Raw genomic sequence first — 72,089 nt, 5'->3', positions numbered from 1 at the left:
ATAGAGGGAGAAGTATTTCATAATGAGAAGAACTTGTTCAGCCTTTGCTCGATTCACTGCATTTCGAATCAACAATGCCTCACTTGAGGGACTAACATTTCAAATGGATAGTTCATAATGAGAGAACTTATCCCAAAGGGGGAGAATAAGTTCATAATGTTCAACCTTTACTCAATTCAACGTATTTCGAATCAGTGATGCCTCACTTGAGGGATTAACATTCCAATGGAGAGTTTGTAATGAGAATAACTCATCCGATAGAAGGAGAAGAAGTTTATAATGAGAACAAATTGTTCAACCTTTGCTCAATTCACCGCATTTTGAATCATCAATGCATCATTTGAGGGATTAACATTTCCAATGGGTTCATAATGAGAAGAACTCATCTGATAGAGAGAGAAGAAGTTCATAATGAGATGAACTTGCTCAACATTTGCTCGATTAATCGTATTTTGAATCAGTGATGCCTCACTCGAAGGATTAATTTTCCAAGGGAGATTTCATAATGAGAAGAACTCATCCGATATAGGGAGAATAAGTTCATAATGAGAAAAACTTGTTTGACCTTTGCTCGATTCATCGCATATGGAGTTGAATCAGTGACGCCTCACTTGAAGGATTAACATTTCAAATGGAGAGTTCATAATGAGAAGAACTCATCCGATAGAGGGAGAAAAGTTCATAATGAGAAGAACTTGTTCAACCTTTTCTCGATTCAATGCATTTGGAGTTGAATTAGCGACGCCTCACTAGAGAAACCAACATTTCCAGTAGAGAGCTCGTAATGAGAAGAACATGTAGCTTAAAGAACAAAGATTGAGACAAAAATGGCGCTTTATATATTTGCTTTATTCCGTTCCACAATAATAAAAAAAGAAGGGCAGCTGTAATTGCCATTTTTTTATCATATATACCCCATTTACAACATCAAATGGGCCTCAAACCTAACCAACCGCAAACAAATCCTAAATTTAAACCCAAAACAAAACCCATACCCTGAGCCCAAACCAGAACCTGACCCAAAACCCAAACCAAACCTGACCCGGACATAACCTTAACCCTAGTGTACTCATCCGATAGAGGGAGAAAAGTTCATAATGAGAAGAACTTGTTCAACCTTTTCTCGATTCAATGCATTTGGAGTTGAATTAGCGACGCCTCACTAGAGGAACCAACATTTCCAGTAGAGAGCTCGTAATGAGAAGAACATGTAGCTTAAAGAACAAAGATTGAGACAAAAATGGCGCTTTATATATTTGCTTTATTCCGTTCCACAACAATAAAAAAAGAATGGCAGCTGTAATCGCCATTTTTTTATCATACATACCCCATTTACAATATCAAATGGGCCTCAAACCTAACCAACCGCAAACAAATCCTAAATTTAAACCCAAAACAAAACCCATACCCTGAGCCCAAACCAGAACCTGACCCGAAACCCAAACCAAACCTGACCCGGACATAACCTTAACCCTAGTGTAACCACCCCAGTGACCACCTAGTTGCTGTCGTGTTCTGCCCCAATGTAAGAAGCTTGCTACTCCAGCACGCTACCACCTGTTGCTCTAACATGCCTCTACTAACCCCAACGTTCCACTCATCATCAGCAGCTATACCAAATCAACAAGGGGTTTTTGATGTCATGCATGTAAAATGGGTTATAAAGACCCCCACAAAGATGTGTAAAAAAAGGACTCGAGATTAAAAACAAAAATCGAAGATATTCGAGGGTCCCCGTTTTCAATTAAAAAAAAGCAATACAAAAAAATATGTTTATGGAGCAATTTTTTTCGAAATATAAGACTTTTTTAGCAATATGGATTTTTTCCTTTTTATCAACTTCCTATCCATTCAAACAAAGAGGGTAGGAAGGGTTTTGAGTTGCTTACCGAGAGTGACTCACGGTGAGGTCTCCTTGGTCTTAGTCTATGGCTATTTGAGGTCTCATTGGAGAAGAGGGAGAAAACCAAAAACGAGGAGCTGTCGGGGTCTGAAGATGGTAGGGACTCGGGTTTTGTTGAGGGAAGATTTTTCATTTCCCTTTTAGGCTTCGATCTAGGTGCTGGAGGGTAGATCGAAGAGTGGTAGATTAGTAGGAGTCTAGCATCGCCGAAGTTCGAGGGAGTCAAGGAGTTTCGTGGAGCTAGGCACTGAATCGCGTAAAGTCGAGCCCGATCTATAATCAAAACATCAACATGAGTCAGACGGTATATTTTGAACTTTGATAGCTACCGGTGACCGTGACGGTACGACGGTTATCGACGATTGAGTTCTGAGCGGTGGCAGATTTGGTGAGTCTCGGTTGGGGAAGGGTTGAGAGAAAGAGAAGGGTTTTTTGGAGTCTAGGTTTACAAAATGAATCCAAAACAAAAAAGGAGTTTATATAGCATAGGTTTAAGGGTAAATTATCCTGAGGTCCCTTTACTCTTTCCGCGTATTTGCATTCTAGTCACACGCTATGACGTTTTTGTTGTTATTTTAATATTTATGGCCTAATTTTGTGATTTTACCTATTATAATTGTTAGTATATTTTAGGTTGATAAAAATGGAAAATTAGATATATGTCATCAATAATTTAATGCTTTTTAGGAATTAGTCCCTGCTTGCCTTTATTTTGTTGTTAAATTCGAATGTATGAGTAGTGTTTGCATGATTTTCCATCTGTTTGTTAGCCTATAACAAATAGGAAAAATATGTCTTAGATCCCCGTAGTTCTAGCGTGTTTTTGCATGTTAGTCATCTCTAATGTTCTTTTTTATCTTTATTTAATTTTGATGACCTGGTTGTGCAATTTAACAGATTTCATTTGTTAGTATGTTTTAGGCTGGTAAAAATGAAAAATTAGGTTTTGGTCCCTTTACTTAAGGCGCCTTTTTACACTTTAGTCACTGTTTATTTCTCAAATTGCATGCTTAATTTTAGTTACCTTTTAATTTAGTCGTAAATCAGTTTTCTTTCTTATTTATTTTAGAATATGATGTTATAATTTCAATTTATGCATTTTGGTCACTATTTCAATAATGTTATTTATTTTGAATTAACTACTAACTTTTATTTTATTGCATATTAACCGCTGACTCTTTATTTTATTGTATTTTAACCACTGTTTAATTAATTTATTTGATGTTTGATTCGATCTTGCAGTGACCTGATCTGAGGTATGACTTGCATTATTACGATCCGGACTTTACTAATTTCTAACTCTAACCATTGTTTATTTATTTATTTATTGCACCAAATATTCGATACGACCTTACGGTGACCCGATTCGGGGTACGACTAACCTTATTACGGTATGGACTCTATTAACAACTAACTTTTCTAACTACTAACCACTAACTTTTTATTTACTTATTTATTTATTTTATGTTCGAAATATTGTACGACCTTGTGACGACCCACCCCGAGGTACGAATCACATTATTTACAGTTCGGGTTAAATATTAAAAATTAATGCTAACAGTTTATTTTATTGCTCTTTCATTTTTGTTATTTAATTTTATGCACATTGAAATTTCTACTCTTTGTTTTTTTATTTAATTTCAATCCTTAGTTTCATTACTTTAATTTACTATTTTATTTATTTATTATTAGTTTTTATCCTTCATTTTTTAGTGCTTTAATTTTAGTCCTTTTATACATTTTAATTGTCTTTTATATTTTTATCCTTTTATTTTAGTAATTGATGGATCATTCTTTTTAAATTTAACCCATAATATTTAAATTATTTGATTCATATTTAGTCATTAAATTAAGAGAATTCTTAATTTGGTCCTCACTTTTTCTCAGAGTTCCAATTTAATTATTCGAATCGTAAAATTAATTTAAATTAATATTAGAACCTCCATTTTAGATTAAATTTCAAACTAGTCTTTTAATTTAGGGAATAATTCGAGTCGTCCCGTGCCTAAATGCTCAAGGGACCATCTCAATTATTTGATACAATAATTGATTAAAAATCAAATAGGATTAATATTAGAACCTACATTTTAGGCTTGAGCCTCTAGGTTCCTTAATTTTCATAATCTGACGCTTTAAACTAGAAAAAGCCTTAATTTACCCTTAGCTTAATTGGGATGAATAAAATTTTGTTTGATTGCATTTTATTTTTAAACCTAAGGCAATGTTCATTTATTAAGGAATTAATAGTATATCTTCCGCAAGTATGCTCAGGGGGTGACTATTGGTGATTCCCGAAGTAAGTCGACACCGTTTTCAAAATCGCATCATGATTTCTAAAATATTGAGGCAATATTCGTTATTAGACACAATAGCTTATCTCCCACATTCATGCTATGGGTAAAAAGCTATCGACCTTAATAACGAATATCCTTTTCAACTTCGCATTCGTGATGATTTTTAAATTAAATAAAGTTCAAACACAAAATTTACGATTCTAAATATTGGGCAATAAACTAGGTAACAATTTTTGGGTGCTTGTGCGGGTGCTAATCCTTCCCCACGCATAAGCGACTCCCAAACCTAATTTCAGGATTTTTGCAAACCTTAAAACTCGGTATTTTGATAAAAATAAAATGTGTTATTAAAATCACCCATTTTTTATGGTTTCCCAACCGCACCTTAAATGATTGGTATCGACTCCTCACATTTCAAAATCTTTTCAAAGAAAATACCCTAAGTCGGTACAGGTTTTTCCCTGCCCGGGCGAAAAACGGTGTTGACACAATCATGTAAATCACTGACCATAATGAACATTTTATAAACCTAGAAGCTCCTAAAAAATATATTACATTTCTTAAAGAATGGCAAACTAAGGACTGAAACGTATTTAACCTAAATTTAAGGGTCAAATCAAATATTCAGCTAAAACATAATAAAACAAACATAACGACTAGAAAATAAATGGAATAAATTTAGTGCCTGAAATAAAATGATTAAAGTATAGCATTTGGTGATAAAAATGTAAAATTCAAAGCTTGAGTGACCGTGCACTAGATTTACCCATGCATGAAGACGCACATCCCCACCCCTAAAACGACATCATTTTGGGTAGGTATATATACCCAAAACCAAAGCCAGAATTTGCACAACCCTTTCATTTGTTTCATTTTTAGCTACTCGCCAAAAGGGGAAAAAATATTTTCTCTCAACCCCTTCCTCTCACATCTCACCAAGAGAGGTGTGAAGCCTCCGATCGTCGCTCACCGGTGCCGTACATGGTGGTAAGAACCCAATAAGTAAACCCTAAAATAACCACATCCTTTCTCTAAACCCAAAACAACCCACCATTCTTCCTATAACTAACCTTAACGCCCTATATCTAAATAAATCGAAGGAGTTACCTTCGGTGTCGTATTTACTTTGGTGATGAGGCTGAACCCTTCTTAAAGCCACAAGGTAATGTTTCTCTCACATTCTTCCTATTTTTTTGTTTGAAATTCTCTTCGGTACCTCTCTTCTCTTTTTTGTTTTTGGATACCTCATATATATATGATTTTTCTATATTTCTTTTTATTTTCGATGTTGCATGTAATGGGAAAGCATTTTGACTTGTTTCAGTTTTTTTTGTTTTTTTTTTTTGCTTTTTAGGCTCTAGTGCACTGACTAAGGAGAGGACTGGTAGAGAACATGCAAAAAACACAACGGTGATGTGAGTAATAGGAAAAGGGTAAAAAAACCTCAAGGTTTTCCCTATCATTTTTTGTATGCAGTGACCGACGTAAATCACGATGATAACATCATCATCGAATTTGTATGGGGAACTATCGAGGAGCATCGGGGGTTGTTGGATCAAATTAGATCCAACGATTGTGGCATGAGCGGTATTGGTGGTAGATGATAGGGTTTGGAAAACCCTATATTCTATTAGATCTGGACCATTTGATCAAATCATAATCCAACGATAGAGATGATGTGGGGACTGAAGGCTTCAAGGGTTTAGGATAAAAACCTAACTTCACGTATGTGCTGCTGTTTGGGCCTTCACTTCATTTGGGTTGTAATTTAATTTTTGGCCTTGTACAAATGGATTTGTAAAAAAATTATTTAACTTATGGGCCTTTTTTAAATAATAATAATAGATAAAATGAAAAAAATGGTGATTACAGCTGCATTTTTTGCTCATTGTGATGTAAATGGAATATAATAAAGACATAAATCATTATTTTTCGGAGTTATTGATGAATTCTTCTCATTATGAATTTCTTCTCTTAGAAATGTTTATTCAACTCCTTATATGATGGAATTGAGAAAATATTGAAAAAGTTCTTCTCATTATGAACTTCTTCTTTGGAAATATTGATCCAACTTCTTCTGTCATGGAATCAAGCAAAGGTATGGATTTGAACTCGAGCGTAATCCAAATCCTTATGTGATGAAATCGAGCGAAGTGATGCTGATCCAACTCCTTATATGATAGAATCGAGTGAAGTGGTAATGCTAATCCAACTCCTTATGTGATGGAATCGAGCAAATGTTGAACAAGTTCTTCTCATTGTTAACTTCTTCTCTTGGAAATACTGGCCCAACTACTTCTATGATGGATTTAAACTCGAGAAAGATAATGTTGGTCCAACTCCTTATATCATGGAATCAAGCAAAGTGATATTGTTCCAACTCCTTATGTGATGGAATCGAGTGAAGTGGTGTTGCTTAACCATCTCCTTATGTGATGGAATTGAGCAAAGTGATGATGTTGATCCAACTCCTTATGTGATGGAATCGAGCAAAGGTCGAACAAATTCTTCTTATTAGGAACTTATTCTCCCTTATCGAACGAGTTCTTCTCACATTATGAACACTTCCATTGGAAATATTGATCCACCTCCTTCTGTGATGAATGAACCAAGGTTGAACAAGTTCTTATCATCAGGAACTTATTATCCCTCATCGAATGAGTTAACTCTTAAATTGGAAATGTTTGGTCTATCTCATGTGTCATTGATATGTATTTAAAGTACCCGAAGGTCTTTAATTCTTTGTTGAGATCCAGTTTTATGGACTGAATCTTTGCTGAAGTCATTTCCTCATTTGTAAGAAATCCTAAAATGAAATCTTTGTTGACTCTTTGAATTCCTGTCAGATATTCAAAACTTGATGAAAAATGAATGTTTATGCTCCTATTTTTGACAATGCCTAAATATGCATGCATGATGTCATTTTAGTGTTGCAAATTCTACTATCTCGTGAATCTTTGCTTATTTATCTTTGTTGAGTCTTCATCTTTTCTGAATCTTCATCTTGTCAAATTGTTCTTCTTGTCCTTGTCTTATGTCTTAAAACTTCAGAAGAAGCATTTTCTCTCTTGAATTCTTGTTGTAGTCAGGTATATGGTCTTGATGTCTTTCTTTAAATTGCTCTATCAAAGTTGTATCTTTAAGAACCTTCTAATAACTGAAGCATGGATGATTTTACTTTTTTGAAGTGAGCTATTCCTGCCTCCATATTACACCCATGACATATCAAATGGAAAAACTCATCTTTAATGTTTTCTTTTACTTGAATCTTGTTATCAACATGCTTTGTGCTTTTAGAAATGCCCCAAACAATGTTTCTCGGATCATCCTTGCTTGAATGACAAGAAATTAAACTTAGTCGACCCTATCCTCATACCATTTAATGATAATTGATACCTTCAACTTAGATCAATAGAAGTATCATCTTAACAGTTCGAGAACTTCCCTTATTATAGTCTTATAACCATATGAACACTCAAGAAGTGATAAATATAAAATCATCTTGAATCTTTCAACTGAGATATCAAAAAATCTCAAAATAAGTCATTTTCCTTCTTATTAATTTAATTGTCTACTTCTTGATGTTGACAACATCACAAAGGAGTGTAAAAAGTTTTATCTTTGAATCTTTTGATCGTTCAAATTTTATTGCTCGAACCTCAGAAAATATTATTTATCTTACATTGCTCATTATCTTTCTTTGACTCTTAGTTTTTGTTCACTTCTTTATTTGAGAAAAAGTAAACATCATCAACTGAAGGACCTTATGCATTCTCGAGAGATTATCATGTTTGAAAACATTTTTCTCTTTTCTTCTGATTTAAAAGAATTTTATAAAACAAAATGGTGTCCTTTAATTCAAGCTCACGATTGAAGCAAATCACAAAACATGAGTTTACTAAGTATCAAAAGAATCAACTGCTCTTTAAATTTTCAAAGTTATATCCTTTGATAAGTGTCAAGATTTATGGGTTGGTTTGGTTGGCTTTCTATTTTTCTAAGGCATTAGTCATCGAGTTCTTCTTATTTTATCTTTCATTGGGAAAGTTTTACATGTCCCATATTTCTATCTTGGCATTTAATCGGATATGGAAAAAATGTTACAACTAGCATATTCAATTGCTAGACCTTTTGGAACACTTCTATTTCATTTCTCTGAAATCTTCAATTTGTTTAAGCTTCATGGACTCCTTCAGCAAAGGTAGTGCAAAAATATTGGTCTAGAAATAAAATTCTCAAGTGTTTGTGAAATTGATTATAACAAATGTTTCTCAACTCCCTTAGTCCATCTTTTATTGAAACACTTCTCAATTTACATTTATTTTAGTCCTTAATGTCTTTCTTTAAATTATACTTCGTTATGTTCGGTGTTCTTGTATCCATTTTGATTTGTTGGGAGATTCGTCTCGACACATAGAGACTAGTGTCATGATCTAAATGTAATCCTATTCATAAAGTTAGGGATCTTTACCTAGCCTATTACTTTAACATAATACCCCTAATTAGAGGATTCAAGTGTCAAAAAGTCTTCGACTTGACAAATCGAATAGTTTTTCTTGATCCCTACGGATTATTTAACCAATAATATTAATAGATAAAACAATCCTTTGTCTTTCACATAAACAACGGCAATAAGGATTGGTTCCGAGAAGAAATTGTATTGAACTTTCTTAAAAAACATTTGAATCTTACCTTATCAACGTTATTACATTCTATATATAAAGTAGTAAGCCTATCTTCTTTTTTATCATTTTTTATTCTTACATTCACAAAAGTATTTGAGTATACATTGTACATCGTGCACAACTACATACCACTAAAATGATATACTGAAACCATGGGCGAAAGTGATGTAAGGCAAATCTACACCCTTTAAAGGAAGTGAATAGATAACCTTATTGTTGTCTCGATCTAGGAATGAAAAAAGCGATGCCCATAGATTGTAAGTATGGTTGCAAAAAACAAAGATAAGTAAAATGATTAGTAAGGGTATAAATAAATGGATAAGTAATTATACTGATAAATAAAATTAAATAAGGGAGTGATGTAGGCAAATCTACACCCTTTAAGGAAGTGAATAGATAACCTTATTGTGTCTCGATCTAGGAATGAAAAAGCGATGCCCATAGATTGTAAGTATGGTTGCAAAAAACAAAGATAAGTAAAATGATTAGTAAGGGTATAAATAAATGGATAAGTAATTATACTGATAATTAAAATTAAATAAGGGAAGAAAGAGTTGGCTATGGAAGTATATTGAAGATGATGTTGTTGGTGGCCTTCAATAGAAGATGGATGATGGTGTTGAAGTTAAATGAATGATAATGGAAGATGGTGATGAAGTTTGTATCTCAAACACGCCAAAGAATAAGCTATGCTAAGGAGCACAACCCTGGTCTTCACAAACTTGCTTGACGGATGGTAATGGTGTCTCAAACCCACTAGATATGAAATCTAGGAATTAAAAGAATCAATATGGAAAAAATGACGCCACAAGTATAGAAATATACTTGCTTAATCGATAAAGTTCTTAAAGAACTTGCAAGAGAGAATTCTCATAAAATGAGTTTTATATAATTAAAAGGTGTGCTTACAAATGATGGTAGCCTCTCAATTTATAGGTAATGAGAGGGATGGCTGAATATTTAATGTCCATTTGGCTAAGTACATGATTTAAATGAAAGTGCATGATGCTTTGGATGAATGGGGACGTCTCTTGGCCTTGTGTTGGTTCGGCTACTCCTTCATGAATGTGCATGACTATTTGCCTGAAATGAAGGTGCATCTCCCTTGGTCGAATAGTTATGTGTTTCTTCACTTTGGAACCAAGTCTTGTACATGTGGGGGCTGGCCGAATGGTCATATTGCTTGCCTCATACCTCTTTCTGATTTAGGCCTCCATTTGATGAGATCTCTTCACCAACGTGCACCTTGATAAAATGGTATCTTCTTGGACAACATCATTCACGAAAGGTTACAATTATTGGAAGGCAACCTTTCATGTTTGAGCTAGTTCTAAGGTGAATGAGCTGGAGGTGAGCTGGTCATAGGTGAGTTGTAACATGGTGAGTGTTATGGTACCTCCCTGTGAAAAGGTACCTCTTTGCAAAAAGGTACAATTTTTGAAAATTTGGCTTGACCCATATTTGAATTATTCTGAGTGGTGATGTTGATGGTGCAGCTCCCCAGCTGAATTAAAGTCATCTTCTAACTCGAATATTCAGCTCAACCTAGCTATGAGCTCACTTGTCTCCGGACAACTTTTCACCAATTGTGCCTTATGCTCTCCTGAGTGTTCCCATATGAGTCTCCTAGCTTTAGCCTTTATTATTTAGCTCAAATCAACTCCCTTAGCTGTGGCTGAATGTACCTTCAAAACAAAACACAATATAAGCTAAGTATTTAAAGTAATAATTATTAAATATAAAGATGTGGGCTAAGGCTATTTAATAATACCATCATGCATCACATAATAATGAATGAAATTTTATCATCAGATCTATAGAGTACTATATAAAATATATCATCAATCATAGTGTAAAAAAATAATAAGTTAGAGAAAGCCCCCCTTTGAATCTTATGAAAGGTTGGAGATGCAAGGATGAATATGATGTTGAATCAGTTCACATCATTCCCCTCTTCTTTTAAGTGATTTGTCCTCAAATCGAATGGTGGCTTCTCCCTAGTGTAATTTCATCCAATAGATGTTGTTTTTCTTCCAAGATTTATCTTCCCAATAGTAACTTATTCAAGATATTTCCTTTTGAAAATATATCTCTTTAAAGGCCATTCTTTGGATAATAATATACCAACATGTGCCTTTATGAAAAGATTTTTTTCATAAGACATGTCTTTTGAATAAGTGCTTTGAACGTCCATGGCCTGAAAAGAAAATAAAACTCACATAAGTAAAAACATGGTTAAATATAAATAAATGAAAAATATACTTCATGTTTGTGTTTAATGGATGGTCAAAAATCATGTATGTTGAAGACATATTGCTTTGAATGATTATGTTCCTTGGTATCCCAAAAGTCATGTCCCGTGGTTTTCCAAAAGTCATGTCCATTGAATTATGAAAAGTCACAACTTTAGGTTTTTGAAGAGCCACGTCCGTTAAGCCTTTATGAATCACGCCTCTTGGCTCTTTACCTTGAAAAGTTGTGTTCTTTGAATCGTCCTACAAATAAAAGAAAAATTCTACATTTTCAAGGTTAGAATAATCGTCCTCAATCTTGCGTCTTGACAATAAACATTCATGTATCAAGAACTTAGATGAATAAGCATTTTTTTTCAGAAATAGTTTCTTCCATGCTTGATGACGCTTTCCCTTTCCTCATGGCCTTAATGCTTTGTTTCATTTTGAGTTGATCACTCTGAACTTGTCTCGACATTAAAGGAGTAAGGATAATTTTCTTTCCTTCATTGTTGAACGAGTATTGGTTGGTGAAACAATCATGGATAGTTATTTTGTCATATTACCATGGCCTCCCAAGAAGTAGATGGCTACCATGCATAGAAACCACATCACACATAACCTCATCCTTGTACTTGCCAATTGAAAAAGAAACTATCACCTGTTCGTTAACGTTGAGTTCTCCTCGTTCGTTGAGCCATTGTAGCTTATATGGACTCAAATGCTTCATGGTTTTTAATCCAAACTTTTACACTATGATTGTTCTTTCTACGTTGGTACAACTTCCACCATCTATTATCATAAAACAAACCTTTTCGTTCACATGGCATTGGGTGTATAAGATATTTTCTCTTTGTTATTGTCCTCCGTCACTTGTGTGCTCAAACTTCTCTTAATCACCAGGATTTCTCCTTCAACGGGAGCCTCAATTTTTTCTTCTTCATTGGAGTCTTCTTGGGTCTCTTCTTATTCTTCAGGTTTGGAATCAATGTGGCCATTTCCAAGTAGAAGCATTGTATTCCGGTTGGGACATTGTGTAGAGACATGTCCCCTCCCAAGACATTTAAAGTATCGAATGTCCCTTGACCGTTCAATTGTTTGTTTTCCTCGGTTGTTGCCTTTGTTCACTTGCTGAGCCTTGGAAGATTCGACCTGCTCTTTGCTAGGAGTAGGAGTAGATTTCTTCAAGTTGTTTGGACTCCAATTTGAAGGTGTAGACATAACATTGTGAAATGTATATCTTCTCCATAGTTGTTTTTCTATCTTTATCACCATTTGCACCATTTCATCTATTTTAATGTAATTGTATAACTCCAAAGTGTTGAGAATTTTTGGATTAAGTCTGGCAAGAAATCTAGCCATGGTTTCTTCACGATCCTCCTCAATCTTGACTCGGATTATTGGCACTTCTATTTCCTTATAGTAATCCTTCACACTCTATTGGCTTTGTTTGAGATTATGCAATTTCTGAAACAAATCTTGGTGATAATGAACAGGAATGAAATGTTTTCGCATTATACCTTTCATTTCATGCCAAGTTGAGATTGGTTTTTCTCAATTCCTCCTCATGCTTATGGTAATTTGATTCCAACATATCAAAGCATAATCTATGAATTCAATGGTCACCAATCTTACTTTCTTTAGTTCTGAATAGTTGTGGCAACTAAACACATGTTCCACCTTGCTTTCCCATTCAAGATAGGCTTCAGGATTAGTTTTCCCTTGAAATTGAGGAATTTTAATCATGATGTTACTCATGTTGTCATCAACATTAGCACGCCTGGGTATTTGTAACATTGCTTGTTCTACTCTATCATAATTATCTAGAATGTCATCTTCTTGGAGAGGTTGTTCTCTCCTAGGGTCACCATTGTTTTGAGCTTGTGGTAGATCTTGGCGTTGATCCATCTTTTCATGAAGTGCATCAAACTCTTTATGAAACATTTGCATCATTTCTCCAAATAATGCTTGCATTTGCAAGTTTGGTTGACCTGCATTTTCTCTGGATGGACTTTGAGACATTGTTAGTAATAAAAAAATACCCTTGCCAGCACACTCACAAAGCCTAACTTGATCACTCCAAAGAAAAGTTTAGATTTCACTCTAGTCACACTCGTGTTTGTACTCGGGAATATATCTTGGCTTTTAACGATTCCCTTCTGATCTCACTCACTCAATATGCCTTTTCTACTCTATCTCTCTTGTTAGGTCCTTTTAAAGAACTAACTCAATATTAGAACAAGTTATTTCTCTCTTGTGTGTGTCAGCTGCAATATTGGTTAGTATGGACAAAAATAGAAAAAAATTGAAAGGATAAAAGAAATGGTTTAAGGAAAGGAAATTAAAAGAATGAAATGGTTTAGGAAAAGGAATGAAAGCAAAGAAAGAATGGGTGACTTACAACCAAGAACAACACTTATTGTACCCTTTCACGAGACACAATAAAGTTATCTTCCTTGGTGTAGATATGCCTCCCTAGTTGTCTTGAAATGGTAATGCACCTTCCTTGGCTTTGACTTTCTTTTTGCTAGAATTTTCTTTTCTTCCGTTTGAACTTTCTTTTTGTTTTTGCACTCCTTTGTTTGATGTAGGATCTTTTATTTCTTTTTAAACTTCTTTTTCTTTTGTTTTTGTTTGTTTCACACCAATGGCACTTTTTTTTGTCAATCCAACTATGCTCTGAATATCGTTTGATGCAAGGCGAAACTACACCCTTCAAAGGAAGTGAATAGGTAGTCTTATTGTTGTCCCGATCTAGGAATGAAAAAAGTGATGCCCTTAGATTGTAAGTATGGCTACAACAAAGAAAGATAAGTAAAATGATTAGTAAGGATATAAAGAAATGGATAAGTAATTAAAATGATAAATAAAATTGAATAAGGGAAGAAAGAGTAGGTTGCGGAAGTATACTGAAGATGATGTTGTTGGTGGCCTTCAATGGAAGATAGATGATGGTGTTGAAGTTGAATGAATTATAATGGAAGATGGTGATAAAGTTTGTATCTCAAACACACCAAAGAAGAATCTATGTTAAAAAGCATAACCCCGGTCTTCACAAACTTGCTTAACGGATGGTAATGGTGTCTCAAACCCACTAGATATAAAATCTAGGAATTAAAAGAATCAATATGGAAAGAATGATGTCATAAGTATAGAAATATATTTGCTTAATCGATAAAGTTCTTAAAGAACATGCAAAAGAGAATTCTCACCAAAATGAGTTTTATATAATCAAAAGGTGTCTTTACAAATGATGGTAGCCTCTCAATTTATAGGAAATGAGAGCGCTAGCCGAATAATTAAATGTTCATTCGGCTAAGTACATGATTTAAATGAAGGTGCATGATGCTTTGGATGAATAGGGATGTCTCTTGGCCTTGTGTTGGTTTGGCTACTCCTTCATGAATGTACATGACTATTTGCCTGAAATGAAGGTGCATCTCCCTTGCCCGAATGGTTATGTGCTGCTTTACTTTGGCGCCAAGTCTTGTGCATGTGCATGGAATATGGGGCTGGCCTAATGGTCATGTTGCTTGCCTCATACCTGTTCGTGATTTAGGTCTTCATTTGATGAGATCTCTTCACCAACGTGCACCTTGATGAAATGGCATCTTCATGGACAACATCATTCACGAAAGGTCACAATTGTTGGAAGGTAACCTTTCATGTTTGAGCTAGTTCTAAGGTGAATGAGCTGGAGGTAAGCTGGCCATAGGTGAGTTGTAACATGGTGAGTGTTATGGTAGCTCCTTGTGAAAAGTCACATCCTGGAAAGGCACCTCTTCGTAAAAAAGTACGATTTCTGAAATTTTGGTTTGACCCATATTTGAAGTATTCTGAGTGGTGATGTTGATGGTACAGCTCCCCAGCTGAATTGAAGTCATCTTCTAGCTTGAATTTTCAGGTCAACCCAGCTATGAACTCACTTGTCTCCAGACAACTTTTAATCAATTATTCCTTATGCTCTCCTGAGTGTTCCTATATAAGTCTCCTAGCTTTAGCATTCATTATTTAGCTCAAATAAGCTCCCTTAGCTGTGGTCGAATGTACCTTCAAAAGAAAACACAATATAACTACGTAATTAAAGTAATAAATATTAAATATAAATATTTGTTCTAAGGCTATATAATAATAGCTTAATGCATCACATAATAATTAATGAAATGTTATCATCATAGTTATAGATGTAATATATGTATATATAAATATATCTATGTCATAAATGAGATATGAGTCATGTATTATGAATATAATCATCATAATCATAGTGTAGAAAAATAATAAGTTAGAAAAAGTTCCCCTTTGAATCTTATGAAAGGTTGGAGATGCAAGGATGAATATGTTGCTGAATCGGTTCACATCAGAAACCAAGGGGATGACAAGGGATCTCTGGCCCCATCCAATTATATTTTTAATTATTAATTAATATAAAAATATATATTTTTTAAAAATAAATTAAAAAAATTTATCAAGCCCCCTCAATTAAAAAATTGTATTTATAGAAAATAAAAAAATTATTTTAGCTCTTTCTATAATAAATTCCTAGTTCCGCCCCTGATTGGAACGTACTTAAATTTCTCTTTTTAAGTAAATATGAATAGGATAAATTATATGTTTAGTAATTACACTATCATTTTTATTTTGTTTTAGTATCTAAACTTTATTTTTTTCAAAGTCATTAACGATAATATGATGTGGTAAGACATGTCAATATTTTTCATTTTTTAACTTTCACCAATTATGAGGATAAAATAAAAGAAATTATTTTTACACTTAACATAATTTGAACCTAGGCCTCTTAAAAAAATGCAAGGCAATCGACCATTCAATTAAGCTAGTAATTTATATTAATTTTATCATATTTTGTATTTAACTTATATAATAATATCATTACAAAATCAATATTTTTTATAACTATAAAATCTGAATATGTGAAACTTTAAATTAATGGTCGAAAGTTTAGTCATTTAACTATAATACGAATCTATTTTTATTATATCAAACATAATATTTACTTGTATAATTATTAAATTAAAGAATTTTTTTACTTTATTTAAAAATAAAAAATAATTAAATAATCATTTTTTCTTTTTATAAGATTTATATTAAATTATTCTAAAAAATTTATTTATAATATTATGAAGATATTTTTTAAAATTATTTTAAAAATCATATTATTTATTTATTTGAAATAATATTACTTTTAAATTATCTATTTAAATTTAAATAATAGTGTATGGAACAAAAATAATAGTTTGATAGTAAACATATAGTTTACCCTAAATATAAATTATTTAAAATTAAATAGATAATTTAAAAAATAATATTATTTTAAATAATTAATTAATTGAACTTTTAAAAAATAAATAATATTTGTATACTATTAAAATATATCTTTTTATAATTATTTCATATAAATTTTATGAAAAATATGAATTGTTTTTTTATTTCTAAATAAAGTGAAAAGGTAACTTTTAATTTAATAATGATATAAGTATTAAGTTTTATCACAACCCGAAAATATGACCTAAAATTCTCTTAAAATTTTCTCGAGAACTAAATTGAATTTTGATTAAATTCGAGAACCAAAGTGAAATTTTGATTAAATTTTGGATCCAATTTCAGAAAGAAACTAAATATGGAGGACCTATGGCATGATTTTGTCATTTTTTTTGGTTTATATAACCCAAAATCAGGAAAAATTAATTTATTTTATTTTCTCTCTCTTTAATATTTTCCTCTTTTAGAAACAAATCTTTGATCGTCGATCGTTGCTTCGTTTTCGACACCTCCCACACCATCGTGTTCCTTGCGTCATCCCGAGTCCACCGGTGTCCTTCTTATCTCTGTTATCGCCGGCGTGTGAGGTGGTAAGGAATATCAAGTTTCTAACGTTTCGAAATCGAGCTCTCTGTCGTTCACCATTATGAACCGAGTTTGTTAAGTGTCTCAAAACACCTTAAAACATTTGTATGAATTTTTACGAAATTTTTCCGACCCTCTAGGATGCCCCACGTCGCCCTTCGCGTGGGGGAAGTCCACCGCTTGGTGAACTGCTTGGAAATGGGTCGATCCGACCCGACCCACTAATCCGACCCGCCTGCCAGACCCAATCTGACATGGTCCAACGTTGACCGTTGACCGACCGTTGACTTTGACCAAAAAGTCAAAAAAACTTAAAAAGTCATATTTTTTTATTTTTCGACGTCCTGGGTCCGATTCTGAAGTCTCTTTTGCCAAATTCTTATCTTTCAACTACTTCCACTTCCATTTAATCTAACTCAAACTATATCACAAGTTTTAAAAGTGAAGTGAATTTTTTATGAGAAAAATAAGGTGAAGTGAATTTAGCATTTTATTTAAAACTTAAGAAACGAATATGAGCAAAGTTATTCCACTAATGTATTGAGAAACAAAGTTGATCGTATATTAACCTAAAAATGCTTAGTATTTTTAGCATTTTTTCTTATTTATTTGAGATTTGGTTATGGAATTGATCCAAGAAGATATTTTTATGAAGGTACTTGTGTTTCACCTGACCGATGGTCAGTTAGGTCTGGTGTTTCCCATCTGTTAGACCCGCTCGATCCACGTTCTACGAAGTTACTCGTAGGTTTTCATAAATTATTTAAATAAAGGTTAATATTATTAGGATTCCAATATGGATTTTCCAATTCGTAGGATCTAGCACTGCCGCAGATCGTGATCGATAGAATCAGTAGTATGCTTCCCTATCAGACTACTAAGACCGATACTTACATTACTATTTCAACTATCTGTTTGAACTGTTGGAGATTTATGATAATATTGAATATTTTTACGACACAATACCTGATTTTCTGAACAAGGTTTATCTGATATATGATTTACTATATATTTCTGATATGATCTCTAGATTACCATATTTTCGTATCTGATTTCTAAAAATGGAATATTTTCATGTTTTAATGGATTAAACTACCATTTTCATTTGACTACATACAATGTTATTTCTGTCATTAGGGGTTTTATTGTAGGAACTATCTCAGGCCTAGTCTATGACTTGTAAGACCTTACTGCTTTCCACAAGCTCCTCGGCTTTGTGCTCAGGGTAAGTCCTTACTGCAGGCTCCTCGGCTTTATGCTCAGGGTAATTCCTTACTGCAGGCTCCTCTACTTTATGCATTGGATAAGACCTTACTGCAGGCTCCTCTGCTTTATGCACAGGGTAAGACCTTTCTGGGTGTACAGGTGGGTGTATGGTTATGGGAACCTACATACTCTGGTAATCGGACGGGGGGTAGTGTTCATATTTTTAAAACATGTTTGATAAACCGATTTTACTAAAATACTTTATATGTATGTTTTTATACATAATAAGGAGCACACTGAGCTTTTTAGCTCATTCCGTAAATTTTAACATTTTCAGATAATAGCAGACTTGGCATTAGAACGACCAACTTCTCCTAATTTTGTACCACTGTATATTTCTATATACCTTTCTGCTATATATGGTTACATGTGTTTTGCTACCATCTTGATATATTTGTATTATCGGTATTTTGTTCCGTAAATGTTTTATACGATTTTTTGCGGTATCAAAAATTTTCTGACATATGTATACATATATGTTTATCTTATGAATCTTTCTTATGGATTTTAACGTTGTTTTCAATATGAAAAATTTTCTAAATGTGATATGTGATCGCCTAGATTTGGGCCTAACGTCTAAGTCGGGTCTAGGGGGTTACAAGTTCAGTATAATAAAAAAACTTCACACTATAGTTGAATGAGTAAGCTTTCCGTGATTAATTTAAAGTGTCTCAAATTTGAATCATATAATCATAAAAAAATATTGATTTTGTGGTGATATTGTTATATAAGTTAAATTTAAAATGTGGTGAATTTTACACAAATGGTTGAGTGATTTGTTTCTCATTTAAGATGCTCAAGAAATACTGACAAATAAAAAAGGTGTTGTTGTAATTAAAAAAAATTAAAAAATCGATATGTCATGCCACATAAGCTTTACCGTCAATAATTTTAAAAACTTAAAATTTAAATACTAAAATTAAATAAAAAATGATAATTTTGGTAAAAACAAATATAATTTATACGTTTTAATATTTACATAGTAAGGATAATTTAGCTAGTGGTATGTTTCGGTACATCGCTTTAGTGGCATGTTGCAGTATGCAGGTTCCATAGAATTTTCCATGATGTTACATAGTTATAGAAACGAACGGATTCACAATTTATCTTACGAATGTGAACTTAAAAACTAGTATCTTAAAAATTTAAGAATACAAAATAAAATTATAAATAAAAATTATAAAAATAATTACTTAAATTATAATAGTAAAAAGAAACAAACTTAGAAAGGTCAGAAATCTTAAACAATGGAAACCGCACATTACTACAACTAATAATAGTAAAAAGATGTATGGCATGATGTGATGCAAACAAAATATACGGATCGAAGTTTAAATATCATTTAAATTTACCATTTTCAACCACAAAGATGACATATAATCGATTATGGCCTGACCCTCTAATGTCCCTAGTAGAGTCGCCAAGCTGTCGGAATGATCCTCGAGCTTTTTATGGGGCTATAGAGGGAGCGGTCCAACCTAATTATAGGAAATATTGGGTTTTTAAAATAAAGAACAAATAAATAGATTCGTAGTCACCATCGACATTTGGGTTAGATAGGTCGAATACCTAAAAAATATCTTCTATAATAATTTTAAGAAAAATAATTTTAAAAGATAAAAGGTGATTTGCGTTTAACCAGAAACTAGTTTTGAAAAGGGATCAAGAGTCAATTACGCGTGGGGAAGGATTGGCACCCCCACAACGCCCAAAATCATTACCTAAGCGATTATACGTCATCTGAATATTGAAATTGAAAATTTTGAATATAAGTTTAAATTAAGATCATTTTTTCATATAAATTAAAAGGGGTATTATTTTGTACGAATAATTCTCGAAAAATACATTCCTTGTCAATTAAGGGGCATTTCCATGGATTTTCCCTACAAGATAATATTGCCCTAATTTTAATGAATTATATACATTAAATAAATATAAAAAGAAAAATCATTGAGATGTAAAAAAATATATATTTTCTTGTGCGAACAATTCTCATAAACAAACTCCTTGTTAGTTATGGTATGCTTCCATAAATTCCTCGTACAACATGTTATCCCAATACAATATGTATTTACAGTAAAGAGAAACCAACGAGGACTTAAACAAAATACAATAAATACAAGAAACTTAAATGTAAGTAATAGGACATTAATCGAATATGTGAAAAGATAGTAACTTCAGGGATTAAACTGTAAAACCAAAAAAATATGACTATAAACAAAAATATCACACAAACTAGGCACTAGAATCATAATAAAACCATCATCAACATTAAGGACTAAAATGGAAATTATTAAAATAGGGACTAAAACTTAAAGTTCAAACTAAAACAAATAAAAATTCATTTCAGTGACCAAATCGAAACTTTAGAGAGTTAGAAAGACCCGAGGAGGGGTTTAACCACGCGCTAAAACATGCATTGTCTCTCCCTAAAACGGCACCATTCGAGTTCGGGTACATAAACCCTAGTCATGGCCGAAAATGGCCTATATCTCCATTTGACCTCATTTCATTTTTTCTCCTAAAAGAAAAAACCTTTTTTCTCTGTCCTCTCTCTTCTCTACCCCTCGCTGGGGGAGGCCGAGAGCCTCCGGCCACCGTTCATCAGAGCATTCCACAGTCGTATTCGTCAGTCGGGGCCTACATAAGCCTCCCTAAAATCATCATGTCCCTCACCTAAAACTATATCCGAACACCCCTAAGCCTAAAAATGAGTGGATCGTTCTAGAAATAAGGATGTACCTTCAACAAACTCGGTCTTCCGTCGATATTTGACCCTCCAACGGATAACGAAGGAAGGTAAGCTTCTCCCCGTTTCTTCTTCGTGTTTCTCTCTTTGAAAATATGGCTCTTTCCTCTTCTCTTTTTTTTCTAAAATCGAAAGACTTTTTCTATTTCGAAAAAAGTCTCTTGTTTTTTTCCTTTTTCTCTTTTTCGATTTCCTTTTATTCTCGTTTGATGTCTTCATTTTCTCTTTTGGTTGCATGTAGAAAGTTTTAATCTTTTTGTTTGTTTCCCTTTTTTTTTACTCTCGATGCTCTGGTCGAGGAGTGAAATACGGCCTTTTGTCTCCTTTCGGTGACCAGCGTAAAATTTGATGGCGATGACAGACCTCAGGAACCGGTGAGTCACGAGCGACTGGATCAGACCCACGGGCACGTGGGGTAGCTGGAAAGGCGCGCATGTGATGCACACGCAAGTCCGAATGGTCTAATCTCCTTGGGTAAAGCTGGATCGTTGGATCGCTGATCGAATCCAATGGCTCTGATGCATTGGTGGCGACGGCTAATGTAACATTAGGGTAAAAACCCTAGTTGATCGAGATATGGACCGTTGGATGGGTCTAGATCATACGGTCCAGACCGAGTGGCAGTTGGGCAGAGGGGAAAACTAGGTTTCCTCTAAACCTTAGTAGCTTGGGTTGCATCCAGATTTGGGTCATTGCTACTGGGTTTAGGCCTCCTGTTTTGGGATGATTGTAAAATTTTTGTTTTTGGACCTGTAATAGCTAAATTAAATTTTAATGCATTATATATATATATAATAATAATAATCATCATAATAATAATAAATAATTAACCTAATATTCAAACTAATTAATAATATATAATTATATTAAAACACAATCAAATCTCAAAAGGAATCCCCGACAAAAATGGTCATCAACACTTTCAACCTCTGTCTTAGAAACAATATTTCATTCACTTAAATTTCAAAAAAAGAAAACAAATAAACAAATTTATACTCAATGAAGGTTCAATTTGTTTTATACTCAAAAATAAATAATAATAGAATAAAGAAAAGAAAATTAAACAAATGAATCCATAAATTAAATTTTAAATTATCTATTTAAATTTAAATAATATTATATGGAACAAAAATAATAGTAGGATAGTAAACATATAATTTACCTAAATATAAATTATTTAAAATTAAATAGATAATTTAAAAATAATATTATTTCAAATAAATAAATAATTTAAATAATATTTTTATCTTTTTATAATTATTTCATATAATTTTTATAAAAATATATGAATTATTTTTTTTATTTCTAAATAAAGTTAAAAATTAACTTTTAATTTAATAATGATATAAGTATTAAGTTTTGTATAATAAAAAAAATTCACACTGTAGTTGAGTGAGTAAAGTTTTTTTTGATTAATTTAAAGTGTCCCAAATTTGAATCTTATAATCAAAAAATATTGATTTTGTGGTGATATTGTTATATAAGTTAAATTCAAAATGTGGTGAAATTTACACAAATGGTTGGTTTAGCTCAATGATTGAGTGATTTGTTTCTCATATAAGATACTTAAGAAATACTGACAAAAAAAAAGGTGATGTTGTAATTAAAAAAAATAAAAAATTGATATGTCATTCCAAATAAGCGTTAACGTCAATAATTTTAAAAAATTAAAGTTTAAATACTAAAATTAAATAAAAATGATAATTTAGGTACAAAACTATAAATTATCCGTTTTAATATTTACCTAATAAGGATAATTTAACTAGTGTTATGTTTCGGTGCATCGCTTTATTGGCATGTTGCAGTATGTGATGTGTTCCATAGAATTTTCCATGATGTTACATAGTTATATACACGAACAGATTCACAATTTATCTTACGAATGTGAACTTAAAAACTAGTATCTTAAAATTTTAAGAATACAAAATTAAATTATAAATAAAAATTATAAATAAAAATTATAAAAGTAATTACTTAAACTATATTAAAATTTGAAATTTTTAAGAATACGAGTCATCCCTAATTATCACATCTAATAGACTTTGAGCTTAAATTTCTGTTCTAATATTTTGTTATATTAAATATATTTTTTAGATGAAATAGTATATAATGTGATCAGTTTTATCAAATAATCCTGTTCTTCTTCCACCTTAGTCTTCTGATCTTGGCATTTGATGTACCTTAGGCAAAACATACCCAGCACGGGCATACATTTCAACTATAAGATCATCCTGAAAAGGCATAATTTTGAATGAAGTTTCTGCAAAACTACAAAGGAAAGCAAAATGTGGGTAAAGTACTTGTTTAGTCGCCTAGCTTTGAACGAGTTTCCATTCTCATCACCCGTATATTTTCAATTTGATCAAAAAAGTTTCAGGTGGGAAAAAAGTTAAGTCGCTCGACTTGACTTTAAATTCTTAAATGCGATTTTAAATCTACAAAAAAAACACATGAATTTTTTCTTCTTCAAAATCTCAAACCCAGATTTTTGAACTTCAAAATATATTTCTTGCATGATTTAGATGCTGCTGCAGGGGGTTCCTAAGAGGCGAGCAAGGTAGATGGTTATTTGGATTTGCAAAGAGTATTGGTAATTTTTCGGTGTTTTCAACAAAGCTTTGGGCGGTACATAAGGTACGTGGTAAAGCATGCTTAGAGATTGAGCTTCTAAAAGGTGATTATAGAAACCGGTAATGCCGATGTATTCATCCTCTTATTTTCATCAACTATAGCTACACAAGGAATTGTCCTTGCCCAGCAAATTAGAAGCGAAATTGGGAGCTTTTTTTTTTCTCTCTTATAACGACAGATGAGAATTCGATGGCTTACATGCATGTAGGTATGGCTCGAGGCCGCCTGATTGGTGAAGAATTATTCGATGATCCCTTAGCCGAGTTAATATCCCAATAGACTAATGCTTTCAACCTCTGTCTTAGCAAAAATTATTTCATTCGCTTAAATTTCAGAAAAAGAAAACAAATAAACAAATTTGTACTCAAGGAAGGTTTAATTTGTTTTATTAATTAATAAACAAAAACGGGAGCATAACAAAAAGGGAGAGAAGTATGGGTTTGAAAATTCAATTTCTTAATGAAAAAGGGGGAGCTGAACATTTTTACATATTTTCCAACAATTGTTATCTTTTTCATTAAATATTTAATTAAGGGGGAGTTTTACCAAAAATAAATTTTCAAATGTTTTGTTATATCAAAAATGGAGAGACTGTTGAACTATATTTTGATATAACAATTTAAGGAAAAATGTTTTTGGACTTGAATTGAATTTATTCAAAGTTTTCAAAAATGATGAAGATGAAGTAGCCAACCTATGCCTCATGGCCTTCGAAGAAGATTCAATGGTAACTTTTAACTCAAATGAATTTGATTCTTTTTTTTTATGAGTTACAAGTTGCTTAAAATGAGTTGTATTTGGAATTTGAGACCATGAATTCCAAATATAAGAAATTAATTTCAAAATTTAAAGTTGAAAATGATTTGATTTTGAAAGCCAAAGTTGATTTTGAAAATCAAAATGAAATTTTGAAAAATGATTTAAAATTTTCAAAAATTAAAATCAATGATTTAGAAAAAAGAAAATTTTGATTTGAAAGTTAAGCTTGAGAGCCTAACAAAAGAAAAAGAATTAATTTATAAAAACAACTCATTATGTCTAAAAATGGCAAAATGCTCACATTGTCATTTTTATGGTCATTTGGAACATACTTGTCCCATAAAGAAAATAAAATCTTTTAAAATTAGACAAGTATGGGTTCCTAAGGGAACAAAGGGCATTGAAACTAACGTTCAAGGATCCAAAGCAATTTGGATACCAAAATCTACTTAAATGTCTCTTGTAGGTGTGTGGGAACAATGTTGATGAAAATGAAGAAATCAATATGCTCTAGTCAAACTCAAAAAGGAATTGGTAACCTCTAAGCTTAATGCTTATATTTTGGTTATTTGGTTGCTCATTTAGTTTATGCATGCTTGAGTTTTGATTTTAAATGATTATGAATTGTTTTAATCTCATGTATGTTGAAAAATGCTTTATGATAACATTTTAAAGTTTTAATGATTTTTCATAATTTTTAGTTCATCATAGTTAATTGTGGTCAAAATTGGTTTTAAATGCAAATTATATCTCTCTAACAATTGTTATCAACTTTTCAAATGCTTTGACTTTACAAATTTTAAAATTTTTGACCTTAATCTTTAAATGGTTATGCAAGTGATTTATTGTAAATGATATCTCTCTAACAATTGATATCTATTTTTCGAAAGCATAACGTTTTTGGAAAGCTTTATGTTCATGTACATAATTTCAATAATTGGCATTGCATAAAGTATTTTAGACTTGAATGTATTGGATTTCATGTGCTACTAACATGTTTGTTATTCTTTCTTGAAATTCAATTTTGTTTAAGTGTCAAACTTTTAAAGTTAATTTTTTGTTTGGAATGCACTTTTTGAGAGGGAGCTTTGATTTTTCAAATGGTTTTTAATGTAAAAATTATCACTTACTCTCCAAAGTTATTTTAGAACTTTAAAGTTGAATTATTTTTTATATAACAAAAAGGGGAGAAGTATGAGCTTGAAAATTCAATTTCTTAATGAAAAAGGGGGAGCGAACATTTTCAAATATTTTCCAACAATTGGTATCGTTTTCATTAAATATTTAATTAAGGGGGAGTTTTACCAAAAACAATTTTTCAAATGTTTTGTTATATCAAAAGGGGGAGATTGTTGAACTATACTCTGATATAACAATTTAAGGCAAAATATTTTTGGACTTGAATTGAATTTATTAAAAATTTTCAAAAATAATTCAAAGTCCTTAAAAGTGGAATTGAGCACAAAAGGTTTTTCTGGACAAGAAGTACTGATAATGTTCTTATAGTATCGATACCTCATGAACAATACCGATATTGTTCATATGGTATCGATAACAAAGGTAAGGGAAGTATCGATACTCACTAGGTAGTATCATTACTACCAGCATTGCTCAAATTTCATAATGATACTCACTAGGTAGTATCGATACTATCAGCATTGCTCCAATTTCATAATGCAAAAATGGTACCGATACCCAAAGGGGTACCGATACTACTTTGTATAGTAGTATCGATACCATAGGCATAGTATCGATACCATAGGCATAGTATCGATACCATAAGGCCCCAACGAATAGTTGATTTAAAAATAACAAAGGTAGTACCGATACTCTCTTTAGGAGAAATGATACCCTCTGTATTGAGCAGTTTTATTTTGCACGAAAATTGATCCCCAACGGCTCCAAAATGCTTCTAACAGCTAAAAACGGCCACAACAACATTCCAACATATAAATACAAGTTCAAGACACTTGAAGAAGGGTAAGAACACCTATTAAAGCAATCAAACACAAGAGAAGAGTTTTTCAATCTTATTTTATCTCTCTTGTAAATATTTGTGTTTTAGTGAGCTTAAATTTGTAAACACCCTACCTTAGAGAGGTTTTATTGTTTACTTCTTTTTACCTTTTGTAAAAGGGGATTGGTTCTATCTTAGCCAATTGAAAAGATAGGGAGTTGTACATGTTACTCTTGATCATTGAAAAAGAAATAACAAATTAGTGAATTTGTTAGAAAATCCTTAGTGAGGAGCTAATGTAGTGGAGGTATACTTAATAGAGAAGTCAAACCACTATAAATCCTTGTGTTCATTGTCTTATCTTTTATTCTTCTTACTCCTTAAACAAATTATTGCCATGTCACTCCTTGCAACTCTTTCGGTTGTCAATTCGAGCTTCCTTCGATCCTAACAATATTGAAATTGGCAAATTTGAATATACATTTAAATTAAGATCCTTTTTATATAAATTAAAAGGGCTATTATTTTGTACGAATAATTTTGGAAAATACCTTCCTTGTTAGTTAAGGGGAATTTCCATGGATTCTCCATACAAGATAATATTGCCCTAATTTTTAATGAATTACATACATTAAATAAATATAAAAAGAAAAATCATTGAGATGGAAAATATATATATTGTCTTGTACAAACAATTCTCACAAACGAATTCCTTGTTAGTTATGGTACGCTTCCATAAATTACTCGTACAACATGTTATCCCAATACAATATGCATTTAGAGTAAAGAGAAACCAACGAGGACTTAAACAAAATACAATAAGTACATAAATATGGCCATAAACAAAAATATGGCCATAAACAAAAATATCACACAAACTAGGCACTGGAATCATACTAAAACCATCATCAACATTTAGGACTAAAATGGAAATTATTAAAATAGGGCACTCTAATTAAAACAATCCTAAAAATAAAATCTATAGCAGAAATGGACTAAAATAAAATACGGGTAAAACTTAAAGCGCAAATTAAAACAAATAAAAATTTATTTTAGTGACCAATTGAAACTTTACAAGGTTAGAAGGACCCGGGGAGAGGTTTACGCACGCGCTAAAATACGCACTCTCCTTCCCTAAAACGACGTCATTCGAGTTCGGGTATATAAACCCAAGTCATTGCCGAAAATGGCCTAGATCTCCATTTGGCCTCATTTCATTTTTTTCTCCTAAAAGGGAAAACCCTTTTTCTCTACCCTCTCTCTTCTACCCCTCATTGGGGGAGACCGAGAGCCTCCGACCATTGTTCATTAGAGCGTTCCGCTGTCGCATACTGAGGTCGAGGCCTATAGAAACCTCCCTGAAACCATCATCTTCCTCGCCTAAACCTATATCATAACACTCCTAAGCCTAAAAACGAGTGAATTATTCTAGATCTAAGGATGTACCTTCGACGAACTCGGACTTTCGGCGACGTTTGACCCTGTAACGGATGACGACGGACGGTAAGCTTCTCCCCATTTCTTCTTCGTGTTTCTCTTTTCAAAATATGGCTCTTTCCTCTTCTCTTTTTCTATAAAATCGAAAGCCTCTTTTTTTATTTCGAAAAAGTCTCTTGCTTTCTTCGATTTTTTTGTTTCCTTTTCCTCTTTTTCGATTTCCTTTTATTCTTGTTCGATTTCTTCATTTTCTCTTTTGGTTGCATGTTGAAAGTTTTAACCTTTTTGTTTTTTCCCTTTTCTTTGTTTCTTTTTCTCTAAAATCCGACGATGACGGAAACAACAAAGAGGGTAAAATTTTTAACCCAGAGGCCTTTTTTCTCCTTTCGGTGACCAGCGTAAAATTCGGTGGCAGTGGTAGACCTCGGGAACCGGTGAGTCACGGGCCAGTGGATTAGAGCCACCAGTGCGTGGGGTAGCTGGAGAGGCGCGTATATTATGCACGCGCGAATCCAAACGGTCTGATGTCCTTGAGTAAAGCTAGGTCGTTGGATCGCTGATCAGACCGAATGGCTTTGATGCATTGGTGGTGGCGATTGATTTAACATTAAGGTAAAAACCCTAGTTGATCCAGATATGGACCGTTGGATGGGTCCAAATCTGACAGTCCAGATCGAGCGACGATTGGGTATAGGGGTAAACTAGGTTTCCTCTAAACCCTAGCAGCTTGGGCTGCATCCGAGCTTGGGTCATGGCTACTGGGTTTGGGCCTCATGTTTTGGACTGCTTGTAAAATTTTTGTTTTGGGCATGTAATAGTTAAATTATATTTTAGAGCATTATATATATATTTGTATAATAATAATAATATGCATATTAAATAATTAATATAATATTCAAACTAATTAATAATATATAATTATATATAAACCCAATCAAAGCTCGAAAGAAATCCCCGGACAAAATGAGCATCTACACTTTCAACCTCTGTCTTAACAAAAATTATTTCATTAACTTAAGTTTCATAAAAAGAAAACTAATAAACAAATTTGTACTCAATGAAGGTTCAATTTGTTTTATACTAAAAAATAAATAATAATATAATAAAGAAAGGAAAATTAAACAAATGAATCCATATATTAAATTTTAAATTATCTATTTAAATTTAAATAATATTATATGGAACTAAAATAATAGTTGGATAATATTACTTTTAAATTATCTATTTAAATTTAAATAATATTATACGGAACTAGAATAATAGTAGGATAGTAAAATAATTTTACCCTAAATATAAATTATTTAAAATTAAATATATAATTTAAAAATAATATTATTTCAAATAAATAATTAATTTAATTTTAAAAAATAAATAATATTTTTATAATATTAAAAATATATCTTTTTATAATTATTTCATATATTTTTTTATAAAAACATATGAATTATTTTTTTATTTCTAAATAAAGTGAAAAAGTAACTTTTAATTTAATAATGATATAAGTATTAAGTTCAGTATAATAAAAAGTTCACACTGTAGTTGAGTGAGTAAGCTTTCCATGATTAATTTAAAGTGTCTCAAATTTGAATCATAAAAAATATTGATTTTGTGGTGATATTGTTATATAAGTTAAATTCAAAATGTGGTGAAATTTACACAAATGGTTGGTTTAACTCAATGGTTGAGTGATTTGTTTCTCATGTAAGATACTCAGAAAAATACTGACAAATGCAAAAAAGGTGATGTTGTAATTAAAAACTTAACAAATTGATATGTCATGCCACATAAACGTTAACGTCAATAATTTAAAAAAATAAAGTCTAAATACTAAAATTAAATAATAATGATAATTTAGGTACAAAATTATAATTTATCCTTTTTAATATTTACCTAATAAGGATAATTTAGCTAGTGGTATGTTTCGGTACATCGCTTTAGTGGCATGTTGTGGTATGCAACGTGTTTCATAGAATTTTACATGATGTTACATAGTTATAGACACGAACATATGCACAATTTATCTTAAGAATGTGAACTTAAAAACTAGTATCTTAAAATTTTAAGAATACAAAATTAAATTATAAATAAAAATTATAAAAAATTACTTAAACTATATTAAAATTTGTAATTTTTAAGAATATGAGTGATCCCTAATTATCACATCTAATAGACTTTGAGCTTAAATTTATGTTCTAATATTTTTTATATTAAATATATTATTAGATGAAATAGTATATAATGTGATCAGTTTTATCAAATAATCCTATTCTTCTTCCACCTTAGTTTTATGATCTTGGCATTTGAAGTACATTAGGCAAAACATACCTAGCACGGGCATACATTTCAACTATAAGATCATCCTGTAAAGGCATAATTTTGAATGAAGTTTATGCAAAACTACAAAGGAATGCAAAATGTGGGTAAACTAATTGTTTAGTCGCCTAACTTTGAACGAGTTTCCATTCTGATCACCCGTATATTTTCAATTTGATCAATAAAGTTTCAGGAAAAAAATTAAGTCACTCGACTCGACTTTAAATTCTTTAATGCGATTTAAAATCTATACAAAAACACATGAATTTTTTCTTCTTCAAAATCATATATGGTTATTTTTAAATTAAAAATTGACATAATGTTTTTTAATATATTTTTACGGATCAAAATTAATCAATAAAACTTCAATTATCAACTCTAAGTGGAGAAGACACTATAGGAAAAGAGTTGATTTTACAGAATGAGCTCTTATCCCTAGAAGAAGCAGAGAGAATGTTCTTAAAACAAAATGCCAAAGTTCAATGGTTAAAGGAGGGTGACAAATGCACAAAATTCTTCCATTCAATTATCTCAGGTAAACACAAAAGAGACACCATCCAAATTCTGGTTGATGACCAAGGTAGAAGGCTTGAATCCTTCGAATGAAATTGCTTCCGCGGTTATTGATTTTTACAAGGGTCTTTTAGGAACTGCAGATTTCGGGGTAAAAAAATATGACCCTAATATTCTGAAAGATCTAATGCAATTTAATTTTCCATTAGATTATTCTTCTAATCTTGTAAAGGAAGTCACTGGTGAAGAGATCAAATAAGCAATTTTCAACCAGGGAAATGGCAAAGCTCCAGTTCCTGATGGATTCACTCCTTACTTTTTCAAAAAATCCTAGTCGGTGGTCGGAGAAGACGTTGTAAAAGTTGTTAAATACTTCTTTCAAGAGACATTCATCCTTATGGCGTTCAATGCTACTGCCATTGCATTAGTTGCAAAAGTTCCAAATCCCAACAAGGTTAGAGATTTTCGGCCTATTTGTTGTTGCTCTGTAATTTACAAGACATTCACAAATATCTTAGTTAAAAGGTTGCCTACACTACTACCATGAATAATATCTCTAAACCAATCAGCTTTCGTCAAAGGAAGAAATATTACTGACAACACCCTCCTTGCTCAAGAACTAGGGAGAGGCTACGGAAGGAAATTTATCTCTCCTAGACGCGTCTTGAAAATTGATCTACTAAAAGCTTTTGACTCTCTTCACTGGGGTTTCATTTCTTCCATCCTTAAGGCACCACAGCTTCCTAATTCTTTCATTGGTTGGATTGAAACCTTCTTTACTGAGGAAAGATACTCCATCTCTTTCAATGGAAGTTTGATTGGCTTCTTTAAAGGTGCAAGGGGAATAAGACAAGGTGACCCTCTTTCTATGATCTTATTTCTTCTTGCAATGAATGTGCTCTCTAGAATCCTCAACATGGTTGCTGCTAAAGGTTTGTTGAGTATCATCCTAAATGTAAGAAGATCGACCTCACTCATCTTTCTTTTGCTGATGACCTACTTATCTTCTGTAAAGGAAACATCGAATCTGTTGCTGGAGTCATCAGCGTCCTGGACAAATTCTACAAAATGTTTGGTCTAAAACTTAATGCTGCCAAATGTGAACTTTATACTTCTGGGGTCTCAATCAGAAATCTAAAAAATATTCTACAATCAACAGGATTCAAACATGGTTGCTTGCCAGTGAGATACCTAGGGGTTCCTTTAGTCACAAGGAAACTCACTGAAAAAGACTGCGTAGTTCTTATTAAAAAGATCAAATTAAAGTTTCATCACTGGTCTAGAAAACACCTGAGTTATGCATGCATATTAGAACTCCTCAGAGTTGTCCTATTCAGTATTGCCAATTACTGGTGCAGACAATTAATTTTTCCTCAGATTATTATTTACAGGATTGAACAACTTTGCTCAAGATTTTTCTGGAAAGCAACTGATAAGGCCGCCAATGGGGCAAGAGTCAGCTGGCAAAATATATGCCAGGCCAAATCTGAAGGAGGACTCGGATTAAAGGATATCAAAACATTGAACAAAGTATGCATGATACACCTTATCATGAACATCCTTGCTGGAAAGGGATCATTATGGGTAGCTTGGATTAAAAGCCACGTTATCAATGATAAATACTTTATGTTCATGGAAGATATGGAAAATTGTAGCTGGTGTATCAGGTGCTTATTTAAACTCAGTGCAGTTGTCATCCCTATTTTATTTACAAGAGCTACAAAAACAAATGATTTTTGGAAAGAACTTCGGGTAAAAGGAGATAAAGTCTCATGGCACAAATTGATATGGTTTCCTCTACATATTCCAAAACATAGCACGATTACATGGATAGAGCTTCCTGACAGACTCCCAACTAAAGAGAGGCTTCTTAGAATGGAAATCACTAATGACAACACATGTATACTATGCAATGAGGCTACAAAGACTAGGGACCACCTGTTCAGTGAATGCCCTCATGTAGTTTCCTTATGGAATGATATTATGAATCTCTCTGGCTTATGCACTCCTCCTTTACGATGGGTGAGCATGTTAGACTGGGCTTGTAGTGCTTGGAAAGGAAAGTCTCTCCTCACTACTATCTTGAAACTTGCTTGGTGCGCTTTCATCTACTCACTATGGGAGGAAAGAAATAGAAGACTGTACCAAGGAACCACAAGAAGTTTGAAAGAAATGCTAAACTCTATTAAAGAGATTGTACATATTCAATTAAGAGGACGAAACATAAATAGATTAGATAATATTAATATTTACCTTTGTAATCGTTGGGGTGTTGACCATCCAATTATTTTATAAGTAGGCAGTCCTTTATCCCATTGTTGGGATAATCTTGTATCCTTTATCCCATTGTTGGGAATTTTTTCTACAAAAGAACTTTGCATCTTAGGTAATAAAATTTAAAATTATCCAAAAAAATTAATCAATGCTATTAATAGATAAAAATAATTAACAATCATTCACACACAATGCATTCTCATTTATAACTTATAAGAAAGGATTTATTAATAATAACATAAGATTTAGTCATAAAATAGAGATGAATGATTTATAAAATACATTTTCAATTATTTGAATAAAAACTAAAAATTAAATATAAATCTTTTTCAGTAGAAATCTACCTTGGATATTCATTAGTCCAAGTAGCATTATTATTGTTGAAATAAATGTCGTTCCTTCAGACTAAATGCAAGAATTATGATACTCTTCGATTCAGCCTTCATCTCTTGTGATGTAAGGCTATTCAAACTTCTGCAATAATGGAGAAGTTGGTAGCCTTATTGTTTCCTGATCTAGGAGAGACACCAAATGCTACACTTTGAATTGAAAGTAATCTGTACAATTGAAAAGAAGAAATGATTAAATGAAAATGAGGATTGAAAGAAATGGAAATTGATAAGGAATGAAAATGGAAAGAATTGATATCAAAGTAGGTTGCAGAAGTGTTGAATAAATATCATTCAAGTGTTGATGAGTTCGGCCTCCAATTGTGAAATGGACGTATGCCTTGTTGATGAATGAAGGATGATTTAATGGTGAATAGATGGTAAGGGAATGGTGATGATATAGGCGTGAAATGGAGATAAAAGATGGTGAAGATATAGGCATGCAATGGTGATGGAAGATGGTGATGATATAGGAGTGAAAATGGTGATGGAAGATGGTGATGAACAGATAGTATCTTATAAAACTAATAAGGAACCAATGCTATAAAGGAGCAAAGACTCGTTTCTTATAAGTTCTATAAGGGATGGTAGTAAGGACTTTGACATGCTAGTTATAAGAACTAGGAACCATAAGTATCAAGGGGAAGGAATGACGCCACAAACTTAAGAATTAAGCTTGCTTAATCGATATAGTTCTAAAAAGAACTTGAAGAGAGAATAATCTCATAAGAGTTTTAATTTATCAAAGGGTTGAGTTACAAATAAAATGAAATAGCCTATTTATAGTTTTCAAAGGGTTTAGGCCGAATAGATACTTGATGGTTCGGCCAAGGTTGAAACCCTTTTGAAAATATATGATTTTTGATGAAACTACATGATTTAAATGAAGATACATGCCCTTGGCTGAATGGTTAGGTATTGGTTCGGCCCTAAGGATGATTTGAATGCATTTGGAAGTTATTTGGGCGCCAAAATGAAGAGAAAAGAGTCTTTGGCCGAATAGAAAGTATCCCTTGGTGTTTTGGTGCCAATTTGATGTCACATGGAGTGCACATGCTTGAATGATGCACATGGCAGCCTACTTGAATGCACATGGGTCTTCTAGCAATGGTTTAGTGAGGTTGTAACCATAGGATGATGTCTTGAAGTCCATGAAATGAAGATACGTAGTAACTAGGCGTGACTTAGCTTCCAACGTGCATCTAGGTGTCATAGTCTTCAATGGGCAGTAACTTTTCATGAAAGGTCACATGAGTGTAAGGTAACCTTTCATCATTTGAGTTACTTCCCATGTGTTTGAGCTGAAGATGAGCTGGCCATAGATGAAGGACGTGAATGTGAGTCTTAGGATAACTTCTTGTGAAAAGACACTTCTCGCAATAACAACTCTTCTCGAAAAGGTATGAATCCACAAAAGTTGACCTAGACCATATTTGTAGTGTTCTGTGTGGTGATGATGATGGTGTAACTCTCCAGCTGAAATGAGGTCTCTAGCTAGCTCAAAAGTCCAGCTCAAGTGAGATATGAGCTCAGGGGTCAGCTGGGAACTTTGTCCCAAAATGTTCTTGAGCTATCCCGGAGTTGTCCTAGTCAAGTTTCCATAGCTCTTGGACTCCAATGCTAGCTCTAAGTCAGCTCCCATCATGTGGATGAATATGCACCTACAAAAGAAAGCATAATATAAGCTAAGTATTTAAAGTAAATAACTTATAATAGAAAGATGTGGACTATAGGTTATAATAATAACTCATGCATCATATGATAATGAATGAATATTATTATTATAACTATAAATTATATGCTTGAATATCAATCAATGATGCAAACCATATAATGAATGAATGCACTTGTTATGATAATTCAGGTATAATCTAATCTGTAAATGTATGCTTATAATAATATATAGTGCATAAATAAGTAAATATAAGATAAATAAGGAAGAACTCCCTTAGAACCAGATTTGAATAACCTCCATGGTGTGATCAAATCATGGAGAAATTTGGAGCTAGACAAGATCACATCATCATCCCCTTCTTTTGGGCGATTTGTCCTCAAATCGAAAGGTGACTTCTCCTTAGTGTTCTCCCATCCGATAGATGCAACAAGGATCTTTATGAAAAGATTCTTTTCATAAGTCATGTCCTTTGAATAAGTTCTTTGAATGTACATGACCTTAAAAGAAATATAACTCTCATAAGTAAAAACACGATTGAATACAAATAAAGGAAAATTGTACTTCCTGTTGATGTTTGATGGTTGGTTAAAAATCATGTCTGTTGAAGACATGTTGCTTTAAATGATCATGTCCCTTGGCATCCCAAAAGTCATGTCCATTGGATCATGAAAATTCATAACTTTATGCTCTTGAAGGGTCACATCCATTAAGCCTTTATGATTCACATCTCTTGGCTCTTTCCCTTGACAGATTGTGTCTTTTGAATCATCCTTGTCATCACAAATTGATAATATAATGCTATAGACATGAATTGAATTGCTGTAAAATGAATCAAAATAAGTAAATGAAAAACTATTGACAAGATGAATGGACATATCAAACCAGGGTGGATGTTTAATGGGAGTTGGTTGCTAAATTCTTTTCATAATTGGTAATGTACTTGGAATGTGAACGAACACAACTATTGGCACTTCAAGTGACGTTTCTCTTGGAACTTCAAATGACATTATCTTTGAAACATTAAGAGATATGTTTCGTTGATCACCAAAAGTAACAACTATTTGTTCTTCAAAAGTCACATCTTTTTGTCCTCCAAAAGCCATGAATCTTGAATCATCACCTTGAAAAGATACATCTCTGAAATTTCCCTGCAAAACATAAGGAAGGATAGGAGAAGAAAGGTTAGATAAAATTTGTTCTTCACTCTCTTCTTTTTCTCCAAATTCATCTTTCTCATTTTCAACTCCAACGTTTTCTTCATCTACTCTTTGATTCTCATTATTTTCAACGTTTTTGAATGATTCCATTCTTTTCTTCAAATGGTGCTGGTCTTCATTCACTTGACTAGGAGAAAGTGGCATCAAAGTGAATTTTTTGCCATTATGGGTTATAGAAAATATGTTTGTAAACCCATCATGGATTGCTCGTCTGTCGAATTGCCACGGTCTTCCCAAAAGTATATGTCCAACATCCATTGGTACAACATCACAAAGAACTTCATCTTGATATTTGCCAATTGAAAACGGGATTACAACTTGTTTTGTGACTTCTAACTCTTCATCTTCATTTAATGCTTGCAAAACATATGGGTTGGGATGTTTGAATGTTGTAAGTCCCAACTTCTTGACCATGTATGTGCTTCCAAGATTTGCACAACTTCCTCTGTCAATACCTACAAGACACACTTTACCATCTATATGGCAACGAGTGTGAAATGCATTCATTCTTCGTTGTTCATACTCCATTGAAAAGATGAAAAATTGTCACTGAAATAAAGAATAGAAATGTGTAAAAGGACCTTACCAAGAACACTCTCACAAAACCTCACAGTAACACTCTAAAGAAATTAAAATGTCACTCCACTCACACTCGTTTTTGCACTCGGGGATATATTCTTGGCTTTTTTAATCCCCCTTCTTATCTCACCCTCTCGTTTACCTTTTACCGCTCAATTCTCTCTTGTGGTTCCTTTTAAAGAACTAACTCAAGATTGAGCAAGTTTCTTAGTTTGTGTGTCGGCTTTAAAAAGAAAATGGTTAGGATATAGGAATGGTTATAGTAAAAGGTAGGATAGAATCGTTAAGAAAAGATAAGGTAATGAAATAAGAAATGATGAAAGAAAAGAAAATGAAATAGAGAGAAAAATGAAGATAACTTACAACCCAAGTTGCAACACTTACTATCTTCCTTCATAAGAAACAACAAGGATACCTCCTTCTAGTTTGTTGTTGGGCAGATTGTTTTATGCTTCTCTTTGACTGTACTTTGCAACTTTCTTCACTTCTTTTTCTTTGAATTTTTTTCCCTTCTTTTTCTTTTCTTTCTTTTGCACTCCAAATTTGTTGTAGGAGTCTTTTCTTTTGCTTTTTCTTTTTCTTCTTTCTTTTGCTTTTTATTGCAGCACTTGATTGTCAATCCAACAAAGCTCTAATTACCGCTTGATGTAAGGCTATTCAGACTTCTTCAATAATGGAGAAGTTGGTAGCCTTGTTGTTTCCCGATCTAGGAAAGACACCAAATGCTACACTTTGATTTAAAAGTAATCTGCACAATTGAAAAGAATAAATGATTAAATGAAAATAAGGATTGAAAGAAATGGAAATTGATAAGGAATGAAAATGGAAAGAATTGATATCAAAGTAGGTTGCGAAAGTGTTGAATAAATATCCTTCAATTGTTGATGAGTTCGGCCTCCAATGGTGAAATGGATGTATGCCTTATTGATGAATGAAGGATGATTTAATGGTGAATAGATGGTAAGGGAATGGTGATGATATAGGCATGAAATGGTGATATAAGATAGTGATGATATAGGCATGCAATGGTGATGGAAGATGGTGATGATATAGGCGTGAAAATGGTGATGGAAGATGGTGATGAACAGATAGTATCTTATAAAACTATGAAGGAACCAATGCTATAAAGGAGAAAAGACTCATTTCTTACAAGTTTTATAAGGGATGGTAGTAAGGAATTTGACACACTAGTTATAAGAACTAGGAACCAAAAGTATCAAGGAGAAGGAATGACGCCACAAACTTAAGAATTAAACTTGCTTAATCGATATAGTTCTAAAAAGAACTTGAAAAGAGAATAATCTCACAAGAGATTTAATTTATAAAAGGAATGAGTTACAAATGAAATGAAATAGCCTATTTATAGTTTTCAAAGGGTTTAGGTCGAATAGATACTTGATGGTTCGGCCAAGGTTGAAACCCCTTTGAAAATATAAGATTTTTTATGAAACTACATTATTTAAATGAAGATACATGCCCTTGGCTGAATGGTTAGGTGTTGATTCGGCCCTAAGGATGATTTGAATGCATTTGGAAGTTATTTGGGTGCCAAAATGAAGAGGAAAGAGTCTTTGGCCGAATAGGAAGCATCCCTTGGTGTTTTGGCGCCAATTTGATGTCACATGGAGTGCACATGCTTGAATGATGCACATGACAGCCTACTTGAATGCACATGGGTCTTCTTGCAATGGTTTGGTGAGGTTGTAACCATAGGATGATGTCTTGAAGTCCATGGAATGAAGATAGGCAGCAACTAGGCGTGACTTAGCTTCCAACGTGCATCTAGGTGTCATGGTCTTCAATGGGCAGTAACTTGTCCTGAAAGGTCACATGTGTGTAAGGTAACCTTTCATCATTTGAGCTACTTCCCATGTGTTTGAGCTGAAGATGAGTTGGCCATAGATGAAGGACATGTATGTGAGTCTTAGGACAGCTTCTTGTGAAAAGACACTTCTCGCAATGACAACACTTCGCTAAAAGATAGGAATCCACAAAAGTTGACCTAGACCATATTTATAGTGTTCTGTGTGGTGATGATGATGGTGTAACTCTCCAACTAAAATGAGGTCTCTAGCTAGCTCAAAAGTCCAGCTTAAGTGAGCTATGAGCTAGGGGTCAACTGGCAACTTTGTTCCAAAATGTTCTTGAGCTATCCCGGAGTTGTCCTAGTCAAGTTTCCATAGCTCTTGGAGTCCAATTCTAGCTTTAAGTCAGCTCCCATCATGTGGCCGAATATGCACCTACAAAAGGAAGCATAATATAAGCTAAGTATTTAAAGTAAATAACTTATAATAGAAAGATGTGGACTATAGGTTATAATAATAACTCATGCATCATATGATAATGAATGAATATTATTATTATAACTATAGATTATATGCTTGAACATCAATCAATGATGCAATCCATATAAAGAATGAATGCACTTGTTATGATAATTCAGGTATAGTCTAATATGCAAATGTATGCTTATAATAATAAATAGTGCATAAATAAGTAAATATAAGATAAAGTAAAGAAGAACTCCCTTAGAACCAAATTTGAATAACCTCCATGGTGTGATCAAATCATGGAGAAAGTTGGACCTAGATAGGATCACATCATCATGAGGCCTTGATAGCATCGAAAGTTATTCTCTTATATTTCATCCACCGAGCATTACAGAAGAAAAGAGTTGTTCAGAAAAGATTTACTTTCGTATCTGCCGCAACCGTCTTTCTGGTGGTCTCGGAATCTGACTTCGACTTGAATAAAAATGTTAGAGCCGCCACCGATCATTTAAAAACATTTAGGTTGATCAGATACCATCTTACCTGATCTGCGTTTTACTAGAAATATGTCGAATTCGGGAGTCGGTTACAGTCAAGGAAGGATTAGCACCCTTGAACTGCCCTTTTAGTACCATTTAATTTGTCGGCTATCTTAATTGCGAAACTTAAAATTTAAATTTAAATTTAAAGACTTGATTCAAATTACTTACCTTTGATCGATTAAAAATTTCCCTAAAAAGTCAAAAATGTTAGATGAGAAACAATAAATGAATATTAAACAAATCAAAGGGGAAAATAAAATAAAATAATAAAATTTTAAATTTTAAAAGTAATAAAATAAAAATAATAATAAGAACTAAAAAAATATAAAACAAGTAATAATTTAAAAAAATAAAAAATGCTAAAATTAAAAGGGGAAAATGAATAACTAAAATATTCAAATGATCAAATTGAAACAAATTGAAATTGATGGATCAAATTGGTAATAAAAAAGAGTTACAAGAGAAAAATAAAAGGTTAGCGGACTAAATCGTGAAATATAATAAATATAATTAAAGATTAAATTGAATTAATTGAACATTCAAAGGCAAAATTGAAATAGGTGACCAAAATGAATTACACATCAAAACTTGAGGGACGACGGAAAGGATTTAACAATCTGCTAAATACATTGTGGTCCTTGATATATAAATGTGCCAAACCCCCACATCTCCCCTCATTTTCTTATTTCCCTGAAACCAGCTGACCCTCTTTCTCTAAAAACCCTCTCAAACCACCAGACCGTCCCATGGTCGACCACCCTCCGACGAACCTCCTCCGCCACCAGCTGCAGCTCCAACGGCTGGAAAAATTTCAAACCACACCAAAAATGTTCCCCCCAACCTCGTGAATATGAAACCAAAGTCCGATTACCATAAAAAAGCCCCAATCGGCATAGATCTAAAAGGGAAACTCTTGGGTTTTACCTTTTCCAACGAACTTTTCAACTTTCGGTGGCTCCTTCTTTTCTAAGCCTGGAATGCTGCTTCTTTTGTTTGTTTCTTTCGGTATTTTCGTATGTGGCTGGGTTGTTTTTGTGTTTCTTTGTGGTTATATATTTGTGGTTTTTTTTGTGGTTCGATCTTCGGTTGCTCGTATTTATGCTCGGCTTTCTCCGTGTATTTTCCTTGTTGATCGATTTGTGTTGGTTGCTCTCTGTGGTTCCGTTGGTTTTTCTTTGTTGCTATCGGGTGAGGTTTTTATAACCCCATGGCCGACGGTTGTGATCCCGAAAATGACAGGATTTGTTACCATGGTTGCGTGATGTTCGTGGTTGTTTGTAGGTTGACCGAAAAACCCAGGATAGTGCAGCCTCAGGTTCTTCGGTTGGATGTTTCGGTCGATTTGTATTGTGGTCGGCGGTGGTTCTCTTGATGATGAAACCCTAACATACCTCGAATCTCTTGTTTGCCCGGTTTAATTACTTGTTGGGTATTCGGGCTTTACCCGATCTTGGCCTTTACTTGGACCCTTACCTTCGCTGGACTCATTTTGGACTTTGGACTTATTAAACCTGAAAAACAAAAATCGAGAAAGATATTAATTAATAAAATAATAAATTAATATAATATATAATAATAATAAATTAATAAATTAATAAATCTTTTTAAAACTATATATGATATATGCTTTCAAAAATTATTTTCCAAAAACTATATATATATATTTCCAAAATGTATTCAAAACTATATAATATATATCGTTTTCAAAACTATGTAATATATTTTTTTCAAAAACCATTTTCAAAACTATATAATATGTATATTTTCAAAAACTGATTTTTTTTAAAACCATATATTATATGTTTTCTATAACCGTTTTCTAAAAATTATATGTTATATGTTTTTCAAAAATGTTTTCAAAAATTATACTATATTATTATATATTAAAAAAAACTCTGGACGAAAATGAGTGTTTGTTGTATCCCATGTGTAATCCTCACCCTTTAACATGGCTTTTGTCGAGACGTTTCTCTGCCCGACGACGAAGAGTGCAAATAGTACACCCCAAAGGTGTAACTAGTCTCAAAAAAAGTGAGTGTTTATCTTCCTTGAATCAGATGAAACACTATATTATAGAGTCGCCACCAATCTTTTAATTTGGTGAGATTGGTCACCAAAATGTTATATTATGATAATAAAATTCCTAAGAATAATATTAAAATAATACAACTCGGGTCTGCTTACCAGAAAAATGAGTTCGGGAGTCGGTTACGTATGGGGAAGGATTAACACCCCATAACGGCCAAAATTGGTACCGATGCTTATTAATTAGTGTCTTTGCAATAAATGATAGTTTTTTAAAATTTAAATTTACAAATAACTTAACATAAATAATTATTAAATAATATCTAATATAAATATTATTAATCCTATTATAATATTTAATATTAAAACTATATTAAATTATAAAATTATCCTAATATATAAAGTATATTAATATTATAATTAATCATCTAATAATGAAAAATGATTAGAATATAAAATAGTAAAATTAATTAACCTAATTCGAAATAATACTAGAATTTTATGATAATTATATAATTTACCCTAAATTACTAATACGGTATTAAAATAGAATTTTTTTTAATATTTAACGGCTAAATAGATATTTAACCTAAATATACATATAAATATAATTAATGACTAAAATAAAAATTAATAAAACTTGAAAAATAAATCAGAATATACAAAAACATGATTTCAGTGACTAAATTGAATGTTTACAAAATTACAGGGACCCTAGACACTATTTACCCATAACATATATTACAAGCAGGCCCCTTCCCAAAACGACGTCATTCGAGGAAGGGTATAAATAGGCCTTAATTAGGCCTAAAGAGGCTAAAAGCCTCATTTCCCTTCTCTGATTCTCTCTCTTAGAGAGAGAATTTCTCACATCTCTCTAGAATTCCCTCACCGGAGGGAATTCGTCCTCAGCCGGCAGCCAATCGCTGTCGTCAACCTTCACCGTCGGCCACCACCCATGGTGACCGGATTTCAACAGAATACACCAAATCGACCCCCTTTTTTTCCTAAAGTCGAGTCTATCAATCTTTTCCCCTAAAAATCCCTAAATCGCAGTAGATCTAAGAAAATATACCTTCGAAGTTCAACTTCTCCGACGACGCTTGGGCTCTCCAATGATGGTACATTTCTTTCACTCTCTTCTCTCAATATTTTGATATCTTGGTTGCTGTGTATTGGGTGGTTGCTTCGTTCTTGCTCTTTGTTCATGTTGTTTATAGATTCACCCTATTTATAAGGTTCTTCAAGTCCCTTTTCAGACTGGTTAATGGAGTGTACCCTGGTGAGTGACCGGAGCTACGGTAGTGACTCGCCCTAGGGGTGGTGAGTTGTGCGGTGGAGAGACTGGGTGCATTAAATGCACCTAGATCTTGCGAATCCGATGAGGACGTGGCAGAACCGTGGCTACTGTTGGTTGGAGCATTTGGTGGTGGAGGTATCATACCACTATGGCGGCGACCGGAATAGCCATAGGGTTACAATGAGTACCCTAGGGTTTTGCTGGTGTCTTGTGGATCATTGGATCTCCCTCTAATCAAGCGGCTATGGAGGAGCGACGGCTACTGCTAGGGTAAAAACCCTAACTTATTGAAGATCTGGGCCTTCCATCTCCATCTTGATCGAACGACTAGGGAGACTGGCAGCGCTGGAGATGAGATAAAACCCTAAACTAAACTTGGGTCTACTCCTTGGCCTGTTTGGTTGTTTGGGTTAAGTTTGGGCCTGAACCGGGTCTTGATCTACTGGGATTAGGCATTTGGGTTTGTTGTAATCAGGTCTTGGTTGTAATTGGACCTTCAGGTTTAATGTGTATTTGGGCTTGTAAAATTGTAATAATTAATTATAATATAATTATAATATTATTATTATAATATTTATAACGAATCGGGACTTGGAAAAAACGATTGTGGATAGATGTCCCTCTTTGCATATTTTTGTGTTAACAAGAATAAAGCAAAGATAAAAAAGACAAGAAGTTTTCGTCGAATGGTTTTAAAAATTCGTTCCACTACTCTTCCATGGAGATCGAACTTTTGATCTAATCTTGCTTCACTACTCTTTTTGTGAAGGCTTGACTTTTGCTTTACTACTCTTTTATGAAAGCTTGATTGCATTGCTTCACTACTCTTTTGTGAAGGCTTGATTGCATTGCTTCACTACTCTTTTGCGAAGGCTAGATTTGCATGGAAAGAATCTGTTTCACTACTCTTCCGTGAAGATCATATTCAAGGTTGATTTACTTCCACTACTCTTCCGTGGAGATCAAATCTGCAACATTGGAAATAAATTGTTCCACTACTCTTCCGTGGATATTGGGCTTATGAAATCTTTGGATATCCCTCTTTTTAGGGATTTGAGTGGATTACCCCAATCTCATATTTAAACTTTTGATTTCCTTTTCGAAAAACCTGTTGATGTTATATTGTTTGCTATCATGCATTTATGAATGTCATGATCATATTTATGCCTAAAATGTATGCAATGACAAAGTTTCAGGGTATTTTCTTTTTCTTCGAACGAGGACCCCTTTTAATTGTCCATTCTTGATTTAGTCTCATCATTGGTGCATAATCAATTCATCTCAACCGATCATCTTGATCCTTTTTGGTCAAACTTGAACCCTTTTTATTATTCTTGACTTCCATTAGTAGAAATTATTCAATTAATGATAAATATTTCAGATCATCTTCAAGTATCTGAAATCTCTTTATGTTCCAATAATTCATGTATCATGTCATCGTATGTTAAAATTATTGCTAGCCTCAGAATATCAGTATTTTTCAAAAACTTTTTTGTACAATAATACATCATGATTTTATGTACTTCAAATTAAACTACATGTTTTAAATTTTCAAATCAAGATGCTCATAATAAAAAATTAACAATACAATGTCTCTTTTTATTCATGCAAAGAATTTACATAGCAAACTTTTATTTTTAAAAGACAAAGTAGGCATTCTCAAACACCAATAGAACAAATGCTTTTGAACAGTCAGGACGTAAAGTGATTCGAGCATAGCTTCTATCAAAAGGATCTCGACATTATGATGAAGGTGTGGAGGTTCTTCAAATATCCACAAGATCTTAAATCCTTCTTTCCTTTCATGTAAAATACCTTTTAACTGCATCAGAATTTACTAGGTAAGGTAATTCAGGTCCATCCATTTCAGCAAGGACTAAAGCTCCTCCAGAAAAAAAACTTTTTTTACAACATAAGGTCCTTCCCAATTTGGCATCTACTTTCCTCGGTAATACTTTTGAAAAGGTAAATTCCTTCTAAGTAAGAGATCTCCTTCATAGAATTCCCGAAGGTGAACTTTCTTGTCATGTGCTCGTATCATCCTCTTTTAGCATCTGACCATGACAAATAGCTTTCATTCTCTTTTCTTCAATCAAATTCAATTGGTCATATTTTGTTTGTACCCAATCTACCTCATCTAGCTTTACTTTTGATAAAACTCATAGTGAAGGAATTTCTACCTCAATATGTAAGACTGTTTTCATACCATAGGTTAATGAAAACGAAGTTGCCCCGGTCGATGTTCTTATTGAAGTTCGATAAGCCAATAGAGCAAATGGCAGTTTCTCATGCCAATCTTTATAAGTTTCATTCATCTTCTCTATAAGCTTCTTTATATTCTTATTAGCTGCCTCAATCGCTCCATTCATCTTTGGGCGATGAGTGGTGGAATTATAATACTTTATATGGAATTATTCGCAGACTTATATCATTATCTTGTTGTTCATAATCAAAGCATTGTCAGTAATAATTCTCCCTGGAAGATCATATCGACAAATGATCACTTTTTCAAGAATTTACAGACTGTGTACTGAGTAATATTCGCATAAGAAGTTGCTTCTGCCCATTTGGTAAAATAGTTTATTTCTACCAAAATCAAGCGATGACCATTTGAAGCTTTAAGGAAATTTTGTCGAATAACATCTATGCCCCACATAGAGAATGGCCAAGGAGTTTTCATTAAATGCAACGGATGAGGAGGAGTATGCTTCCTATCTCTATAAATTTTACACTTATGACACTTTCAGATATAATTAACACAGTCAGTTTCCATAGTTTACCAATAGTATCCAAATCTCATAATTTGTCTAACCATTGTATGCCCATTAGTATGAGTACCACATACTGAATCATGTACTTCTTCAAGAACTGACTTAGCTTCTTTAGTGTCCACACATCTCAATAGGACTTGCTCCAGGCTCTTTTTATACAAAATTTCACCATATAGTGCATATCCTGATGTCATTCTTCGGATAGTTCTCTTATCATTCTCGGTTGCTTATTCAGGATAAATTTGATATCTTATACATTTCAAGATATCATAGTACCAAGGTTTCTCTTCTTCTTCCTCTTCAATGTTAAAACAATGAGCTAGATACTCATAAGCCTGCATTTCAATAGGCATCATGCTTGAATGCTAATTTACATTAAATGTTGCTGCCAAAGTTGCCAAGGCATCAGCCATTTGGTTTTCTTCTCTGGGGACGTAATTGAAAGTCACTTCTTCAAATTCTTTGATGAGTTCCAGAACCAATTTCTGGTATTTTACAAGCTTGGAATCTTTTGTCCCTCATTCTCCTCTGATTTAGTAAATTACTAGAGCTGAATCCTCATAAACCTTGAGCATTTTTACTTTACGTTCAATGGAAGCTCTAAGACCCAAAATACATGCCTCATACTCAGTCGTATTGTTTGTACAATCAAAATTAAGTCGGCTGATAAACGGATAATGCTCTCCATCTGGTGAGATCAAAATTTCCCTAATTCCATATCCCAAGGCATTCGAAGCACCATCAAAAGTTAACTTCCAATATTCATTGGTAGATGTAACAGATCCTTCTGTTGAGATTGTCATTAAATCCTCATCAAGAAAATCAAAATTTATTGATTCATATTCTTGATAAGTTATACTTGCAATAAATTCAGCAATTGTACTTCCTTTTACTGCTTTTTGACTGATATATTGGATGTCGAATTCTGATAACAAAATTTTCCAACGAGCTAATCTTCCAGATAATACGGGTACATTCATTAGATATTTCAAAGGATCAAATCTAGATATGATCCATGCAGTGTGATATAACAAATACTACCTAAGCCTTCGAGTGGTTACAACAAATCCCAAGAGTTTACCAGATGTCACCCCAAATGTACACTTATTTGGGTTGAGCTTTAACTTTCTCTCCCTTATTCTCTAGAAAAGCTTTTTCAAATTCTCAATATGCTCTTTCTCTGACTTTGCTTTGACAATCATATCATCGAAATAAACTTCTATTTTTTATACATCATATCGTGAAATAATGTTACCATAGCCCTTTGATATGTTGCCCCTGCATTCTTTAGTCCAAACGGCATCACTTTATAACAAAACGTTTCCCATAAGGTGACAAATGTTGTTTTTTACATATGATCAGGGTGCATTCTGATTTGTTTATAGCCAGTGAAACCATCTATAAATGAGAATAAAGAATTTTTAGCAGTATTGTCCACTAATGTGTCTATGTGTGGCAAAGGAAAATTATCCTTTGGACTGGCTCTATTAAGATCTCGATAATCAATACACATATGGACTTTACCATCCTTCTTTGTTATATGGACAATATTTGCTACCCATTCAGGGTACTTGGCTACTTTAAGAAATCCAGCATCAAATTGCTTTTTCACTTCTTCCTTGACCTTGAGTAGAATTTCAGGTCTCATTCTTCTCAACTTTTGTTGCACAGGTTTACATTCTGGTCTTATTGGTAACTTATGTACTACCAATTCTGTATCTAACCTTGGCATATCTTCATATGACCAAGCAAATACATCCTTGTATTCTTGTAGCAATTTAATTAAACTCTGGCGTCCTTTATCAGATAAAGTGGTGCCAATTTTCACCTCTTTCTTATCCACATTAGGTCCTAAATTTAAGATCTCAATGAGTTCCTTATGAGGTAGAATTTGTTTATCCTCTTTTTCCACCATTTTTAACAGCTCAGAAGGTAAAGCACATCCTTCACCATTATCATAACCATCGACTTCCTCAGGGCACATAGGTTGCTCAAAATCAATTTTTGGGTCAGTATCATCGGCATCTATGTCATTGATATTTGAGTTCCTGAAAGAAAAAAATAACAAGAATATATATGTATAATCATGAAAATGCTCTTAAAATTATTTCCATTTATTTTTAATGCATCTTATTTTGAAAAAGAAAAAAACACATAATTTAACCCTTTTCACAAAATCAAACTATTGCCTCAAGGTATAGGCAACAGTGAAATTTCTGGTGTATTACTCTGAAAAAGTCTTGAAAACTACAGGTAATTCTTCCGCAATCCAATTATTTAACTCAAAGTTTGATGATGCGGGGTAAATGCCCATAGCTTTCTTTTCCACAAATTCATCATCTTATATGACATTGATACTCATTTCTTTCAAAGCGTTTTCAACAATTGGCCATTTGCTCTGCTGATTCTCTTGGAAAACATGTCCTCCACACACAAAAGTATTATTCAATGGTGGAAATGTAATTGGTTCCCATGTGAGATCTTCTCTAGCTAACTTTGCCTTTCTCAGTTTTTTATTCTTTCTAATGCCCCTTTGTCTCTCTTTTATGGTCGGATGATATCCCAAATCAAATCTATCTTTCTTGGAGATAAGAAAAACTGGATTGACTAGTCCTTGCAAATAACTTCCTAATCCTTCTCTAGTTTTTGCCCCTTTTCCTAAGGTCAATCTGAGTCTCATTTTTATGCAATTTGAAATTTTGGTTTTAGACATCCTTTTACCCTCAGATAGACCTTCGATCAAGATACCACAAATTAAAGATTAAAGAGGAGGATATTTTAAAGATAACCTTTCGGACTCAGTATGGACATTACGAATTTGTGGTGATCCATTCGGATTGACAAATGCTCTTGTCGTATTTATGGATTTGATGAACCTAGTATTCCAACCTTATATGGATCAATTTATGGTGGTATTTATCGATGATATTTTGGTGTATTCGAAGTCGAGAGAGGAGCTTGATGCTCATCTTCGTGTTGTTCTTCAGACTCTTCGAGAGAAGAAGTTGTATGCCAAATTATCCAAGTATGAATTTTGGTTAGTTGAGGTTGCTTTCCTTGGCCATATAGTCTCCGTATAAGGCATAAGAGTAGATCCCAAAAATATTCAAGCTATAGTGGATTGGCAACCTCCAAAGAATGTTTATGAAGTTCGGAGTTTCTTGGGGCTTGTTGATTATTATAGAATATTCGTAAAGAACTTTTCAATATTGGCTTCGTCACTAACTAAATTGTTGATGAAAGATGTGTATTTTATTTAGTCGGAGAAATGTCAAGAAAGTTTTGAAATGTTAAAGAGAATAGTAACAGAGGCACCAGTGCTTGTACAACCTGAGTCGGGTAAAGATTATGTAGTTTTTAGTGATGCATCTTATAATGGATTAGGATGTGTGCTTATGCAAGAAGGGAAAGTTATGGCCTATGCCTCGAGACACCTGAAAACTCATGAGAGAAATTACCCGACACATGAATTAGAATTGAAAGCGGTCGTGTTTACCTTGAAGATTTGGCATCATTATTTGTACGGTGAGCGGTGCCATATTTATGCAGATCACAGAAGTCTAAAGTACTTATTGACTCAGAAAGAATTGAACTTGAGGCATTGAAGATGGATCGAACTTTTAAAAGATTATGATGTGATCATTGATTATCATCCAGGGAAGGCTAATGTGGTAGCTGATGCACTTAGCCGAAAGACTTTTGTAGCTCTACGGGCTTTGGATGCACGTATGTCCTTAAAGGAAGATGGTACCTTGATTGTTAAACTAAGTTAAAGCCGATGTTTTTGGATCAGATAAAAGAGCTACAAGGACAAGATGAAAAATGTTTAGCAATAGTTGCATAAATAGAAAAAAAATGAGACCAATGACTACAAAATTAGGACTGATGGATGTTTATATAATTGTGGAAGACTTTGCATTCCATATAATGAAGAATTGAAGAAATATATTCTTTTTGAGGCACATTATAGTCCTTTGATGATACATCCAGGAAGGAATAAGATGTATCAAGATATACGAGTAATTATTGGTGGTCTGGCATGAAAAGAGTTATATCTGAGTTCGTTGCAAGATGTCTGACATGCCAGCAAGTGAAAGTTGAACATCAAGTGACTTATGGATTACTACAACTAATATTCATTCCCGAGTGGAAGTGGGAATAGGTTATAATGGATTTTGTTCAGGGCTACCTTTGACACCCAGTAAAAATGACTCAATATGAGTATTTATGGATAGATTGACCAAGACGGCTCATTTTATTCCAGTTGCAGTAGATTACTCGATGGATAAATATGTAGAGTTGTATATAAAAGAGATAGTTCGACTGCATGGAGTACATGTATTGATAGTATCCGACCGAGACTCAAGGTTTACTTCAAGATTTTGGAAATCCTTGCACGAGGCATTGAGTATGGTATTGAATTTCAACACAACTTTTCATCCGTAGACAAATGGGAAATCAGAACGAACTATTCAGCTATTGGAGGATATGCTAAGGGCATGCGTGATAGAATTCAAAGAATCATGGGAAACATATTTGCCTTTAGTGGAATTTACTTATAATAACAGTTACCAATCGAGTATTAAGATGGCTCCGTATGAAGCCTTGTATGGGAAGAAGTGTCGAACACCAATAAATTGGTTTGAGCTAAAAGATCGAGATCTAGTATATGTTGATTTAATGAAAGAAATGAAAGATAAAGTGAAAGTTATCCAAGATAATCTTGAAATAGCTTCCGATCGACAAAAATCTTATGTTGATCTAAGAGAAAAAAGATTGAGTATCAAGTGGGAGATAAGGTATTTTTGAAAGTATCACCTTGGAAGAATGTATTGAGGTTTAGGTGCAAAGAAAAGCTGAGTCTGAGATTTATTGGACCTTATGAGATTTTAAAAAAAGGTTGGCCCAGTAGCTTATCAGTTAGCTTTGCCTCCCGATATGGACAAGATCCACAATGTTTTCATGTGTCGATGCTCAAGAAGTACTGATCAGATACATCGTATATTATCACACCAGAGAAAATAGAGATTCGAATAGATTTGACTTACGAGGAAGAACCAATGCAAATCTTGGCATGAGAAAACAAAGAACTGCGTAACAAGAAGATTCCTCTAGTTAAAGTACTTTGGCAAAATCATAAAGTCGATGAAGCTTTTTGGGAAAGAGATGAGGACATGAGGAAGCAGTTTCCACACTTCTTCACATCATGTACGTCTTAAAATTTGAGGACAAATTTTATAAAGGGGGAGAATTATAATACCCCAAATATTAGGTCAGTTACCATAGTGAAAGGATTTAAAATATGGTGGGTTAATTTGAATAAATTGAAAAGTACAAGGATTTATTTAAGAAATTATGTTTAAGACCTATTAGTAAGAATAAAAGAAATTTAGGGGCATTATGGTCTTTAAGAAGGAAATAAATTTAATATTTATTTTATTAAGGGTTAAAGGGGGAAAAGGATAAGTCTGGAAAAAATAGTTCTCTACTCTCATTCTTCTTTCCTGTAGTTCTGTGCCCTCCATAGATAAGGTAAGTATTCTTCAATGTTGGTTTTTTCCTTTCAGTTTTTGGTTGGTTTTTTAAACCTTAAGTGATATAGAGGCTTAAGTATAGTTCAAGGAGGCTTAAAACTAAGAGATAAAGGTTTTATTTGAGATTTAATAAAATGGGTTTTTAAATGATTTGATGAAATATGGTCAGTTAAGAAAGTTTAAAGGCATTTTTGACTTGTCAAAGAAGTGAATAAGAGATTTGGAGCCTTAGAAGTGATTAAAAACATGTTTGAAAAATTGGAATGATTCTTAGTTTTGAGTGTTCTTTGGAGATTTTAGATGTTATAAGAAGATTTATGGATGTAAGTTAGTTGGATTAAGTAATGATGAGTTTAATGGTATGTTTGGGGGTGAAAGTAAGAGATTTAGGCGAAAATGTGGTAAAACTCGAAGTGAAATTTGTAAAATCTGTGTAAAGGTATCGATACTGGAAGAATAGTACCGACACTATAGGGTTAAATTTGAGGAAAAATGATCAACACGATGAACAATATGGATACTTATGCAAGTAGTATCGGTACTGAAGTAGGGTATTGATACCAAGAGGAAGGTATCAATACTATTATTGACAAATGGATTCCAGAATGCAATAATGGTATCGATGCTAAAGGGAGTATCGATACCATAGTATAGAAGTATTGATACCATAGAAGGGGTACCGATACTAATCAACCTGAATTTTAAGTTGGGATGAATTTTAATAGAATTCGAGAATAATAGTACTTTTGAGTATTATTATTTTGTATAAATGTTAGAAAGTATACTATCATTTTTATTGTATGTGTGATTGTGGATGCTTGTGTAGATCGTAATCAAGCTCCTGAGTCAAGCAAACAGAAAGGCAAGGATAAAGTTGTCGAATAGTCGAACATCAGTAAGGCATAATAGTACGGCATACCAAGTGAATGCATTTATTATGTACTTATATATTATGATAGTCATAGATGCCTTTTGTTTAATGTATATGTTGAAATTTATGTATTGGCACTATGTGTACAACCTTACGAAATTCATAATGAGCTTATGAATTTTCATATTGGCACTATATATGCAACCTCACGAAATTCATAATGAGTTTATGAATTTTCATATTGTCACTATGTGTGCAACCTCACGAAATTCATAATGAGTTTATGAATTTTCGTATTGGCACTATGTGTGCAACCTCACGAAATTCATAATGAGTTTATGAATTTCCATATTGGCACTATGTGTACAACCTCACGAAATTCATATTGAGCTTATGAATTTCCATATTGGCACTATGTGTGTAACCCCGCGTAATTCATAATGAGTTTGTGAATTACCGTATCGACACTACATGTGTAAAACCACATAATCTATAATGAGTTGAAATATTCAATTTGTATTTGGATAGTTATGATATACTTATGTTTAAAATTTACCTCATTATTATTATGCCTCACTAAGTGATTACTTAGGGTGTTGATTTCACGCGCAGGTATTAGTACAAACGGAGTAAGGAGTGCATCTGACATCGCCAATCAAGGGTCACCTCATCAGTAAATGTACAACAACTATGTCTACTTTTTGATGTTGTTAGCTGGCATGCAATAGATTTATGATAATGCTCTGAAAAGTATTTGACTTATGATGATGTAAAATTAAATATGCTCCAACTTTAATGAATGGACTAAATCAAAACAATTAAAAAATAGGAGGTCATTGATGTATTTATCATTAGTACTTTATAAAATAACTAAACTGGAGTAGTTACTAAAAGAAACACAAAATAAAACTAGAAGGACTTGAAGTATAAATATAATAAATTTGAGCATATAACAAACCAAAGGACTATAATGAAATAAATCTCAAATTATAGGGCACAATCAACTATTAAACGAAACTATAAATATTAACAAACAATAATTGAATGGTAAACATAACAAAATTTAAGACTCAAAACATAACAAATGAAAGCTTACATTTAATGACTAAAATGCAACCTTACAAAATAAAGGACCCTCCTTAAGCAGATATACCATGCGCTAAATGCATGATCATTCCTCCCCTAAACAACATGGTTTTGGGTTCCATATATAAGGGAAAATCAAGGCTAAATTTTAGCCTAAGCTTACATTTGTAACTCTTTCATTTTTTTCACACAAAAAGAAATTCCCAAACCCTCTCTACTTTCTCTCATTTTGAGTGGAGACACACCCACCGCTCGCCACTCATCCAAGTTAGCAACCGTCATTTGCCACCGGTGACGGTGGTTGGAAAATCCAAAACGAACCCAAAATGCCCCATATTCTCTCCTAAACCCAAATATTATGTTATTTTTAACTAAAACCAACCTAAAATGCTTATATCTAACAAATAAAGTCAAAGAATCGACCTTCTTCCACCGTGAAAACTATCGTTCGATGAGATTCTCAACCCAAAAAAGGTAAGCTTTTTTCAGTTTTCTTTTTTTCTTTATATTTTTCTAAATTTTTATCAAAAAAATAGTAGGTCTATCTATTTTTTTTTGTGGATTTCCTTTCTTGAATCTGTTATTGTGGTCGTTATTACTAACCTAAGGACCTTTTATTACCTTTTAAAATATTAGGGCGCATGAGTTGGGTTAATACTTAATAGAACAAAGCATGCATTAATGTCGAGCAAATAAAATCTTTAGATTAATTTTACAACTAATTTAGGACTAAGGTGGAAATAAAGGGCTTCTAGGTAATAAATTTATCTTATTCCACATAGCAATCATGTAAATCAGTGACCATAACGAACATTTGATAATTTCGTATGAGGTCCTAAAGTATATATTACATTTCTTAAAGAATGAAAAACTAAGGACCGAAATGTATTAAACATAAATTGAAGGGTCAAATCAAATATTCAAGTAAAACATAACAAAACAAGGATAATGACTGGAATATAAATAGAATAAAATTTATTGCCCGAAATAAAATGATTAAAGTATTATATTTTGTGACAAAAATGTAAAGTTACAAAGCTTGAGTGACTGTGAACGAGTTTACCCATGCGTGAAAACGTACCTCCCCACCCCCAAAATGGTGTTGTTCTGGTTGGGTATATATACCAAAAACAAGGCCAAAATTGGCCCAACCCTTTCATTTGTTTTATTTTCATCTACTTACCAAAAGGGAAAAACTATTTTCTCTCAACTCCTTCCTCTCACATGTCACCAAGGGAGGCACGAAGCCTCTGCCGTCGCTCACTGCGTATTGTACCATCATGCATGGTGTTAGAAACCCATTAAGTAAACCCCAAAACAACACATCTTTTCTTTAAACCCAAAATAGCCCACCATTCTACCTAAAACTAACCCTAACGCCCCATATCTAAACAAATCGAAGGAGTTACCTTCGATGGATGTTGGACGTATTTACTTCGATGATGAGGTTGAACCCTTCTTGAAGCCACAATGTAACATTTCTCTCACATTCTTCTTATTTTTTGTTCAAAATTCTCTTCAATCCCTCTTTTTTTTATCCCTCGTATATAGACTATTATTCTCTATTTATTTTTATTTTCGATGGTGCATATAATGGAAAATCATTTTGACTAGTTTCATTTTTTTTCTTTTTCGGGCTCTCATGCACTAACTAAGGTGAGGATCGGCATGGAACACAGAAAAACATGACGGTGATATGGGCAATAGGATGAAGGTAAAAAATACCCTCAAGATTTTCCCTATCTTTTTTGCATACATTGACCGACGTAAATCACGACAATGAAGACATCATCGAATTTGTATGGGGAATCATCGATGAGCATCAGAGATTGTTGGATCAAATTAGATACAACGGTTGCGGTGTGAGCGATGCAGGTGGCAGATGATAGCTTTTGGGAAACCCTAGATTCCCTTGGATCTGGATCGTTGGATTATATCTTAATCCAATGGTAGAGATGATGTGGAGACTGAGTGCTTCAAGGGTTTAGGATAAAACCCTAACTTCACGTGTGGGCTATTGTTTGGGCCTTCACTTCATTTAGGTTATAATTTAAATTTTGGCCTTGTACAAATGGATTTGTAAAAAATTTATTTAACTTATGGGCTTTTTTTAATAACTATAAAAAAATAATAATAATAATAGTAATAGATAAATGAAAAAAATGGTGATTACAACTTCCCTTTTTACTCATTACGGTGGAACTAGAATAGAGTAAAGACATAAAGCACTATTTTTCAGAGTTATTGATGAGTTCTTCTCATTATGAATTTTTTTTCTTAGAAATGTTGATCCAACTTCTTCTATGATGGAATCGAGAAACGATTGAACAAGTTCTTCTTATTATGAACTTCTTCTTTGGAAATGTTTATCAAACTTCTTCTGTGTGGAATCGAGCAAAGGTTGAACAATTTCTTATCATTATCAACTTCTTCTCTTGAAAATGATGACCCAACTCCTTCTATGATGGATTTGAACTCAAGTGAGATGATGTTAATCCAACTCTTTATATGATAGAATAGAGCTAAGTGATGTTGATCCAACTCATTATATGATGGAATCGAGCGAAGTGGTGATGTTGATCCAACTCCTTGTGTGATGGGAATCGAGCAAAAGTTGAACAAGATCTTCTCATTTTGAAGTTATTCTCTTGAAAATGTTGACCCAACTCCTTCTGTGATGGATTTGAACTCGAGCGAGATGATGTTTATCCAACTCCTTATGTCATGGAATCGAGCGAAGTAATGATGATCCAACTCATTATGTGATCGAATCGACCTAAGTGGTTTTGCTTATCCAGCTCTTTATGTGATGGAATCTAGCAAAGCGGTGATGCTAATCCAACACCTTATGTGATGGAATCGAGCGAATGTCGAACAAGTTCTTCTTATTAGGAAGTTCTTCTCCCTTATCGGATAAGTTCTTCTCATTATGAACATTTCCATTGGAAATGTTGATCTACCTCCTTCTGTGATGGACGAACCAAGGTTGAACAAGTTCTTTTCATTAGGAACTTCTTATCCCTTATCGAATGAGTTCTTCTCATTATTAATTGTTAAATTGGAAATGTTTGGTCTATCGTCATGTGTCATTGATATGTATTTAAAGTACCTGAAGGTCCTTAACTCTTTGTTGAGATCCATTTCTGTGGACTAAATCTTTGCTGAAGTCATTTCCTCTTTTGTAAGAAATCCTGAAATGAAATCTTTGTTGACTCTTTGAATTCCTGTCAGACATTAAAAATTTGATGAAAAATAAATGTTTATGCTCCTATTTTTGCAAATACCTAAATATACATGCATGATGTCATTTAAGTGTTGCAAATTCTATTGTCTCGTGAATCTTTTCTTATTTATCTTTATTGAGTCTTCATCTTTGCTGAATCTTCATCTTGACAAATTGTTCTTCTTACCCTTGTCTTATGCCTTAAAACTTCAGAAGAAGCGTTTTCTCTCTTTAATTCTTGTTGTAGTAAGGTATATGGTCTTGATGTCTTTCTATAAAGTGCTCTATCATAGTTGTGTCTTTAGGAACCTTCTACCAGCTGAAGCATGGATGATTTTACTTTTTAAGGTGAGGTATTCCTGCCTCCGTATTATGCCTATGTTATATCAAATGGAATAACTCATCTTTAATGTTTCTTTTACTCTAAACTTGTTATCAACATGGTTTGTGCCTTTAGAAATGCCTCAAACAATGTTTCTCGGATCATCCTTGCTTGAATGGAAAAAAATTCAACTTGAATGGCCCTATCCTCACACCATTTAACGATAATTCATACCTTCAACTTAGTTCAATAGAAGTATCATCTTAACAGTTTGAGAACTTCCCTTATTAGGGTCCTATAACCATATGGACACTCAAGAAGTGATCAATATAAAAACATCTTGAATATTTTCTATCAACTGAGATGTCAGAAAATCTCAAAATAAGTCATGCTCCTTCTTATTAATTTAATTGTTCGCTTCTTGATGTTGACAACATCACAAATGAGTTTGAGAAGTTTTATCTTTGAATCTTTTGATCGTTCAAATTTTATTGCTCAAATCTCAGAAAATCTTATTTCTCTTGCATCTCTCATTATCTTGTTTTGACTCTTATTTGTTGTTCACTTCTTTATTTGAGACAGAATAAACATCATCAACTGAAGGACCTCATGCATTCTCGATAGATTATCATGTTTGAAAACAGTTTTCTTCTTTCCTCTAATTTAAAAGAATTTTATAAAACAAAATGGTGTCATTTAATGCAGGCTCACAATTGAAACATATCACAAAACATGAATTCACTAAGTATCAAAAGAATCAACTACTTTTTAAATTTTCAAAGTTATATCCTTTGACAAGTGTCAGGAATTATGGGTTGGTTTGGTTGGCTTTCTATTCTTCTAAGGCTTCAGTCATCAAGTCCTTTTTATTTTCTCTCTATCATTAGGAACGTTGTACATGTCCCTCATTTATGGCTTGGCATTTAATCGTATATGGACAAAAATGTTGCAACTAGTATATTCAATTACTAGACCTTTAAGAACACTTCTATTTTAGTTCTCTGAAATCTTCCATTTGTTCAAGCTTCATGGACTCCTTCAGCAGAGGTAGTGCAGAAATATTGGTCTAAAAACAAAATTCCTAAGTGTTTGTGAAATTAATTGTAACAAATGTTTCTCAACTCCCTTAGTCTATATTTTATTGGAACGCTTCTTAATTCACATTTATTTTAGTCCTTAATGCATTTCTTTAAATTATACTTTGTTAAGTTCGATGTTCTTGTATTTACTTTGATTTGTTGGGAGATTAGTCTCGACACATAGAGACTAGTGTCATAATGTAAATATAATCCTATTCATAAAGTTAGGGCTCTATACCTAGGCTATTACTTTAATATAATTCCCCTAATTATAGGATTCAAGTGTTAGAAAGTCTTTGACTTGACAACTCGAACATAACTCATTTCATAAGCTCAAACATTACCTCCATAGTTGCTTTAGACATTACCTTCGAAGATTAATAGCTTAGTACTTTCAGTAGAATGACCCTAGAAAAGTTGAAATTGGCTTTCATTATTTCCCTAAGTTTTTTATTTTAAGATTTCTTAAGCTTGTCAAGAAGAATTTGTTATAGAATAGGTGAAATTCAATAAATTTCATCCATTCTACTATTCCATTTGTGAAGATTGTGATCATCATTGAATGTCCTCAATAGAAGTGCAATCTAGTCGGTCTTACAATGTCACACACAATAGATGCCCCATTTCATTCGCTCCTATACATACCTGAACGCCAAGCCTTTTTTGAATATAGCTTTGTGAGATGATAAGACTATATTGATCCCTACAAGAGAAGGGTACGATGTTTTGGTGTATCTTTTTTAGTACAATCAAGGTTTCTTATTTTACACGGGTTTAATCTTGTCACTTGGTCAAAGATTTATAACCTTAATTATTTAAAGAGATTTTAATTTAGTTGATATTCAAAGAACTACATGATTAATAATTTGATTCATTTCTTGTAACCTTAAAAGGGATCATTTTACTTAATGAGCTCAAACATTAAGCTTCTTACAAATATTTAAAAATAAGAGAGAAAAAACAAAAACAATTTCAAACAAGATGCTCCATATGCAATGTGCAACTAAGCTTGACAATCTGTGGACAACAACCTCTTCTTATTCACTCGGAACATCCCATTACTCTATAGATATCTCAATTCCTCCCCATTCCTCGATCTTATCTCATATCAAGACTCCACTATCAACGAGCCTTTCCATTTCTTCCATCAACGAGATAAACTTTTCAGTGGGATGTCAGATCCATTATGGTGACTCATTCCCAACTGTTTAGCTAATGCAGACTAATTTTGGGCATCCAATGCAATAACTCCATGAGACAAAAGGTTTTGAACTTGTTCCTTGAAGTTACAACATCTCTCGATAGAGTTTCCCCGTGCTCTAGTGTGGTATTCGCAAGAAATTTTCTCATTGTAAAAACTTGCATAAAGGGACAATAAATGTTTAGTAAAAAAGTGGATTAATCAGTCGAGCTTTGAGCAACTTGGAATATAGCTTGCTGTATGGAAATGAAGAAAACTCGAATAGAGGAGCTTTGGATTTCATTTTCTCTTTTCCATCATCGTGATCAACTTGAAGATTTGGTGAAGTGTTATTCTGAGATGGAGAAGATTTCAAAGATTGATTTTGAAGGCTCAACTCTTGACAAGGAGCCTGTGGAAAACTAAGACATTAATTTATAGATGTTTAGCCTTGATTCTCTTTCTCTTTAGGCTCATTGGTAAGTTTGAGTTCCCAGAGAGCTTAAGTTTTCCATTTTCAAAGCACAACAATCCATCCGTGATGAGATTTTGAACTTCTAGTGTTAAGATCCAACAATTATCTACGGAGTGAAAAACATCATCATAATGAAATTCACACAGATGTTTAACACTTTACCAATTCAACTGTAGACAATCATTTTGTCCTGCCAGAACTGGTTGAAGAGGAAATGTAGCAACTCTGAGTATGACATGGGGATTGGGACAAGTGGTGTCTTTTTCTTATTCTTTTTAACCCTTTTAATTGGTATATGAGCTTCATCTATACCCCTTTTTCTTTAAGTGAAGCATATCTCTTATATGAAGATCTTCATCTTTCGTTGATTCCTTACTCATTATAGCTTCACCAATGTCTTTTAGGAACGCATCTAATTTATGAAGTTGACTTGAGCTACCTTGTGCCTTAACAGGCTCTTGATCACCTATTTTTGTCACTCTGGTCTCACAACCAATATTCATATCCTCATTCAAAGTCTTCATTTTTTCTTGCACAACAGGATCCTTTAACATCTTTTCCCCATATATCATTATAGCCATCATGCTTATCAACTTGGACGTTTAATCTTTTGATTCCTCTCGAAACCTTTTAGCTTTTTCGATCATTTCTTGTTGTATCCTAACTAGATGCTACTGGAGCCTCTTGATCCTATTGACGCGTGCCACTATCTCATTCATTACTTTCAACCTTTCTCTAGGTACGACCTGGGTGGTGTCAAATTTTTTCAGAATTTCTGTCATTGACCCCTCCACGAGTTACTCCCAAATTTTATAATTGAATGCATGTAAAAATTCTAAAATTAATGCATAATGTAGATGCATGAATGCATAGATACGAAGATGCAAATGTAAATGGGGTTAATCTCAACGATGAATATCATAGAAAAAGTTTCATTGGAGATCAAAGTCTTCGCTTTACAAAATAGTCCACTTTACAAACATGCCTTCGCTTGAGCTGTTAGTCTAAGTATTCTGATTCTTTATCTTGGTACTTCGTCCTTGGAAACTCGATCTCCCAAGTGATCTATTCCCATGGGCATGTGTAAAGGCTCCATTAAAAGTATGGCTCATCTCGAATGTTGTCCCATCGATACCCTCCAATCTTGGACGTTATTTTATCTATCAATTCTAACGCCTAATTCTTCCAGCGAGCTTTCTCCTTGTTCTCTCATCGGTACATGTTTGTTTAAGCGACTACCTGATTAAAAACTTCTTTCTCTCTTTGAAACATTTTCATTTAGATATTCAATTATGGATCAACACCTTTACATCATGTGATGATAAAATTATGTAAAAAAAAGGCAAAAATGACAAGAAATAAGTTAGTATAAATAAGATGATCAAAAATGATAAGGGGACTATTCAAAGATGAATATAGTATCCACCCCATCATGGTATCTACCCCACATGTTTTTATTTGATGGCAGACCTACTCAGGCATGCTTTATGCCCGATATGCTTTATTTTAAGAAATAAACTTAACTACATGGTATCTTGTTCACATGTTTTCATTCGAAAAAGTAAATTTATCCTATAACCTTAGAGTACACTCATCTTTCATGTATGCCAATTTCGGTATCTACGGATGGACAAAGGTTCAACATGACTATACCTAGTGTGATCATCTACGGTTCACTATATGCAGGGTTTTGGCTCTATGGGAAAAGGTACTCGAATTATCCTTGGTGTTGGTGTCCCTTGGGCTGTCAAATAGAACGAGTTTAATTCGAGAATATCCACCTCCTTGTACCCATTCAATGAATTAAATTCTCATGGAGGCACAAGGCATGTATCTTAAAGGCTAGTAACTATAGCTCATACAGGGAATAAATTCACCACGAAATCATAGCATTCACCCCTACTTAATCAGAACGGAGCTTGGGTGTAGAGCTTATGTCATGTGATGCGAGTGCAATGTGTGAGGAGGAGCATACAAACCTTTGGTCAAACAGGACGCCCAACATAAAAGAAGCACCTTTGAAGATATTCGATAAATCCATAAACAGAAAACTCAAATATTAGTACAACTACTAATAAACAGTTCAAAAAGAATTAATCAACATTCGATAAAATAAGTCATAAGATAACTCTTGATTTAAGCTCTCTAATATCCACTACCATGATGATGTATAAATGATTATCGGTCTGACTCTTGAATGTCCCCAGCAAAGTCACCAAGAAATAGCGTTTCTTTTTTTAAAACGAAAATGTTTTTTATTTTTAAATGTAAAAAAACATATGTTTGGAGAATCGAATAAATTTTAAAATTGAAGTCACCATCGACCTTTGGGTTAAGTAGGTCGAGTACCTAAAAAGTCTTAAAAATAATTTAAATTAATAAAAAAATCATTTTTAAAACAAACTAATATATATTTACCATAAATTCATTTTTAGGGATCAAAAGTCGATTACGTGTGGGAAAAGGTAAGCACCCTCACAACTCCCAAAATTGGTACCTAATCGCTCATACATCATCGTGGTAATAGAGAATAAAAATACTAAAATCAAAAACTATTTCGCGATTTATTTTATTTCTCATTAATTAATTTGTTTCAAACGATAAGGAAAATTCTTTATTTTGAGAAGAGATCACGAGATTTGTACGTCCTTCAACGGAAAGGCTATCACATCTATCTCTTCCCTATACTACAATATCCCCTTATTATTTAGGACCTCATATTAATCATGTATAAAATAAATAAATAAATAAAATATAGCAACATATAAAAAAAATAAATGCATGGTTATCATAAAATAAGATAATTATCATTTCACCAACATTTTATTTATGTTAGGCATTCTATTATTTCCAAGTTTTTTTGTTCGAACGTCGTATTGGATTGTATTACCTCGATAGGTTGCACTTTCCATATCCACTCTACGAAATTTGTTCTTCAAAATAGACACGAGTGCAAGTAGTAATTAGTGGTCGTTATTACTAACCTAAGGACCTTTTATTACCTTTTAAAATATTAGAGCACATGAGTTGGGTTAATACTTAATAGATCAAAGCATGCATTAATGTCAAGAAAATAAAATCTTTAAATTAATTTTAGAACTAATTTAGGAGTAAATTGGAAATATAGGGGCTTTTAGGTAATAAATTTATCTTATTCCACATAGCAATCATGTAAATCAGTGACCATAACGAACATTTGGCAACCCTAAGAGGTCCTAAAGTATATATTATATTTCTTAAAGCATGGCCAATTAAGGACTAAAACGTATTGGACCTGAATTTAAGGGTTAAATTAAATATTTGACTAAAACATAACAAAACAATGATAACGACTGGAATATAAATGGAATAAAATTTAATGCTCGAAATAAAATGATTAAAATATTACATTTAGTGGAAAAAATGTAATGTTACAAAGTTTGAGCGGTTTTAAACGAGGTCTAGCCATGGGCAGAAATGCACATCCCCATCCCTAAAATGGCATTATTTTGATATGAGTATATATACCCAAAACCAAGGTCAAAAATGGCCCAACCCTTTCATTTGTTTCATTTTCAACTTCTTACCAAAAAGGGAAAAACCTTTTCTCTCAACTTCCTCCTCCCGCATCTCACCAAGGGAGGCACGAAGCCTCCGGTTACCACTCACCGATGCATCAAACCGTCATGCATAGTGGTTGAAACCCAAGAAGCAAACCCCAAAATAACCACCTCTTTTCCCTAAACCTGAAACAACCCACCATTCTACCTAGAAATAACCCTAACACCCTTGATCTAAAGAAAACGAAGAAGTTACCTTCGGTGGATGGCATTTGTATTTACTCCGGTGATGAGGTCGAACCCTTCATGAAGCCACATGGTAAAGTTTCTCCCACTTTCTTCTTCTTCTTTTTGTTAAAAATCCTCTTCAACCTCTTTCTTCTCTTTTCATTTATGGATCCCTTATATATAGATGATTTTTTCTACTTCTTTTGATTTTCGACGTTGCAAGTAATGGGAAAGCATTTTGACTTGATTCATTTGTTTTTTCTTTTTGAGCTCCCGCGCATTAAACGAAGAGAGAATCGATGGGGAACACGCGAAAATACAGCAGTGATATGGGCAACAGGACGGGGGTAAAAAAATATCCCCAAGGATTTCCATGTCATTTGTTTGCATGCAGTGATCAACATAAATCATGGTAACGGTGACATCATCGGATTTGAATAGGGAACCATCGAGGAGCATTGGGGGTAGTTGGAACAAATCAGATCCAATGGCTACAACGTGAGCGACGTGGGTGGTAGATGAGAGGGTTTGAGAAACCCTAGATTCCCTTGGATCTGTATCGTTGGATCAGATTTTGATCCAATGGTAGAGATGATGTGGTGTTGAAGGCTTCAAGGGTTTAGGATAAAACTCTAGCTTCACATGTGGGATGATGTTTGGGCCTTCACTTCATTTGGGTTGTAATTTAAATTTTGGGCTAGTACAAATAGATTTGTAAAAAAAAAATTAACTTATGGGCTTGTTTTTTAATAATAATAATAATAATAGATATAATAATAATAATAATAGATAAAACAAAAAAAATGGTGATTACGCTCTTTTTTAACTATTTTGTTGATATGATGATGATGGAATGGTTTAAATGGCTACGACTTGGGAGTCATCGGCAGCGGCTCACATGACTCTTCTCCTTTGCTGACTGCGATGATGGTAGGTAGCTAAACTTAAAGTTTAGGATTAGACAAAATGTTTATGTTATGGGCTTAAGGGTTTTAACTATTGGGCTTACTATTATTGGGCTTGAACAGACTTGGGTCTGTTGTATTTTTGTAATTTGGATCTCATTTTGTAACCCAAAAAAATGTAGTATCTACAAAATCTATTAAAGCATTTTAAATTGAATTCCTTTCTTAATTTTAATATTTAACTAACTTATAACATTATCAATTAGCTTTTTCTATATGGACTATAATTTTAAAATCAAATATTTGAATATTAAATTATCATTCATAAACAATGTTAGAAATTGAATACTATTTTTACATCTCTCAAGTAAAAAACTAAACTCTTGAAACTAGAAGCTCAAAAATTTGAGACTAGGGTATTGCTTGAAAGAAGCATCATTAAGATGCTGAGGTTCATCACCTATGGACCTCAATGACATTTTTAAGTTCACCATTGATTTATCCAATAATTCTCTAAAGGGTACCTTCCTAGTTAGTTATCACTTCTGCACACAAATCCAAGCTCTTGAGTTAAGCCAGAATGACTTTACATAGTATGTAAAGTCTCAAAGTTAGGGTTGATAGTCAGGCGATTTCTGGAATTTTCGATAAAAATAATATTTTTTGTTTAAAAAATTATGAATATTAATATTAAGTGTTTAAATGATTTTTGAAATATTAATTATGATTTTTAGTAATAATAAATTAAGTTATTAAATTGAATAAATTGAACATGCTTATTTTAGTGACTAGACTGTAAAAGGATCACAAATCAAAATTTATGAAGCTAGTTTTACCAAGGTTTGTGTGGATGGTTTTTTCCTCCAATCCTAACTGTATCTTTCATCTCTCTTTTCTTCAACTTCCTAGTTAGATTCATTCTCTTAATTCTTTCTCATTTTCATTATTAATTTTCATTAATTGTTCTCTTCATTCTCACATCCAAACACTTCTGTAATTCTCTCCAAAATTCTCCAAAAAGCTCTCTCAAGGAAAAAAAATTTCCTTCTTCATTTTTATTTCTTTATTGTAGGTTCGTACTCATTTCATCTTGATCCTTTCTCTCCAATCAAGATTGATTCAATTTCCATTCTTCTTGTCATTTCTCATTTGTTTCTTGGTGTTGCCATTGCTGATCTCTTTCTTATCTTCTTTTCCAGCAATATAATTCTCTTTTCCTTGTTTCTTTTTTGAGCTTCAACGATTAATTTTCATTATTAATTTTCATTAATTGTTCTCTTCATTCTCACATTCAAACACTTCTGTAATTCTCTCCAAAATTCTCCAAAAAGCTCTCTCAAGGAAAAAAATTTCCTTCTTCATTTTTATTTCTTTATTGTAGGTTCGTACTCATTTCATCTTGATCCTTTCTCTCCAATCAAGATTGATTCAATTTTCATTCTTCTTGTCATTTCTCATTTGTTTCTTGGTGTTGCCATTGCTGATCTCTTCATCTTCTTATCTTCTTTTCCAGCAATATAATTCTCTTTTCCTTGTTTCTTTTTTGTGCTTCAACGATTAATGGTCCAATGTTTTGATGATTTTAATTAATCAATTCTTTTAAAGAGAAGTTTGTGAATTAAACTTGATTTTTGGAGATATTTGATGTGTTATTTTTATTGATTACTTTTCAAGATTTTCTTGTGTTGATTAAGGTGTTTATGAAGGTATTTTTATCATACCAAATCAGTTTTTCAATTGCATTTGATTTGGATAAGGAATTCTTCAAAACAAGTTTGATTTCATCGTTTTTCAGAAATTCAAAAATTAGTGTTAATTAATGTCATTTGTGAGGTTTCTAAATGCGTTTGGTTATTGATATTAGTTATTCTTGATCATATCTTATTGATGAGAAGTAGTGTCGATTAGATCAGAGGCTTGGATAGTCGTTTCGATAAGGTTTTTGCTAATTTTGGTCTTTTCGCTCTGTTTTGGATGTGTTTTTGACGTTTTCTTTCCAAGGTGTTTAATATATTGATAATTGATAAAAATTAGTGTATCATGTTTTGATGATCATTTTCTAAGTGTTTGGAAGCAATTTCAGTTAGTGGAAAATAAAGGTGAGTGACTTTCATTCTTAGAGGATGAACATGTTCAAGGGTAAAAAGAATGTGCAGTTTAGGGAATTTTTCTTAGCTTGACCTCCGGTACAAGTGAAATTATATTGATACATATAATTGATATGGGATCTTATATGAAATGTGAATATTTGGCATGTGTATTGAATATGTCTTGTAAGTGATGCATAGTGGTTTTGAAAGTGTATTTTATAAAATGTATATGTATATATATATATATATATGAATCTTTTATGGATGAGTGGAACAACTTCACTATCCATGGATGAGTGAGCAAATTTGTTTCCATAAAAGGTTGATCATGACAATCAATTCTGATAGGTGTTTCAAAGTGTATTTTGAAAGTATATATGTGTATAATATATGCATCATTTGATAACCACTCTTGATGAACTTGGATTCATTGACTATTTTTTCTTAATGAGACCTTTGGATATGAAAGGCATGCCTAGGAAAGAGTACTCTATGGTTTTCTATATGTGTCTGAACAAAGGGTTATACGGGGTAAGGTTGGTACATTGAGCAATGGTCCAAGCAGAATATGAGGTAAGGTTAGTGCGTTGAGCATTGATCTAAATCACGTGGTTTTGGACCTAAGTGAATCCACAAATAAAGGGGAGTTGTATGAAGTTTGTTTATCCAATGAGTGAGTTGTGTTTTGTACAAAAGACCATTGATCTTAAATGGAAACTATGTGTGAATTTGTGTGACCTTGCTAAAAAGGTAATTGTGCGTGTATGCATGTCATTTACTGCAAGTTATATGATGATGAGAAACATGTGTAAATTCTGGATTTTGTGTGCATTTATGGTGCATTAGATGAACATGATAGAATGGTTAATGAAGTGAAAATAAGTGAAGTGTGAATGCATGTAGGAGTTTTACTTTTAGCTTTGATATGAGCATCACGTTCAATGCCAGTTATTCACTGGGCTTTCAACTCACACTCGTTGTTTAATACTTTTTCAGAGGATTAGTGGCTGAGTTTAAAGCAAGGGGCAAGCATCCAATGTGATCAAGCAAGGCATTAATAAATAAGGTGTATGTTTTCATAAAACATTAATGTGGGAACCATTGAGAACTTAGCTGAACTTTGAAGGGTTGAATTTATGATAAATGTGACATGTTAATATGGCTTAAGATTTGCAATGAAGTATATGGTGATTTGTTGTTGAAGATGTTGAATTAATATGAAAGTGTAATTTAAGTGCCAAATTGGTCAAATGTTAAATTATGCCTTAATGAAGTGGTTGGAGTGCTTAGACAAGTGACATTAACTTTATTAAATATGTTAGACACATAGGATGCATGAAATGACCCAAATTGTATAATTATACAAAGTGACTTGTGCCAAAAGTGAAATTTTATGCAATGCTTAACTTTTAATGTTAGATCTTTGTATGACATTGTGATTTGTGTCATAAAGCATGCTATAAGTGTATTTTTGACATGTATGATGTGATATGAGGATATCCAAGCGTATAATTAGTCCTTAAGATTACTTGTGCGAAAGTTTGGTAGCCTAATTATGCATGTTCTTAAGAATTCTGCACTTTTCCAACAAAAAAGGATCGATCCTTTTCCAAAAAGGATCAATCCCTTACTTCAGAGGATCGATCTCAAACTCAACATTTTGCAAAAAATCGATCCCCTGTGAAAAAAACCTATAACACCCCAATTTAGGGGTCAAATTATAAGTTATTAAAACTTATAGTTAGTTTTAGGAGGTTGTAGGAAATTTAGGGACCCAGCACTAAATTTGCCCATTTTCCCTAGGCAGTGAAAATTAAACCCCTCCTCCTGTGAAATTCCCAAAATTTCCCCCAAATCTCAAACTTAAATCCCTAAACCCCAAACTGATACCTCACCAGTCTTCCTCGATTTTCATCGATTCTGGCCACCATAGAACGTGTCAATACCCCCATTTAACTCCCTATCAGCCAACAACCAAAGCTCGAGCTTTATCGCCCCATGAAACGCCTCTGTCCACCACGAATCGACACTAAAATCACTGTCGAGAAACCTCCCTCATCGCCTCGATTTTACGTCGATTCCAGCCAAAACGTCGACTATCATGTCTCACCGCCCCCAGCATCGTGTTCCCCAGCCAGTTCCGATCAAAACCCAACTAGGTTTTCCATCCATCATCGTCATTCCCGTCGTCCGTCGTGGGTAAGGTGTCGATCGTTCAAGTCAGTTATTTTCCAGTGTTTTAGCTTGCAAATAGGTTGTTTTAAATTATGGTTGATGTGTAGATGCTCCCAGAAGAATAGGTCGATCACCTTGACCTCTATCACCGCTGCACATGTCGCCACGCACCTCCACCACACGTGAGGCTTCCTTCACAACCAAGAATTCTAGAAAGTTGAGTCAACTCGGTCGAGTAGACTGAGTCAGCCGAGTCAACTCATGAGTCAACCCATTAAGTCAACTCCGACAGAGTCAACCCGACCCATTGACTTTGACCCAACATGTTGACTTTGACCCAACTCGTTGACTTTGGCCAGAATTGACCGTTGACTGGTCGGACTGTTGACTTTGACCAGTCTGATTGTTGACTTTGACTGAAAAAGTCAAATTTTCCAAAAAGTCTTATTTTATGTTTTTTAATGTCCTTAGCCCGAATCTGAAGTCTGTTTTACCAAATTCGCACCCGATAAGCCCTTTTTTGGTGATTTATCTTCAGATTCATGTTATTTTTTTATTAAGTTCAGTTTTTAACGTAAATTCGGTTGTTATGTGATCACTTGTGAAAGTATATGCTAAGGCAAACAAATTTGTGCAAGTGTACACAATCAATGCAAGTAATATAGTGGTAAGTAGACTTATCATCTCCTCAGGGATTGATGGGAATTTTTTATGTTTTGCTATAGCTAGAATTAGGTATCACGAACTAGTCCTAAAATTCTTGTCGAAACAAAAACAAGTAATAGTAATGAAAATAAATGAATGGAAAAGTATTGTCTAGGCAAGAAATATTGTGAAGTATGGTGTGTAGAAAAGTTTAGGCAAGGAAAAATTGGAAAAGTAAATGAATCATAATTATTAAAGCAATTAAAAGTGTTGGGTTCAATATATTCAAAGAAATCTCACATAGGCAGACTTCTTTACGGAGCACTTAGGTTGGTTTTGCTAAGACGAAAAATTATCCTACATCTAGAGTGAATCAATGTGCTAAACTTAAATTGCCCGACAGGATTACTGTGGTATTCAAGAACGGTTGCTACAGCAATACTACTCGACGTGAACTACAACCTTGGTTTCTCAAACAGTTGTTGCGGTGATACCTCTCAACGTAAATTGTATTCGTTGTCTATCCAACTCAAGTAACTACCCCTTTTAGTCGAATGAAACCCTCTCCGTATCTCTAAGAAAAATTAGAACCTCACAATCTCGGATCAGTCTCATTGTTCACGTAGATATTCCCTAACTCTCTCGATATTAGGCATTTATTCCTAGAAGAATGGCAATCTCTTGGAAACTCTTACAAATTCTAGGAATGTTTTGTCTAGGAACCAGGCAATCTCTCAAAAACTCTTACAGTGTCAAGGAAAAATATTAAAACGATGAACAAAACAATATTAAGCATAAACAAGCTTCGTCATTCAAAAACATCAAACAACGTTTCATCAAAACCATAACCAACACCAACTAAAACAGTTCATGGTGTGGCAAATTACATCCAACAGTTAAACTTTAAGTACAAGCCTTCTTAAGTGAATTGAAAATTAAGAACTTATGAAGAAACACTCCTAAAAAGAGCTCTATCGTGACATTCTGACCACCACCTCGCCTGCTCCAGCGACCAGCCTCTCTTGAGGACCTAGTCGTTACTCCTATGAACTCCATCTATGGAGGTCACCAAGGATGGTCGAGTGGGGGACGGTGGAAAATAAGGTGATGCAGTTGCTTACTCCACGCCTAGGGTAAATCCTCTCCTTTCTTTTTTTCTTTTGGGCACCTATAATGAGGTATTTATAATGGGAATTTCTAGGGTTTTGTGTCCTTGAAAATTCCCTAAATAGCCTCATTGACTTAACCATGTTATGAATGGAAAGGTGATCAATTTTTATTGAAGGGTGTGATTTCACGTGAAGGTGAAGCTGGGCAAATGACGTCAGCAATTGTTGAGCCACGCCATATCTGCAAGATAAATCTTGCCTCAGTAAGATAAATATGTTCCTCACTGTCATCTTCTTATGTTCCTCTAGCCCTGGGAAATAGTTTTTCTCTTAGTAAATAAATTATTCATTAGTTATTTCTTGCATCAACACAGCCAACAAGGAACCTTCCTCCTCAGCAGTATCAGTTAACCCAAATAAATCTTGCCTAGGAAAAACTTATCCACCACATGCAAATATGACCTAAATGCAACTAAATGCAATTAAAATGCTATGACAACGGCTTTTAGACACACAATAACTTAAGTAAAAAGATAGAAAACATAGTCTTTTTTATGGAGTTATCACACCCCCAAACTTAAGCTATTGCTTGTCCTCAAGCAATTGATAATAAGTAGTAGAAAAATAAATTGTCATGGCAAAGCAAATAAGTTAGGATAATCATGTGGTTTAAAATTTAGCCTCAACATGGTAGACTGTACGAGAAGTCAAGTTCCTTTCCTAAGTCAAGACTCTTTGTAAATGTGTGTGCATGATTGTATAGAATTCTATGCCTTAATGTGGTTAGAAAATACCTAAGTAAGCACTTCTGTCTTGCCAAGGTATCAAATTATTTATCAAGCCTGGTTTCGCTCCTATTTTTCCAACATGTTTCTTTAACTTTTTTTAAGTATAAACAAGGGAAGACAGCTCATCACAACTATCATCCCACACTCTATGTAAAAGGGAGAATACCTTACACCCCCAAGCTAATCAGGTAGAGTCATCCTGTGACTGCTTTCATTCACTCATATGCCAAGGCAACCATTTATTTAAGGGATTTTTTTAGGTCATGCCATCATACTTGTGTCCCTCTACAGTTATGTCGAAGAATTTATTTACTATTCAATATAATTCAAAACAACAAGGAGTTCAATTTAGCTTTTTAAACATTTAATGCCATGACGCGCAAAAAGTTCTTTCCTAAAACTTTTATAAACACCTTAAACATAGAAAAAATACAATCGTGTCTAAAAAATACAAAGATTCAAGTCCTAGGGTCAGTTCTAGCCTTCAACAATCGTGTAAAATAATTCGGTCCTATGCAATAAAATTTGCTTTTGTCATCAGGCATCATCAATTTTTTTCAACACTATCCTAATAAAACTCATGCCATGAAAACAAAGATTTCAACAAATTATTATCAAAAAAAACTAAAACTAAGTACGGAATACAACACCTCCCCCAAACTTGAAAGATGCATTGTCCTCAATGCATGATAACGAATGCAAATGAAAATGAAAATTACTCAAAAATGCAAATGCAAATGCAAATGTAATTGAAAGAAATATTACCTCATTGTGGTGGAGGGGCTTGACTAGACGCGCGGTTCTGCGTCGTTTGAGCTGAGAGAGCTTTTGGATTCAATATCTCATGAAGGAAGAGAAGAGAGAGATGGCTTAACAAGATGACCAGCTGTTCACTTGATACGATACCTCGTACTCGGGGCACTAGCCAGTGATGGCCTCTCCTCTGTGTAGGTGGGCTCTGCAGGGGTATCTTGAGACTGGCTTGCTTCAGGGTCACGAACTGGTTTAGTATGGAGATCTGAGGACTGTTCAGATACTTGTTCGGGTATGGGTTGGTCAGGGACCGGAATAAAATAATCATCATCAAAGAATTCTAACGAGATTTCTTGGGTGTTCTTGGACGATGAGGAAGAGGAGGAGCTGAGATATCCATTTGTCTCACCATGGCATTCTTCGTGTATAGGGGAGACATATG

Source organism: Hibiscus syriacus, unplaced genomic scaffold, assembly GCF_006381635.1.
Source record: "Hibiscus syriacus cultivar Baekdansim isolate YM2019G1 unplaced genomic scaffold, ASM638163v2 tig00111213_pilon, whole genome shotgun sequence".
Taxonomy (NCBI): Eukaryota; Viridiplantae; Streptophyta; class Magnoliopsida; order Malvales; family Malvaceae; genus Hibiscus; species Hibiscus syriacus.
This window is presented reverse-complemented; position numbering follows the sequence as displayed.